General features: G+C 43.8%; 1 protein-coding gene across 1 annotated transcript; it reads right to left on the bottom strand.

The window, feature by feature from the left end:
- Positions 1–15,798: 15,798 nt before the first annotated feature.
- On the bottom strand, positions 15,799–54,324 carry LOC143995988 (kunitz-type serine protease inhibitor bitisilin-3-like). Its single transcript, XM_077490777.1, has 5 exons — positions 54,099–54,324; positions 42,262–42,454; positions 22,217–22,248; positions 19,397–19,598; positions 15,799–15,931 (listed from the first exon to the last, which is right to left on the bottom strand). Exons 1-5 carry the CDS (start codon positions 54,172–54,174, stop codon positions 15,895–15,897), a joined length of 540 nt encoding a protein of 179 aa, XP_077346903.1. The 5' UTR covers positions 54,175–54,324; the 3' UTR covers positions 15,799–15,894.
- Positions 54,325–72,089: the final 17,765 nt, after the last annotated feature.

The raw sequence follows: 72,089 nt of genomic DNA, 5'->3' as shown, positions 1-72,089 counted from the left end.
CTCCATAAATTTCGATGATGGAAGCTACGTCAATTGTCAGTTCCATCCAATGATCTTAAAGGGGAAAAAACTTTTTTTGGAAAAAAAAGTCATTTTATTTATTTTTATTGCATTTAAGTGTAAATGTGAGATCTGAGGTCTTTTTGACCCCAGATCTCACATTAACCACTTAATGACAGCACCATAGCCGAATAACGGCTACAGCATGGTTCAATAACTCTGGGAGGGTGTACATTGACGTCCTCCCAGAATCCCGCTTCCGGCGAATATCTGTGACCTGCCAGGGCCAGAGGCAGTGTGAGCAGAGAGAGGAGAGGTCGGGTACAGCAGCGTTGTGGGCTGGATGTATAGTGCCCACAGTGCTGATCTGTGCCCATTGCAGCCTCATCCAGCCATCCATCCATCCATGCTCAGCCATCCATGATGTCATATTCATCCAGCAATCCATCCATGCTCATCTATCCATCTATACTCAACAATACTCATCCATCCATGCTCAGCCATCAACCCATACTCAGGAATACTCATCCATCCATCCATGCTCATCCATCCATCCTCAGCAATACTCATCCATCCATCCATACTCAGCAATACTCATCCATCCATGCTCAGACCAATCCATACTCAACAATACTCATCCATCCATCCATGCTCAGCCATCCCATCCACCCCCATCCATACTCATACCCAGCCATACCCAGCAATACTCAGCCATACCCAGCAATACTCAGCCATACCCAGCCGTACGCAGCCGTACTCAGCCATACTTAGCTGTATTCAGCCGTACTCAGCCATACTCAGCCATACTCAGCTGTACCCAGCCATACTCAGCCGTAACCAGCCATCCCATCCATACCCATCCATACTCAGCCATACCCAGCCATACTCAGTCGTACCCAGCCATACTCAGTCGTACCCAGCCGTATCTGGCCGTATTTAGTCATACTCATTCCTGCTCAGTCATTCCATCCATACTCAGCCATCCCCATCCACTGCTTATCCATCCCCATTCATGCTCATCCATGCCACACCAGTTCTCATCCATGCCACTACAATGCCTCACAAAAGTGTAATAGGTAGTCAAATTTGATTTGAAACTTATGTCCCTAGAACACCTAATGGTGCTCTTTGCATGTTGGGCCTTTCTATGTGGCCAGGCTGTGTAAAAGTCTCCCACATGTGGTATTGCTCAGGAGGAGTAGGAGAATCTATTTTGGGGTGTAATTTTTGGTATGTACATGCTATGTGTTAGAAATATTGTATAAATTGACAACTTTGTGTAAAAAAAAAAATATGTGTTTTCATTTTCTTTACACATTTTCCAGAAACTTGTAGAAAAAATAACATGTTCAAAAGACTCAATATGCCTCATAGATTATACGTTGGGTTGTGGGAAAAATTGTGGGAAAAAATTACAACTTCAAAAAACTCACCATGCCTCTTACTAAATACCTTGGAATGTCTACTTTCCAAAAAGAGATCATTTGGGGGGTATTTGTACTTTCCTGGCTTGTTAGGGTTGTTGATGTTAAGCCTTGTTAGTGCCGATTCACACAGGGGCAACACGACTTCAGTGCGACTTTGCAAGGCGACTTCAACGCGACTTTAAGCGACTTACAACATGACTTCAAGTTGCCCCAAGGAAGCGAGACTTTGGCTGTGGACAATCAGAGAATAGTTAGCTCTCTGGGAGGGAGGGGTTTGCCTGGGTAAACTAATTTATTTTCCTGTAAAGTCGCTTCAATATAGATGGAGATCCGACTTGGAGGCGACTTCCATTGAATTCTATGGTACAAGACGCCTATAAGTCGCCTTAAAGTAGTACAGGAACCTTTTCTGAAGTCGGAGTGACTTCAGTAGTGTACATTAAGACGGCTCTCATTAACTAGAATGGAATTTCTGATGTCAAGTGACTTGGGGAGACTTGAGGTCTGACAAGTCGATCCCAAGACGCGGTAGTGTGAACTGAGCCTTAGTGTCTCAAGAAATTAGAGTCAGTTCATCAGGTGTGATCAATTTTCAGAGATTGGCACCATAGCTTGTGGACTCTATAACTTTCACATAGACCAAATAATATACACTGATTTGGGTTATTTTTACCAAAGATAGGTAGCAGTGTAAATTTTGGCCAAAATTTATGAAACTAATTTGCTAAATTTTATAACAGAAACAAAGAAACATTTATTTTTTTACAAAAAAAACCCCAGAGGTGATTAAATACCACAAAAAGAAAGCTCTATTTGTGTGAAAAAAGGACAAAAATAGGTACAGTGTTGCATGACTGAGTAATTGTCATTTAAAGTGTGAGAGCACCGAAAGCTGAAAATTGGTCTGGTTAGGAAGGGGGTTTAAGTGCCCAGTGGTCAAGTGGTTAAAGTGGTCCTGTCATGCTTTTTTTGTTTACATCCCTTGTAATAAGAATAAAAGTGACCAACGTTTTTAAAATAAATACAAAAAAAAAATGTAAAGAGCCCCATCCCGCCAAGATCGCATGCAGGCGTGAATGCATATGTAAGTCACGCCTGCATAGGAAAACGGTGTTCAAACTACACATGTGAGGTATCATCATGATCAGTAGAGTGAGAGCAATAATTCGAGTACAAGACTTCCTCTGTAACTCTAAACTGGTAACCTGTGAAAATTTTTAAGTATCGCCTATGGAGATTTTTAATGGTAACAGTTACTCACCATTCTACGAGCAGGCGCAATTTTGAAGCATGACATGTTGGGTATCAATTTACTTGGCATAACATTATCTTTCACAATATAAAAAAATTGGGCTAACTTTACTGTTGTCTTATTTTTTAAGTCGAAAATTGTATTTTATCCAATAAAATTGCGCTTGTAAGACCACTGCGCAAATACAGTGTGGCATAAAGTATTGCAATGACATTTTATTCTCTAGGGTGTCTGAAAAAAATAATGTATAATGTTTGGGGGTTCTAAGTAATTTTCTAGCAAAAACATAATGGATTTTAACTTGTAAACCACAATTGTCAAAAAGAGGCTCTGTTCTTAAGTGATTAATTGAACAAGCTAAAGTTAGAAGCTGATTGGCCACCATGCAGAGCTGCACCAGATTTTGCACTCTCCGGTTTTAATAAATCAACCACAATGTATTTTTTTGGCAGCTCAGATTGTTGAATGGTATGGTGTATAGTACCATCTTCTCCTCTTTATTCTTAGATTTATATTGTGGCAAACATTGCCCCCTTTGGCATCAATTGCTCAATCTTTCCAGCTGATTTTTTTTTTTTTTTTTTATCAATAATTAACAAAGAAGACCCACCGAGAGCAATTGATGACATACATTTGCAACACTGCAAAAAGGTTCTAGCCAAGAATGTTCATTTGCATATGTCCACATTTGTCCTTTGCAGCCGGTATTTTAACTTCATTTAAATACAGGTAATAGAGAGAGCAAACGGTTGTTATTAGAGGTGAATGGGGTAAATCCAGACACTCATATATGACTCATATCAACCACATCCTATAAATATACCCCTATGATATGCACTAAGTTAGTGCCTTCCAGGAGCTGAAACGGCGTAACTATAATTGTCCAGCAGAGGGCAGAGCTGTGATATTTTCATAATTATGAACTACAGTCTCACATTTGCTCATTGCTGTCTTAGATTCTCTAGCTGTACACTGTTTGTGGAGCACATAGAGTAGACATGTGCAGAACTACAAAATTCCTTTTGTTTCATTTCGGATAGATTTGTTATGTTACTAATTTCCTTTTTGTTGATTCGTTTTGGAATTCGTTTAGTTTAATTTCATTATGTTTATTAATTTTCTAACCAGTTCCAAATTTTTGGAATGATTCAAATTTAGACAGGTCGAAAAATGATCAACTGATTTGAATTCTGTGTGAACAATAGCTAGTTGTTCAGCTGCCGTGTCCTTACCAAACTGATGACTCATCAGCTGTCAGCGAGCTTCCCTACTGACAGCTGAAATGTCAACAATAGAATGCCGGCAATGATAAATCTTGAAAAAAAACAGTGTGGGGGCCACCCCCCCCCCCCCCCAAATCCACACCAGGCTTTATGGATCTGGTATGGATTTGAAGGGGAATGCAATGCCAAACTTTGAAAAAAATTGGCATGGGGTCCCCCCAAAGTCCATACCAGACCCTCATCCAAGCATGCAGGCCAGTAAAGGGGGGAAATGAGCAAGTCCCCCCCCCAAACTGCCCCCCCTTCCCTGGCCTGCCGGGCTGCATGCTTGGATAAGGGTTCGGTATAGATTTTAGGGGGATCCCACGCCGTTTTTTGTTTTTTTTTGGTGTGGGGTTCTCCTTAAAATTCATACCAGGCCCTTTGGGTCTGGTATGGATTGGGGGGACCCCACAATGGTTTTTTTCTGCATTTTTCATTGCTGCCATTCTTTTGTTTACATTCAGCTGTCAGTGTGAAAACCCGCTGACAGCTGATGAGTCATTGGTTCCCAGCCCGCTCCTTAACAACCAGCTATTCCTTACACAGAATTCAATGTGGTCGATCATTTTTCGACTGATCCAAATTTGAATTGTTCCGAAAATGTGGAATTAGTTAGAAAACAAATATAAAAAAAGAAATTAAATTAATTTCACATAACCAAAAACCATAAACGAACCACATAACCAAAATTGCATCCAAATTTATAGTCGGAACAAAATCTGTCTAACATAGAGCACAGCAGTCAGGCATCATTTTATGATCACTGACAGGTAAAATTAAAAACATTGATTATCTTGTTACAATGGCATCTGAAAAATGCTGAGATTTATTACGCAGCAAGTAAACATGTGGTCCCTAAAGTTGATGGGTTGAAAGCAGAAAGAATGGGCATGTAGCCCAATTTCCTGCAGCGCTGATTGAGGCAAACTTTTCCAAAAAGCCCAATTGAGAGCAGTTGTTCCTTAACCACTTTCAGACCGGACCATTTTGCTGGTAAATGACCAGAGGTCTTTTTACACTTTGGCACTGCGCTGCTTTAACTGGTAATTGCGCGGTCATGCAATGTTGTACCCAAACAAAATTTGCGTCCTTTTCTTCCCACAAATAGAGCTTTCTTTTGATGGTATTTGATTGCCTCTGCGATTTTTATTTTTTGCGATATAAACGTAAAAAGACCGCAAATTTTGAAAAAAAATGATATTTTCTACTTTTTGTTATTAGAAAAATCCAATAAACTCAATTTTAGTCATACATTTAGGCCAAAATGTATTCAGCCACATGTCTTTGGTAAAAAAAAAGTCAATAATTGTATATTTATTGGTTTGCGCAAAAGTTGTCACATCTACAAACTAAGGTACGTTTTCTGGAATTTACACAGCTTTTAGTTTACGACTGCCTATCTCATTTCTTGAGGTGCTAAATTGGCAGGGCAGTACAAAACCCCCCCAAATGACCCCATTTTGGAAAGTAGACCCCCTAAGGAAATTGATAAGAGGCATGTTGAGCCCATTGAATATTTTATTTTTTTGTCTCAAGCGATTGAATAATGACAAAAAAAAAATTTTTTTTTTTTTTTACACAAAGTTGTCACTAAATGATATATTGCTCACACATGCTATGGGCATATGTGAAATGACACCCCAAAATAAATTCTGCTGCTTCTCCTGAGTACGGGGATACCACATATGTGGGACTTTTTGGGAGCCTAGCCGCGTACGGGGCCCCGAAAACCAAGCACCGCCTTCAGGCTTTCTAAGGGCGTAAATTTTTGAGTTCACTTCTCACTACCTATTACAGTTTTGAAGGCCATAAAATGCCAAGATGGCACAAAACCCCCACAAATGACCCCATTTTAGAAAGTAGACACCCCAAGCTATTTGCTGAGAGGCATGTTGAGTTCATGGAATATTTTATATTTTGCCACAAGTTGCGGGAAAATTACAAACTTTTTTTTTTTTTTTTTTTTTCACAAAGTTGTCACTAAATGAAATATTGCTCATGCATGCCATGGGCATATGTGAAATGACACCCCAAAATAAATTCTGCTGCTTCTCCTGAGTACGGGGATACCACATATGTGGGACTTTTTGGGAGCCTAGCCGCGTACGGGGCCCCGAAAACCAAGCACCGCCTTCAGGCTTTCTAAGGGCGTAAATTTTTGAGTTCACTTCTCACTACCTATTACAGTTTTGAAGGCCATAAAATGCCAAGATGGCACAAAACCCCCACAAATGACCCCATTTTAGAAAGTAGACACCCCAAGCTATTTGCTGAGAGGCATGTTGAGTCCATGGAATATTTTATATTTTGCCACAAGTTGCGGGAAAATTACAAACTTTTTTTTTTTTTTTTTCACAAAGTTGTCACTAAATGATATATTGCTCACGCATGCCATGGGCATATGTGAAATGACACCCCAAAATAAATTCTGCTGCTTCTCCTGAGTACGGGGATACCACATATGTGGGACTTTTTGGGAGCCTAGCCGCGTACGGGGCCCCGAAAACCAAGCACCGCCTTCAGGCTTTCTAAGGGCGTTACAGTTTTGAAGGCCATAAAATGCCAAGATGGCACAAACCCCCCCCAAATGACCCCATTTTGGAAAGTAGACACCCCTAAATTTAGGGGTACACTAGTGAGACTAGGTAATAAATGGCGGGTGCCCTGAAACTATAAAAAAATAACTAACCAACCAGCGTCACCTGTAACAGTTATATGGTGATCACTGGTGAAAGGGTTAACTAGGGGGCAATCAGGGGGCTTTATGCGGTAGTATATGGGGGTCCCTGGCGCTATAAAAAGCTGCGGCGAACCTAAATACCTACCTGCCTAACTAGCGTCACCTGTGACACTAATACAGCGATCAGAAAAACGATCGCTTATTAGGCTGGGTTCACACTGGAGCGATGCGGGAACGCCACGAATGCGCGGCGGGTTCCCGCATCGCATGCCTCCCGGCGGCAGTTCACACTGCCCTATGCGAACTGCTGGGAGTGTCAGTGAAATGTTAATGACACCCCCAGATCAGTTCGCATATCGCAGTGCGATCTGCAAACTTGGATCGCATGGTGTGAACACCCATGCGATCCGATTCTGCTGCGGACCAAAAAAAGGGTCCCGTGCGAGTTTGCGGCGGGTGCGACACGAATTCAGCCATACTATCTGTATAGCTGAACTCGAATCGCACAGAGATCGGATGTGATTTGCACTGCAGTGCGGTGCGAATCACATCCGTTCTCATAAACCGCTGCAATGTGAACCCAGCCTTAGTGACACTGGCGACGGGGGGTGATCACGGGGTTAAACCTTTATTGGGGGGGTTAGGGGGGTACCTTAGAACTAAAGGGGGCTAACCCTAACTGCCCTAACAGTTATTAGTCACAAATGACACCCGCCGGGTGATCAGGGGGTTAAACCTTTATTAGGTAATAAATGGCGGGTGCCCTGAAACTATAAAAAAATAACTAACCAACCAGCGTCACCTGTAACAGTTATATGGTGATCACTGGTGAAAGGGTTAACTAGGGGGCAATCAGGGGGCTTTATGCGGTAGTATATGGGGGTCCCTGGCGCTATAAAAAGCTGCGGCGAACCTAAATACCTACCTGCCTAACTAGCGTCACCTGTGACACTAATACGGCGATCAGAAAAATGATCGCTTATTAGGCTGGGTTCACACTGGAGCGATGCGGAAACGCCGCGAATCCGCGGCGGGTTCCCGCATCGCATGCCTCCCGGCGGCAGTTCACACTGCCCTATGCGGACTGCTGGGAGTGTCAGTGAAATGTTACTGACACCCCCAGATCAGTTCGCATATCGCAGTGCGATCTGCAAACTCGGATCGCATGGTGTGAACACCCATGCGATCCGATTCTGCTGCGGGCCAAAAAAAGGGTCCCGTGCGAATTTGCGGCGGGTGCGGCAGGTGCGGCGGGTGTGGCGGGTGCGGCGAATGGCTGAACTCGAATCGCACAGAGATCGGATGTGATTTGCACTGCAGTGCGGTGCGAATCACATTCGTTCTCATAAACCGCTGCAATGTGAACCCAGCCTTAGTGACACTGGCGACGGGGGGTGATCACGGGGTTAAACCTTTATTGGGGGGGTTAGGGGGGTACATTAGAACTAAAGGGGGCTAACCCTAACTGCCCTAACAGTTATTACAGTCACAAATGACACCAATGCAAAAAAAAAAAAAAAAATGACATTGGTGTCACTGTGACTGGGGGGCAGGGGTAATTGGGGGGGTGATCGGGGGGTAAAGGGGGGGTGTGAGTGTGCCTGGCATGTTCTACTGTGTGTGTAGAGTGTTGGTGCAACTCACCGATCCGCTCTCCTCCGTGTCGGAACGAAAAATACCGACACGGAGGAGAGAATACATCACTTCCTCTCCTGTGTTTACATTACAGGAGAGGAAGTGATGTCACGGGGGATTCCTATTCGTCGGGAGCGATCGCGTGGGGGTGGCCATGAATGAATGGCTGCCCCCTCGTCCCGGATCGCTCCCGGATGAAAACCGACCGCCGCAGGCACCGGGCGGGGGCCCGATCGGGCCCCCGACCCGCGGGAGGCAAGGGACGTACATGTACGCCAATATGCCTGCCCGTGCCATGCTGTCGACGTACATCGTCGTGCGGCGGTCGGCAACTGGTTAAATTGACTGCTCTCGAACGGCCATTGATGGATTAAAATTTGTCTGGTCCCTGCTTTAGCCTTTGGAAGCTTGTGCGTCTTTCAGACATTATCCAAAAAGTGTTAGGACCAAATCTCACCAGACCACTCTTTGAAAAACTTTTCAGGTCTCAGCCCCCTCTAATCCTATCTACAGCTTACAGAACATTCTAATGATCAGTTGATCATCCTTAGCTCCCAACTGTCCATGACTTTGACAGACTGTCCCTGATTTGGAGCAATGTCCTTCTGTCCCTTATTCCTCCTCATTGGTCCCTCATTTTGGTCTGATCTATATAGATGTAAAATGCACTAATTATCTATCAAAAAGTGTTTTCCAGCACTAAACCTTTCATCTGACTTCTAAATTGCAACATTTGTAAATGCCAAAAGCCAATATAAAGGAATAATAGTGGTAAAAAAAGCACTTGTGGGTTTAACCAATCTTGTTTTTTTGTACAATTCTCCTTTAATGGGGCGTGGCAAGGGGTGTGCCCTATGCCTGCATACTTTTGCTGATAGGTGTCCCTCATTCCCATCTCAAAAAGTTGGGTGGTATGGTCTCCCATCCGGGTGAATGTTGGCAGACATGTTGATATTGATACAAATGGTATTTCGAGTAGTTTGTCTATCCAGCAAAGACCCCCTCCTTTACTTTCCCCTTGTTTTTCCCCGCCTCTGTGGTTGATAGTTGCAGTGGTAGAGGGACTGTGATTACAGCTTGGGATGCCTTTTTACCTAGAAGGAATAAATACTGTATACACTGGTAAGATACTTACCTCTATCTACTTCAAGAGGTCCCCTCACCAGCCAAGATGACAGAAATCAATCTTTTTGTTGTATTTGTATCAAGAAATAAGAAACAAACCTCTGGATGGCACCAAACCAATGTATGGGAAGAGCAGGCAGAATCTCACCCCAATGAAACAATGTTTTTCTAAAATGGGCCCAGTGATAATAAAATACAATGATCCATATGACCACAAATACAAAATGTAAATATGGGCCGGTGCCGCTAGAACACCAAGGAGTCCTGGAAAGGCGTGACTGGTGTTGTTTGGTGATCCTTCCTGGTTACAAGGATATATACAATCCACCATTGACATTTCTCCTGCTGGCTCCCATCCATCCTTCCATCCACAGGCAACATAGATGAAACCTCTCTTCACCAGCACCATGTTACATGTGGGACTGTGGATTTGATACACCTTCAGGATATCAATGGCATTCTACAGTATATGCTTTTATTTTACCTTTAATAAAGAGGACACCTTTATTGACAGCTGTTTCCTGTACATTATATAGACTTTTTGGGCTCTTCACAAATGGTTTGGGACCTTAAAGAGGAAGTAAAGGCAAACATTTTTATTTTTATTTTTAAAACACACCCTGTAAGGCAAAGGCATAATGAGCTAGTATCAGTGGCGGAATTACCAGGGTCGCACCAGTCGCACTTGCGACTGGGCCCTGTCATCACACCACTATGGAGGGGGCCCACCGCCAGAAGGTTCTTCTGCTAGTTACCCAGAGGCAATGATGGATGAGTGTACTATCACTACAAAGCTGATCGCTCACCCAGCCTCTCCGCCCACGGAGTTTGCAGCTGCACCGTTTACAGTATTATCACAGCCACAGTAACTGCACAGTGGATCGCTCACCCGGAGCCATCAGGAGGCAGAAGCTGTATACTTTTGTCAGCCGACCAGTCAGGTAGAGTGAAGGGGGAGGAGCCAGGGGACGTCTCAGACAAATGAGGAAACCCCATCTTCGGACAGTGTCCTAGAGACATGAAAAGGGATCCAGAGCATGGAGTATAGAGTCCTAAGCTGACACTGAAAGAGCAAGTGAAAGTGAGTAACAGATCCCAACCCACACCAATGCTGCTACTGATCCAATCACCCTCCAGCACTACCACTTCCCCCATACAGCACTGGCACTACTCCCATCCTACCCTACCACCACTGTCACATTGATCCCACCCACCCTCCCGAGAATCTGCCAGTGACCCCAACACCCCCCTCCCCAGCATCTGCCAGTGATCCCAACACCCCCCCTCCCCAGCGTCTGCCAGTGACCCCAATACCCCCCCTCCCCAGCATCTGCAAGTGATCCCACCCCCCCCAGCATCTGCCAGTGATCCCACCCCCCCAGCATCTGCCAGTGATCCCAACACCCCCCAACATCTGCCAGTGACCCCACCACCCCCCCGCCCAGCATCTGCCAGTCACTCCAACACACCCCCCTCCCCAGCATCTGCCAGTGACCCCACCACCCTCCCTCCCCAGCATCTGCCAGTGACCCCAACACCCTGCCCCCCCAGCATCTGCCAGTGATCCCAACACCCCCCAACATCTGCCAGTGACCCCACCACCCCCTCCCCAGCATCTGCCAGTGACCCCAACACCCCCCCCCTCCCCAGCATCTGCCAGTGACCCCACCACCCTCCCTCCCCAGCATCTGCCAGTGATCCAAACACCCCCCCAGCATCTGCCAGTGACCCCACCACCCTCCCTCCCCAGCATCTGCCAGTGACCCCAACACCTTCCATCCCCAGCATCTGCCAGTGATCCCAACAACCCCAGCGTCTGCCAGTGACCCCACCACCCCCCTCCCCAGTGTCTACCAGTGATCCCAACACCCCCCTTCCCCAGCGTCTGCCAGTGACCCCACCACCCCCCTCCCCAGCGTCTGCCAGTGACCCCAACACCCCCCTTCCCCAGCATCTGCCAGTGATCCCAACACCCCGAACATCTGCCAGTGATCCCACCCCCCCCAGCATCAGCCAGTGATCCCAACACCCCCCCCCCCCAGCATCTGCCTGTCATCCCAACACCCCCTAGCATCTGACAGTGTTCCCAACCACCCCCCCCCCCTTCAGCATCTGACAGTGATCCCAACCTCCCCCCACCCTCTGCCAGTGATTCAATCCCTCCCCCCCCCCCCCAGCATCTGCCAGTGATTAGTCCACCCCCTCCCTCCTAGCACTGCCCCTGATCAATTCCCCTTCCCTCCAGCATTACCACTGATCACATTATCACCAGCATTGCCACTGATCCCATCCACCCTAGCAGCACTGTGTCCAATCCCCCACACAGCACTGCCACCAGGGGCGTAACTACAGGGGTCACAGTGATATGGCCTCATGCTCTACGGGGGCCCATGCTCCAATGTACACCTCGATAGGAGGAGTGGCATATATAGAGGAACTGATATAGAGATTGATTCCTCTATATGCCTCCCCCCTCCATTCCTCCTATCCAGCTTCTTTTTGCTGCTCCTGTGCCCCTGTCCTCTGTCCTGGCCGCCCTGCAGTATTTCCGGGGGGATTTGTCAGGATGGAGAGCAGGGAAAGGTTTGGTAAATATGTCATTTACCGGCCCCTTCCTTGTCTGAATGGACAGAGGCAGGGATCTGTACCAATCACTGACTCTGTTCATTCATAACTATCTTAACTATGCTTTAGTTTGTAAATAAAAGGGAAGATTCTGTGCAGCTGAGGTTGCAGAGAAGGAGATTGGGAGCTCACCAGTGGAACATCAGAGGTCTGTTTAGACCCTTGATATCTTACCAAAGCCCCTCAATGCGGCTCCTAAACAAAATGTAAAAAAAAATAAGAAAAAATTGTAAAAAAATAAAATAAACAGTAAAAAAATAATAATAATAAAAATAATAATAAAAAAACTACTGACTACCAGAGTCACAAAGGTTACACTTGCGACCGAGCCCCGGCGTTCCGCCACTGGGCTTCGGGAGAAGGGTCCCAGGCTCATGAGATGGGACCCCCTTCCAGGAGTTGGGGGGCCCTTAATTGTTTCTTGCACCGGGGCCCTGAAGGTTCTAGTTACGCCTCTGGCTAGTATGCATAGCATACTAGCTCATTATGAATAACTAACCTGAGAACGAAGCCTCTGAAGCAGTCCTCCGTCTTCCTCTTCGCCGCTGCCATGGATCCTGGAGCGACTTCCGGGTCTCACGGCTCCGGGACTGTGATTCACCGGAGCCGCGATGATGTCACTCCCATGCATGCGCACAGGAGTTGCCGCGATCTGCGGCCTGCCCAGTGTGCCTGCGCGCCGATGTCTACGGCGCATGCACCGTAGACAGCGGTGGCTGTCTTCGGGTAAATATCTCCTAAACCGTATAGGTTTAGGAGATATTTCTTGGACCTACAGGTAAGCCTTAATCAAGGCTTACCTGTAGGTCAAAGTTGGTTGTAAGGGTTTACAACCACTTTAAACATAATTGATGGGTCTTCCCACAAACTACATTTCATCTGGTCATCCATGCATTTTTACTGACTAGTAACATATACCCAAAACCACACTGTGTGTCCCTGTTGTTATATTCTTCACACAGCTGAGGATCTCTCTCATGTATAATGGGAAAAGCTGCTATAATGGAAATTGCTTGGTAACACAAAATGCTAATCGGCAAATCCCATGGCAGCAACTCAACGCATTTAAGCATCTAGGCATGGTGAAGATGACCGAGCATCAGAATGGGGAAGAAAGGGGATTTAAGTGACTTTAAACGTGGCATGGTTGTTGGTTCCAGACGGGCTGGTCTGAGTATTTCAAAAACTGCTGATCTACTGGGATTTTCACACACAACCATCTCTCGGGATTACAGAGAACAGTTCGAAAAAAAGAAAATATCCAGTGAGCAGCATTTGTATGGAGGGAAATACTTTGTTGATGTCAGTAGTCAGCGGAAAATGGGCAGACAGGTTCCAGATATTCGAAAGGCAACAGTAACTCAAATAACCACTCATTACAACCAAGGTATGCAGAATACCATCTCTCAACACACAACACATCGAAACCCAGAAGCAGATGGGCTACAGCAGCAGAAGACCACACCGACTGCCACTCCTATCAGCTAGGAACAGGAAACTGAGGCTACAATTCGTACAGGATCACCAAAATTGAACAATAGAAGTTTGGAAAAAGTTGCCTGGTCTGACGAGTCTCTCGCTTTCAGCTGCAACATTCAGATGGAGGGGTCAGAATTTGGCATAAACATGAAAGCATGGATCCATCCTGCCTTGTATCAACGGTTCAAGCAGGTGGTGGTGGTGTAATGGTGTGGGAGATATTTTCTTGGCGCACGTTGGCCCCTTAGTACCAATTGAGCATCATTTAACCACCACGGCCTACCTGAGTATTGCTGCTGACCATGTCCATCCCTTTATAACTACAGTGTCCCCATCTTCTGATGCCTCCTTCCAGCAGGATAATGCACCATGTCACAAAGCTCCAATCATCTCACCACTGGTTTCTTGAACATGACAATGAGGTCGCTGTACTCCAATGGCTTTCACAGTCACCAGTGGGGATGGATACCTGTCAAAAACAGGTTTCTGCTCCCCCAAGAGGTGTCAAATGTGGCACTGGAGGAGGGGTAGATAAGCAGAGCTTCCACTTTTGGGTGGAACTCCGCTTTAAGAAACCCATAGCAGCCTCTGGAGGAACCCTGGTTGAGAAAAGCTTCCCTTGAATATAAAAAAAATATATTTTTGTTCCAGTTTTTTCATAGGGTGGAGAATAGTTAGAACATTCATCCTCATTTTTCATCATGGAGACTAATGTCCTCATGACAGAAAGTAAAGCTCCATTCACACTTTTGCACTCCAAAGTTGCTTGACTTTTATATGCAACCTTGGATGGGTGCAACTTGGATGTGACTTGTCCCTCTGCAAAGTCAGACACACTGTTTCATCACTGTTGCATGTAAAACATTCAGATACAACTTTCATGCAAATTTTGAGGGTAAATATTGAAGTCTATGGCCCTCAAGTTGCATGAAAGTCGGAACTGAAGTAGTGCATGAATTACTTTGAAGTTGCTATGACTTTAAGTCACACATATATAAATGGTTATCATTTGAAAACATGGTGTAGGACTTGTTATGTAACATTACATAGTTAGGTTGAAAAAAGACACACGTTCATTTATTTCAACCAATAAAAGGGAAAAAAATAAATGTTGTCCAAAGTCGTATGACTAGTTGCACAAATGTGAGTGAGGTGTAAAGGGGAATCCCAGACTGTACTGTTTTGTTTTTTACTGTTTAGATCGGGAGTAGAGGAGATATTTTCCATTAGGGATTTCCTATCACTTCTCTGGGACAGTGGGGAAGCAGACAGAAATTGAAAGCTTCCATAAAATGCTTGTTCTGAGCTGCAAAGGATGGCACTGAGCAAGAATCAATTCCTTCAATAGGAAGTCACCAGCAGTCATATAGCCAACATTTTGGAGTACCTTTCCTTAGGGTGATACAGTCACTGTGGACCTGAAATTTTGACTTATATGGCTTGATCTACATCTGTCCTTTTATGGCTATGTGTCCTTTTACACATGCCTGTTATAGTGGTAGATTTAGAATTTTTTTTTTTAAAGCATTTTCTAATCTCTTAGCCCTTGTACACACAGTCGGAGAATCCGTCGGAATGTGTCCTATCGGACCATGTGTGTGGTATGCATCGGACTGATTCCGTCGGAATATCCGTCGGACCCAATTTTCCAACATGTTGGAAATATTTCCCAACCAACTGGGCCGATCGGACATACTCTGATCATGTGTAGAGAATTTTGATCGGACCAAGTGCCACGCATGCTCAGATCAAATTCCTACATCAAAGCTATTGGCTACTAGCCTGAATGTAGTCCCATCGTAACGAAATTACGTCATCACGTTCTGAAAGATCGGATTTTTCGCCAACTTTGTCCGACCGTGTGTATGCAACAGTTTCGGACAAGATCCGACGAACAAAATCCGACGGGCAAAATCCGACGGGCAAAATCCGACGGGCAAAATCCGACGGGCAAAATCCGACGGGCAAAATCCGACGGATTTGGTTGTGGAAATCTCCGACCGTGTGTACAAGGGCTAATTTGTTTTCTTTGCTGTATAACCTCTTCCCTGTCCCAAGCCTATAGCTGGACATTAGAGCTGCATTACTTGTGCCTTTTACTGTATATCTGCCTGCCAGTTACTAATATACTACTATTATATTGTTGCACCATATGCTTTATAGCGTCTCAGCCTCACGACTTTTCCCAGTTTCCTATCCCTGCTTCTGATTTACTTGAGAAATTCTAATATAGCCATTCGAACAAATGAAAAAAAAAATAACAACAGCTCTAGCATTTTATCAGGGTTTTTTCACTTGTAAAAAAAAAAAGAAAGTCAATATTTTTTTTATTTCCAATATTTTGTAAAGCGGTGACACATACATAATTTACAGAGTACATGTTTCTGCTCCCATGTGTATTCTCGGTCATTCTGCCAGTGCAAAAGACAGTCCAGAATCCACACTGAAAAGAAAGAAAAGGAAAATGCATTAATGTTCAGATTCTAATTAACACACAAAAAAGTGAGCACTAGGTGCCAATATGGCCACCAAATATGGCATGTGAAATAAGATGAGTAAACCTGCAATGGATAACCTATCTATAATAACACCCCTAATAAAGTGCATCCAAAATAATGCAATCAAATAAAGCAGACCAGTCTATAATGAAACCACTAATTAAAGAGCAAATGCAAAAAGTCCGTCAATAATGCCAACTTTCATCTGCTTGAATTCCCTTAGAAAGTTCTCCACACACTCCATGCAAATAAGACTTGCTGCATTCAACCAATTTTATGAGATAGACAGAATATGAGGGCATCGGAGGGGTCCGGAGGGGTTCAAACTTAACACAGCAAATCTCTAGGAATTAAACAAGGTGGATTTTTGAATTAGGGACCCTAACGTCCCAGGGCCGTAATACTGAATTGGGTGTAAATTGCTTGATAAAATGTTATGACATTGTATTTGGTAGGTTTAAATAATTTTATTAATAATTAGCTATACAACAATTTACTCCCAATTCAATATTGAGGCCATGGGAGGTTAGAGTCCCCAATTCAAAAATCCACCTTATTTAATTTTCTTAGAGATTTCCTGTGTTCAGTTTAAATCTCACCAATGCAGTTTTATTCTGTCTATCTCAGCATTTCTCAACTATAGTCCTCAAGGCACCCCAACTGGTCATTTTTTCAGGCTTTCAGTTATTTTGCACAAGTGATTTGATCAGTTTCACTGCCTAGTAATTACCACAGCTGTTTAATCTGAGGGAAATCCTGAAAGCAGGACCTGTTGGGGCACCTTGAGGACTGGAGTTGAGAAACGCTGAGATAGACAGAATAAAACTGCATTGGTGAGATTTAAACCTAACACAGGAAATCTCTAAGAAAATGAAACAAGGTGGATTTTTGAATTGGGGACTCTAACCTCCCATGGCCTCAATATTGAATTGGACGTAAGTTGTTTTATAGCTAATTATTAATAAATTATTTAAACCTACCAAATACAACTATACAGCCATTAATCCCAAAGAGAATAGCTCCATTGGGGGTGTAGATATGATTTGGAACCACAAGATGGCGTTATATTTCCATCTATTAAATTTTATGCCCTTGTTTTAACTTTGGATAGTGAAAATTGAGTACTGTCCGCCGTGATCTCTGTCACAATTGCACTAATACGGCTACAATCACATTAAGTATAACTTTGGATAGTAAAACTTTTTTTTCTGCCAGTAAATACCTTATAGAGCCCACTTCCTGTTTCTTGCTTGGTAAAAAGCCTAGGCTTATGATATCATGCACAGCTCTCTCTCACACTCTCTGGAAAGTTTACAAGGAAGGGAGGGGTGATGAGTCATAAGAGGGCCAATGAGAGTTACAGGGCTGCAGAGCTGGAGGTGTGCCTCTGTCTAAATCCAGAAAGTGAACAGGCAGCAGCCTCAGCTGTCAACAGTTAAAATGGAATGCAGCCAGACTCAGTGGAGGGAGATTTCTGCAGCATATTTGGCGAGTACAGAATCACAGTATATATAAAATAATATGCAGAGTGGTTGGAGGGAAGCATCAGCATGGCAAAGATGTTTTTATTACAAATTATGTGAGCAGACTGCAGTTACTCTAAGATTGATATTATTGGCATGCATTTAGGCTGATCCACCACTAGATGGGGCTGATGCATATATTATTATTCTTTAAGGTACTTATATAGTGCTGTCAATTTACGCAGAACTTTACATGTACATTGTACATTCACATCTGTCCCTACCCTCAAGGAGCTTACAATCTAAGTTTCGCTAACTCACATTCATATACTAGGGCCAATTTAGACAGAAGCCAATTAACCTACCAACATGTCTTTGGAGTGTGGGGAGAACATGCAAACTCCAGGAAGGCAGTGTGGTGGTTGGGATTCGAACCAGCAACCCTGAGAGTGCTACCCACTACACCACTGTGCTGCATACATAGTTTATTAGGAATTTTTTATTTTCATTTTTATATTTTTAGATGTTTTTTATATTCTTTTTTATAGGAAATCAAAAAAGCATTATAGGGGGTCATGGTGTGAATACATGGAAGAGCAATGGTTGGAGTCAGCAAGTCTTATTTGCATGGAGTGTGTGGAGCACTTTCTAATGGCGTGTACACACGGTTGGACTTTCTGGCAGAAAAGGTCAGACGGAATAATTTCATCTGATATTTTGATCGTGTGTGGGCTTCATCTGACTTTTTTTTTTTTTTAATTCTGATGGATCTAGAAATAGAACATGTTTTAAATCTTTCCAACTGAATCAATTTCTATCGGGAAAACTGTTCGTCTGTATGCTGTTCCGATGGACCAAACGATGCAAGGGCAGCTATTGGCTACTGGCTATTGAACTTCCTTTTTCTAGTCCCATGGTAGGTGTTGTACTTCACCGAGGTTCTGAACGAACAGATTTTGGTGTGATCATGTGTAGGCAAGTCCGTTTTAGCGGAACTCCATCGGAAAGACCATCAGAGTTTATTCTGATGGAAAAGCCGGTCGTGTGTACACGGCATAAGGGGATTAAAGCACATGAAAGTTGGCACTATTGATGGACTTGTATTTAACCAGTGGTATCAATATATGAGTCATTATAAATTGGTTTATTTTTTTATTTTTATCATATTGTTTTTCGATTCACTTTATTAGGGGTGTACTCATCCTATTTCACTTGTGATGTTTAGAAGTCATATTTATTCTTACTGGAAGCCCAATACATTTTGGTAATGTGTGCTGTTCAAAATGCATGTTAGCAAAGTATCATGTGTGTTTTGGTGTGGCGGGATTTTAAAAATAGTGTAATGAGGCACTATTCCTTCCCCTGATACCAACAATGGGGCACGATTGCTTCCCCTGATACCAACAATGGGGCACTATTCTCTACCCTCATAGTAACAATGGGGCACCATCCTTCCTCACACTAATACCAATGATGGGGTACTCCCAATAATGCCAGGGTGTTTTCTACTCACACTGACCAGCCGCCACCCGCCCCCCCCCCCCCCCCCAAGGTCTGAAGAAAACAGTAAACTGGCCCATTGTTTAGAAAGTTTGAAGACTTCTGTTTTAAAGGAATAAGTTCCAAGTGGCCATCCTTTCCTTGGTTTCATTAAGTATTATACTATGCTTTGAATAATGACGCAGGTCAGGAGTCTGGACCCCCCATTGTCCTTCCTTAGACTTGTACCAAGTCAAAGATTCACTAGCCAGAACTGAGGTGAAATTTTAGACTAGAACTTGCAAGGAAGCAATGTTTTCTACGTTGATGGGTTCCCTTTAATGTTCTAACCTGCACTGTACACTGTTTTCAAAAATCTGATTGGTTGCTACAGCTCCGGTTTCCTATCCTCTCGGGGTTGCAGTTTCTACATTCTTTCAATTCTCTATGATTGTTGTCCATACTCACCCAAAATCAAAAAGGTCATTTTTCTCTGGTAGCAGGCAGGTTTTCTCACATTCCAGTTTAGTCATGAAATTATTGGCATTTCCAAAGCAGCCGTGATAGTTAAAGATATCACATCTATTTTCAGCGCTGTTATAGAAGTAGCGCAAGATATTATTATCGCATAAACCGACAGCCATAGGTAACTGGCAGGTTGCAGCTGCACCTATATTGGAATGACAGAGTGTTATTAATTGTGATATTTGTAGCATTTGGATTGGACAGAAAATGTAACATATTATTGTGGGCTAAAATAACATTAGAAGAGTCCAGAAATGACTGTATGGTCAACAGGGCATGATATTGTCTAAATTAGTGATTAGAGAGTCGATTTGCTGAACAAAGATGGTGCCTGTTTCCAACCAGGAAAATGCAGTGATTTCACCTTTTGGACCGCTTTGGGCCCCTTTGGATACCTTTTGCTTCCTTTGGATCCCTCTGGACCCCTTGGCCAGTCACTTGAGGAGCCCACTCCTGGCCTTCCATGTTGTACAGTAACTTGCTAGGAGATACCGTTTTGAGAAGAGTGGAGTCCTCTAGTAAAATTGTAAGGGGTCCAAAAAAAAAGTTTTACCCGTCCATTATCTGCTGGCTAGATTGTAAATGTTTGTTTACTGTTTGAAACGGATTGCTGATATAGAAACCAGTATTAAGACTAGAGGATGCCGTAACATCAAATTAGTCTAATCATTCTTTTTAGATATTTGCGTGAATGCCAGTGGCGACCGGTGGTGAGAGCAGTGGTCGGAGATGCTGTGGTCATCTCCCAGCGTGGTGGGCTCTGGTGTCCTCTCCTGAATTCCTCTCCTCTCTGCTCCTCCCATCGCTAGGTGTCCAAAAGGATCCCCTGACATTTTGGCCAATTGGGAAACGGGTTTCATACCTGCTTCCCAATTGGCCGAGGGGAGGATCAGTGTTGCAACAGCGAATATCCTTGCAACACACCTGGGTGTGCTCCGGATGCATCCTCAGCATCCCAAGCTCATGCTATTTTGAAGCCTAGTAGAGCCTATGGCTCTAATCAGGTGCTTAAAAATAACTGGCCGCTGTAATGCATGTGTCCGGTTACCTGAAAGGGGCCAGACACATGAATAGGGAGCGGCAGCGGTGGCCGTGGATAGATTCATGCTATTCTCTGCATAAATCTATCCACTGCATATAGGAGGTTTAGAGGAGAGAGGAGGCGATTCCCAAGCGCCCCTAATGAACGGGCCACAATACCTGTAATGTAAATTGTCTTATTGGTGTGCTTTAACCACTTGATCCCCACCCTTATTTACCAGGGCATTTTGTTTTCAGTTCTGAACGGTAACCAATAGCAGAGAGAAATCCAGCCAGAATCTGTCTGTTGTGTTTACAAACACACAGATCTCTGTACTGATTGGCCACTGCCAATCAGCAGGTATACCGCAAAAAATCATTGGCTGTAACATGCTGACAAGCTCATACTATGTCCAATCACAACACAGATTAGCAGGGGGCGCTCTCTAAACCAGAAAGTTCACTGTGATGCACCCACAGCTTGGGTAGCTGCCCACCAGCAGTACAGTTACCACAAGTGGTTAGAGCTGAACTCCGGGCTAATATAAAACACACCAATGAATAGAACTTTGTAATCATTAATATTTCATTACATTTATTTTATTAAACACAAGCAATGTAAGAACCTTAATTTTAGCTGGTATCATTATCAGCCTCCTGCAAACCCCTTTACAATAGAGCTCAGACCGACAGAGGGAGAAGTAACAAGATCAGCTGTGTTTCAGTGTTCATGCTCTAACAAAAAAAAAAAAAAACACGCTGATAGGAGTAGAGAGCAGAGTGACAGAGAGATGACCATCTGTTGTTTCATGTCCACAGACTTCAACCATCTCTTGTATCCTGTCCACAGTCTCTGACCATCTTTTGTATCAATGCCCACAGTCTTTGGCCATCTCTTGTATCTTGTCCACAGTCTCTGACCATCTCTTGTATCTTGTCCACAGTCTCTGACCATCTATTGTATCTTGTCCACAGTCTCTGACCATCTCTTGTATCTTGTCCACAGTCTCTGACCATCTCTTGTATTGTGTCTGCAGTCTCTGACCATCTGTTATATCATGTCCACAGACTTCAACCATCTCTTGTATCCTGTCCACAGTCTCTGACCATCTTTTGTATCAATGCCTACAGTCTTTGACCATATTTTGTATCTTGTCCACAGTCTCTGACCATCTCTTGTATCTTGTCCACAGTCTCTGACCATCTCTTGTGCCATGCCCATAGTCTTTGACTATATCTTGATGTGTGTCTGATGTTCAATGAATTTTATGTGTGCCCCTATGGTGAGGTTGAGGGCTTGTACTCGAGCCCCCCCCCCCCCCCCTCACCACACATCCAAAAAGTTGACCATCACCGGTTTAGAGGCTGAAAAAAAAACATCACTTGCGCATTCATCAGAGCAACGTTTGAGCAGAAAAAAAACTCTTGATGCACTTAAACGCCTGTAAACACATCTAAAAGCACGTTTATCACTAAATTAATATTCTGCCCAATGGAATAAATGAACGCTTTAATGCTTGAGGTGCTTAAAGGCGCCTATGCGGATTTAGGTGCTTTTCAAACTGCTTTTCCCTTGCCAGAGGAAAAGGAGTTTAGTGGAGCTGGGAAAACTCCCAATGTGCATGAGGTTGAATGCTGTAAATTCCACTCATACATGCAATAAAACCTTTAGAAGGAAGAATCCATTTGGGGACTCAACCTGCCAGCATTTCCCCCGGATTCATTATTTGTAGGTATACTTACCAGTAACTGGGGTTTTGGATCTAGTCTTCACCCTACACAGTAAAAGAATGAATTAGGAAATGGAGAATTGGAGCAATGGAAATACATAAGAGGACAACAGGTGAAAACATTACACACGGTGCTATTTCTTATTATTTGATGAAAAATTGCATAAATCTGCTAAAGTAAATAAATGTTTGGTCTAAAAAATATACAAGCCAAACGCTTACATAAAACTACTAAAACTGTATTGATTTATTGCACAAATCAATTAAATGTTTATCCTTTAAAAACATAAAGGTCACTAAGTGGTCCCACAAATGTCATTAAATTATAATGGTTACAAGTTTATTCTTTGCGTTTTGCTAAGCAAAATAGTGGAATTGATTACAAAGTTGGCAGTGCCTCTTCCCAGTACCTGAGAAATTAATTAGTAATCTAATCAAAGTAATGGGAGCAGGAGAACTACTACAACCAGCATATAACATTAATTATAAGTATATAGATGCACAGTATAGACATGATACAAGCATTATATAAGGAGAGATTTATAGCTGTCCAACCAGCTTGGAATGGAGCTTCTCACCATCAGGAACAATGATTTGGCACTGGAAGTCAGAGTTAGCCTATCCACTCTGTGCTTTAGTCCCTCCCTAGTAGTTTCTAATCTGGCATGGAACCAGACCTCTAACTACCAGAAGTGACCATTGGATACCTAACTTGGCTCTAGTCTGTGCTCGTTATTGAGTGCTAAACTCAGACCAGACAGGACAGGGTTATCTAGAATAGCGGGAGCTGCAGATAAACTCTATTGCAATAAACAGGTTCACCAACTAATACACTGGAAGGTGACCATTACATACATACAGTAGCACAGGCCTAGCTTCTTGACACTGTGCATGTGAGATAATAACAATAGGACAGGGGCTTGTCTGTCACTAGCAGTGTTGCCAACCTCCCACAACTTTTTTTACTGAGAAAACATGAACAATTTACTTTCATAGCACATTTTTACTGACCACCTGAAATTTGGTAGAAATTTCTATTAATAACTAAGAGAATCAACATTTAAATGGTATAAACAATATGTAAACATTGATAACACCCATATCATCTAATCTGCTGACTTTACAATTAAAAAGTCCAAACAGAGTGAGAATATGTGAGCATGACTAGAATAATGAAAGACCTGAAGCACCCTGGGATACAGCAGGAAAACATGTTCAGTGCCACGCTTTACCTGCCATGGTGTACACTGGGCGCAGACAGATTTTGCCTAAAGCCCGGTACACGTGGGCCAAAAAAGTGGCCCATGAAACCAGCCGATTTTCAGTTCCTGTGTACCGCTGTTTGTTCAACAGAAACCAGTCTGACGACCAGCTTCTGTCGAACGGGCATTGCGGAAAAACCAGCATTCGATTAGTGCTTTCAGACAATGGCTGCAAGCACTGATCAGTGTATTTTGGCACGGGGAACCCTCCCTGTCAGAATACAGTAGGGTTGATTTACTAAAGTCAAATAGACTGTGCACTTTGGAAGTGCAGTTGCTTCAGAGCTTAGTAAATGAGCAGAAGCTCTGCTGACTTCCATCATCCAATCATCTGCAAGCAAAAATGTTGTTGTTTTTTTCCCTTGTATGTGATTTGGTATTCTTTGAAAAAGGGAAGCTTTACCTCATTTATTAGCTAAAAATATTGCGCTTAGTGAAAAATAAAGGTGCAGCAATCTACAGGCATACCCCTCTTTTAAGTACACAATGTGGTTTATTTACTAAAGCTGCAAAGAGCAAAATCGGGCTCAGTTCTGCATAGAAACAAATGATAGATAGGTAGGTAGATAGATGCACAACTCTGGAACAACTGCACTTTTCAAAGTGCACAGTCTATTAAATCAACCCCAGGTACCACAGTCCTTATACCACAAAATATTCCTAATTACTGTGCCACAAGTGACAATTTCACTAAGATGAATAAACATCACAATAAATGGTCATTTTAAAAAAATGTAATGTTTCTATCACATATGCTTTTCTTCTCAAAAATTGATCACTTTTTTCTGACTAAACCTACCTTAAAGGATAAGTTCACTTAAAAAATAAAAATAAAAATAAAGAGGGTCTGATGGGTTTACTTCCTCTTTGATTCCCTGCAAAGGTAAAGCATAATGGACTACTATGCATCGCATAGTAGTCCATTATGTGTCACTTACCTGACACAGGAGCCAGCAAAGTCACCGCTGTCCCCTGTAGTCCGGCGCATCCATCTTCTTGGTGGGTCTAGCCGCTCCGTCGCTGTCATTCGGCGAAGCCGCGTTGACGTCACTCCCGCGTATGCGCGCGGGAGCCACCACTCGCGGCATATCGGTATTGACTGCGATGCGCTTAGTGTGCCTGCGCGCCGCTGTCTACGGCACATGCGCCGTAGACAGCGGTGCTTGTCTTTCGGCAAATATCTCCTAAACCGTGTAGGTTTAGGAGATATTTCTTAGACCTACAGGTAAGCCTTAATCTAGGCTTACCTGTAGGTCAAAGTGTGTTGTAAGGGTTTACAACCACTTTAAAGCCTTGCACCCACAAACAACAGATTCCATGGTCTCATTGTAGATTGGTTCTGTGGGAGAGGGGATCTCCCCTCAAAGCACGCCAGGCTTTTCTGAGAGTCTTTTTGTGGTTGGAACTTGTTCATTGGACCTTGCTGTCCAGGAGAGTTGGACATTAATGAGCTGTAATAGATTACATTTCTGGTTTCTGGGTTTAATACTGCTTTAATTGCTCTTTATTTCCTGTATACAGTAACTGGCAGCAAAGAGAAAAAACCCAGCTGAAAGTTTCATTACCTGAAGTTAAATCCACGTATGTTTCCCTTGTGTAGCGATATGGACTACCAGCATAAAGCACCATACCTTTTGGTGTTTCTAGACATCGCTTGTCCCTTGGGGAATCAGTGACCTCATATCTGTGTGCCCAACAGAGTGGATTTATGGGGCGAATAGTCCCTCTTCAGATAGTTGCCTTGCAAAAATTTACCCTTATGCCCTGTACACACAGTCAGACTTTCCGTTGGAAAATGTGCGATCGGACTGTGTTGTCAGAAATTACGATCGTGGTTGGGCTCCATCGGAATTTCCGATACACAAAGTTTGAGATCTTGTTTTAAAATTTTCCGACAACAAAATCCGAATGTTTAAATTCCAATCGTGTGTAGACAATTCCAACGCATAAAGTGCCACGCATGCTCAGAATAAATTACAAGATGAAAGCTATTGGCTACTGGCCTCTTTATAGTCCCATCGTATGTGTTGTACGTCACCACGTTCTGAACGATCGGATTTTCAGACAACTTTGTGCGACCGTGTGTATGCAACACAAGTTTGAGCCAAAATCCATCGGAAAAAATCCGACGGATTTTGCCATTGGAATGTCCGACCATGCGTACAGGGCATAAGACTACATATCCCAGGGATCCTTGCTGTAACATGAAGATTACTGTGAGTGGCTATAAAAGGATCCAAAAGCCCACGCGGATGTCTCTTACTCCTGGGCCTGATGCAAGATGGACCTCTACGTGCCATAGGGAGAGAGGTCGCAGCCTACCACGCAGGGTTTTACTTCCAACCCGAGGTCTAAAGGGCCTAGCTCTGTTATCCACTGTCCAACACCCTGTCATCGACACTACTTGGACCACCTGCTTGTCTGTGTGGGTGTGCATGTGACAAGCTTCATCTCGGAAGACCAAGACAGCGGACCTGCTGCACAAGTGTCGCTACGCGAGTCCCAGTCCTGAAGACAGTGATCAGCTCGTTGGTTAATTAGCTCAACTTTTGTCTATCCATTGCCATTATTTCAGAGACACTGGGGTTTATTTACTAAAGGCAAATCCACTTTGCACTACAAGTGCACTGCAAGTGCACTATGAAGTGCACTTGGAAGTGTAGATCTGAGGGGGACATGCAAGGAAAATAAAAAAACAGCATTTTTGCTTGTACATGATTGGATGATCAAAATCAGCAGAGCTTCCCCTCATTTCGATCTCCCCCTCAGATCTACAGCGACTGCACTTCCAACTGCACTTATGAGTGAACTTGCAGTACAAAGTGGATTTGCCTTTAGTAAATCAACCCCACTGTGCACAGACATCTTTACCCAAGAACACTTAATTGCATACTGTGAACACTGTGCTCAGACACCTTTAGATCTTCCTCACTAGGAACTTACTGCTTCATCAAACTTCTAATGGATTACAGTTAACAAGCTCCAACTAGCTAGCGAAGAACATCAGATCTGCAACGTTGAATTTTATTTGCCATTACTTAGAGGACCCCCCTATACTACTATTTGATAGACCTGCTTTTGTCCTTTGGTATAGCATAGATTGGCCAGATTGCATCTCTCTCTTATGGCAGCATAAGCAGTTAACTGAAACATCCTTTAGGGGGAATGAAGATAGGTCTGAAGGCTGGCCGGAGGCCGGCCTGGATTTGTAGGAGGAGTTTGAGGGGTATATATCCCTCCTCCTTCCTACAGGTCCCTCGTCGGCTCGGCTCTGGTTCCTGTGTTATTGTTCAGAACAGCTGACGCTCGTCACTTCCGGGTTGCGCTGACGTCATTTTCGCGCGCCATTCGAACGGTGTGATCGTCGGAGTCTCCTTCGCTAGGTCTCCTCGTGGTTTACAGGTGTCAAGGTATCCCAGGGGTGAGGCGGGGGGGCGCATGGTACGGCACAGGCTACTGCGGGGGGCCCCGTGGTGGCCTCGGTTCTGGGGTGGCAGATGTTTGTGTCATGGTAATAAGGTGCTGTATGGGGGGGGGGGGGGTGGAGGTCTGGCATGGCTGTCTTAGGCACGTTGGGTTTAGCAGGTTTTAGCTGTGTACACTCGCAGTAGTGGGAGGGAGGAGTGCTAGTTATGGCTTGTCACCTCTTTTGTTGGAAGGTTTTCTCCCATTTCGTGGGTGTATGTATTTCAATTTCCTTGAGGGTATTGTTGTGATGTGGGCTCATGAGGGTGTATGTACATACCTGGGGGGGTATGTGGGGTGCCTGTCAGGGGACAGCGGCGGCAGCATTTATCACAGGGGGGCTGGCAGCCTTCTCGCATTTCACCTAAAACCAAAAGACTAATAGCTGGGGGGTTTTTGCATGTATTTTCAGAGGTTACAAAAAAAAAGAGGGAAATGTAATTTATTTTTTAATGGGGTTTTAAAAAAAAAAAAAAAAAGCGGCGGGTGGTTGTAAGGATGTTGCACAGCATGCGGTCCGAGTCGCTCATGGCTGCAGGTGCTAGTTCCCGAGGGTGGTCAGATGTAGAGTTTCGGTTTGGGTAAGGGTGGATGTGGGGTCCCCCAGGGTTTGTTCAGGGACCAATCCCATTCAGATTACTGCTGGTGTTATTCGCAGGCTAGGTGGGCAGGTGGTATGATCACGCAGACGTTCATGTGTTTCTGTTTTTATGACAGTTTTGTGTGCATGCGTGGTCAGGTTGTCTGTTGGTTTTTGGCCGGGGGAGGTTTTCTTGGGTGGGGGGGAAGGGTCTGTTACAAGCTGGACCAGAGCCTCGCTGGCTGTCATGGGTAGTATGGCCGTGCTCGTTTGAGTTTTTGGGCGTCTCATCTTTGGGGTTACGACTGTTCTTTCATGTTTCGCTTGTGTCTGTTATATTTTGTTACGTCCGGTGGGTTCATTTCAGGTGTTATCATTATTTCAGGTCTGGATTTTCTACTTATTACAACAGGAAGGTGCGTGTTGTTTTGTTTTCCTCAGGTGCTAGGCAGTTATAGGTATATTGTCTGAGTCTGTCACGTCTACAGACCGTACAGGCTGAGGTTTCGTTTTTAAGTGATTGTTGGACCACAATCGTCTCGCCTGTACAACATACGTCATACGTCGCACTTTCACCTCATTTCATATCTACCCACCACGGTCTGTGGGTTGCAAAGCCCTGAATGTTCGTTTATTAATTGCCTGTATTGCGCTGCAGGTTTGCTCGGGCTTATTCTTTTCATTTATCTCAACGATGGGTCACTCATTCAGTTTCACGCGCTGATGGTCTGTCACCTGTTCACACACATTGGGTTTAGTTAGGCACTGAGGTGCCGGGGGGGGGGGGGTGTTTGGGGGTATTGTTTCATTCTTATTTCTCTCAGTTAATTTCTTCATAGATATCAGCATGTCTCACAGGTCAGAGAGTGTCGAATTCGAGTTCATCCCACCTACCCCTCGTAGGGGTTCAGAACATGGCAGTTCTCCATCATTGAGGAGTTGGACAGTACCCAGGTTGATGGCTGAGCTTCGTCGGAAGGGTATTCCTTTCCCGGCCACAGCTAGGAAGGCGGAACTCTTCAGGTTGCTGTTTCCATCTCCGTCTCAGGCGCTGGCATCCACCAGCGCAGAACATGCGTCAGTACATAACTCTTTGGCGCAGATACATGCGGTGTTAAATACTCTTTCTGCCTCCATGCTGCAGTTACAGGACAGGATGGAGGTGATGAAAGCCCGGTCAGTCAGTGCGGCTGTGACGGCCAGTGCTAGGGTGTCCGCTGCACCCCCAGCGCCGGTCCTGCCTAGCCCAGTCACAGGTAATGCACTGTCTTTACCTTCGGTGATCCCTTCTCCATTGGCAGTGTTGCCTTCGGTGTCTCCTGCCCACTTCATCCCTGCCAATATCAAGAAAGATATTTTGGAAGGTAAAGATGTTAATCTAGCCTCACTGCTAATAGCAGCTCAGGATGTTTCGGAGAACAAGTCCTTTGCTTGCGGGGAGGTGTCGGTTGTGCTCAAGTCGAAGGATCCCAGGCTTAGTCGCAAACTTAGTGTGGCGGAATTTGTTCTGGCTTTTGCCATCTTTAGAGACATTATCTGCTCGGTCAGTCCAGGGAGGAGGGAGGAGTTGGACTTGTATCTTCATAAAGTGGTGGATTTGGCTCAAAAGTATGGCGGTTTCACATTTTATGATTACCATCGTTCCTTTGCAGCAAAGGTGGTGGCTACTTGGGCCCAGTTTCAGGTGGTGACGTGTTGGGGCAACGTCGACATGGAGCTGTTTTGTAGGCATTTTGCTAATCAGAAGTCCCCTATATGTGCCAACTGCCAGTCTTCTGCCCATACCACAGCTTGGTGTCCAAACTGTGATGCCTCCAGTCTTCCAGGGTCCTTCAAACAGGTGGCGGGTGGTTCTTCCGGTAGTTCCGGTCAGGTGGACAAGATGGGTAGACCTATCCGTTTTCTAGGCAAAGCTCAGTTGTGCAATAACTACAATTACACTGGGTGCAACTATAATCAATGCAGGTTGTTGCACGTCTGTGCTAATTGTTTCAGAGCCCACCCCAAGTCCGCCTGCCATGTGAAACCTTTCAGCACGTCATGACTAGGCCAGGTCAACTTCTCCTTGCTGGGGGTTTACTTAGAGGGCCACCCATCCCTGGGTTTTGGGCACTTTTTGCTGGAGGGTTTTGCTTCAGGTTTCCACACTGGACTCATTACTCTCCCTACCGAGTCTTTTGAGTGCAAAAATTTAAGGTCAGCTGAGAATCACCCTGCCATTGTAGACCAGTTGTTGCAGGTTGAAGTCTCCAAGGGATTCCTGATTGGACCTTTCCCATCCTCACCGTTTGGCATGTGGAGGGTCAGTCCCATTGGGGTGGTCTGTGGAAAATTCTCTAATAAATTTCGCCTAATTTATGACTTGTCTGCGCCTCATTCATCTCATGTCCCTAGTCTTAATTCACTCATCCCATCTGAAGAGTTTTCATTGAAGTATTCTTCTGTGGATTTGGCCATTCAGCATATGGTGCAGTTAGGTAGGGGTGTTTGGTTGTCCAAGGCAGATATTACTGATGCGTTCAAGTTACTTCCCATCAGTCCTGCTCTCTGGCAATGGCATGGTGTCAAGTGGCGCGGTCAGTATTATTTTGCTACCAGGTTGACATTTGGGTCCAAGAGCAGCCCTCAGCTGTTTGATACCTTTGCCCAGGCCCTTCACTGGATATTGGAGAATTGCAAGGGTTGTCAGAAGGTAATCCATTATCTGGATGATTTTTTACTTTTGGAGAAACCAGAGGATCTGCATGCGCTTACAGGGCTGTTTTCAGATTTGAATGTCCCTTTAGCTGCTCACAAGGTGGAGGGTCCGTCTAAAGTCATTACCTTTTTGGGGATTACGCTTGATGCCAATCTCATGGTGGCTAGCCTGCCGTTGGAGAAGCTGGTTAGAGTTAGGCAGACCATTCACCTGTTGGTCCGGTCTCCTGTATGCTCTAAGAAGGAATTGCAGTCTTTATTGGGGGTGTTACATTTTGCCATGAGAATCATCCCGCAGGGTAGGGCGTTTGTGTCTAGATTGCTGGCTCTTCTTCCACTTTATCAAGATTCTGACGCGGTGGTTAAGTTTCCAGCTGATGCCTTAGCGGATCTCGTCATGTGGGATCAGTTCCTGTGTGACTGGAATGGCATCTCCATGTTCATTCCCCGGCCTTCATGTAATTCCCCCAGGGTTTTTTCAGACGCTGCCGCGTCAGTTGGTTTTTCGGCCATTTTTTGTCATCAGTGGTTGGCCAGTCGCTGGCCCCCTGAGGTTTTCCTCCTACCAAAGTTTACTCTGACCTCAGCCTTGTTTGAAATTTATCCGATTCTGGCTGCAGCAGTCACTTAGGGTCCGGTTTGGTCGGGGCAGTCAGTCATCTTCTTTACGGATAATTTGGCTGCAGCCAGAATTATCAATAAAGGCAGATCGGGGTCCCTTCTGATCATGTCATTCATGCGTAGGTTGACTTGGCTGGGTTTGATGTACAGATTTCATTTTCAGGGTGAATTCATCTGCGGGAGTCTCAGTGGTGCTGCTGATGCGTTATCCCGTCTTGATATACCTCGTTTTTTCTTGCAGCATCCAGAAGCAGATCGGACGGGCCATCCTGTCCCTCCATACTCGCTGTTGGTCATGGACTGAACACATTCCGGGTTCAGGCGATTGACCTGGCTAATAAGTCTTTGTCCAGGAACACACTGAGGGCATACACGACAGGTTGGAAGACTTTCCTCAGGTTTGCGGAGTTATACCCTTCCGATGGCCCTGAGGACATCTTCCATGTCATGTCTTTCGCCGCATATTGCCATAGTGAGCTGGAGTTGGCTGCCAGTACTATTAGGATTTATTTGTCAGGAATTCAACATTTCAGATCCCTGCAGGCGTCTGACAGTGTGTCTATTTTTGCTGCTCACCCTCTGAAAGCCATGCTCAGGGGTATTCTGAAGACCCAGGGAAGGGTTCAGTTGTCCCGACAACCTGTCACTGGTCATATTTTCCGGGGTTTGTCAGACCTACTGTCATCTTCTCCGTTCGGGGTTGGTCCTAGTTTAGTACTCAAGGCGGCCATTTATCTTAGTTTTTTCGGGTTCCTCCGTCCCGGGGAGGTGTCGCAGGCCAGCTGTCATACTCCGGTACTGCTCAGAAGTAGTCTCACCAGATTCCCGGAGCACTATGAGTTACAGTTGCCCAACAATAAGAATAGGCAAACTGGCCAGGGGTTTGTGGTTAAATATTACCGCACATATAGTGCTTGGTGCCCGGTGGAAGTTCTCAACGCACTTTGCAATCTTTTCATAGCTACTCCGGTTCATGGGCCTCGTCTTCCATTTCCCACGCATCCCATTACTTCCAAACAGTTCATTGCCTATGTTAGGATTTTACTTGCCAGGTTGGATGTAAACCCAAGGCATTTTTCTGGGCATTCTTTTAGGATCGGGGCAGCGTCAGCAGCTTCTAAACAAGGGGTCCTGTCTTACATCATTAAACATATGGGTCGTTGGAGGTCATCCTGCTATAGCAGGTACATTCCTGAACCTCACACTGAGGTTAGTAGGGCGTTTGTTACGTTGTTGGATTGATTATCATTTGTATCATTAAAGCTTCATACTTTACCTATCTTGTGTCTTTTGCCCTCTTTTAGGCGTACCGTTCAGCGAGACCAATGCACACCACAGGTCTTGGTAGTTAGGGTTACGGTGTTATCACAACCGAAGACTCTGACTACAAGTCTGAAGGCTGGCCGGAGGCCGGCCTGGATTTGTAGGAGGAGTTTGAGGGGTATATATCCCTCCTCCTTCCTACAGGTCCCTCGTCGGCTCGGCTCTGGTTTCCCACCCTCCCATTCCCTCTTTTTTCCTTTTGTCATTTCATTTCACAACACTTATTGTTACTCTTATTCGGGGTATGCCCTCTTTTAGGCGTACCGTTCAGCGAGACCAAGGCACACCACAGGTCTTGGTAGTTAGGGTTACGGTGTTATCACAACCGAAGACTCTGACTACAAATAGATAGATAGATAGATTATATATATATATATATATATATATATATATATATATATATATATATATATATATATATATATATATATAGTGTTGTTGTTGCTGGACATTGTTTTGTGCCTTCGGAAGGGGCTGGTTTGCTGAGTTGGTGTGTGTAAATAATGATGTTGCTCTGTGTAAAATGCAAAAGATGCAATATTTATCAAAAAGGAGGTGTACTAATAATAATAAGACATATAGCATGAACTATAAATAATCAAATAAACAAAGCAAAGTGACATGTGAAAAAAAAAATCAAACAAAAGTGAAAAAAAATCAAGTTCATGACAGTTTAAAAATATATATTGTATACAAAGTGAATCCCTCCACCAGTATTGGCAAGAGGCCAGTGCTGAAAAAATCTTCAGTGATGACACTGCAAGCCTCTCACATTTCTGCCATAAGGTATACAGCATGAGTTAATCACAGGTGGTGGTATTCAGTAATTCCCTCTTTGTTAGATAACTTAGTCCCTCTTGAATGGTCTCAATATTCAGAGTTTAAGAATAAAAAAGAAAAAAGCTCATAGCGTGATTCCATAAAAAGAAAGGGAGGTGGATGTGGCAGACAAAAGTAATTCCACTCACTTTTTAAATGAAAACATAGACAACAATCCACAAGCGACAAGCTTGTATGCTTCCATGCAATCCTGGTAGCATCTTACGTGTCCCGGTATATAGAGTTTAAACATAGGAAAGGAGATGCCCATAGCATGATCCCGTTTTAAAAACAGTTTATTATATAGTAACAAAGTAGACAAACTCAAGTTTTTGTAAATACTAGACTGCAACAAACCCTGATGAAGTCACGGGAAGTCACGTGATGTGACGACACGCATCGGGATAGGAGCAATAGGTACTATCAACATCTGATGGAAGGATACGAGCGTGGCGCTCATTGTTTGTTGCAGTCTTGTATTTACAAAAACGTGAGTTTGTCTACTTAATAAACTGTTGTAATCACGCTATGAGATTTTTTCTTTTTTATGCTTAAACCCCACACATTGAGACTATTCAGGAAGGACTAAAGCTGGCCATACACCTATAGATTATCTGCAGATTTTCTATGGTTAGATGGAAAAAGTGGGAGATTCCTCCATCCACATAGTTTAGGGAACATGGAGAAATCTGTTGCACTTTTTCCATCTAACCATAGAAAATCTGCAGATAATCTTTAGGTGTATGACCAGCTTTAGTTATCTAACAAAGAGGGAATTACTGAATACTACCACCTGTGATTAACTCATGCTGTATACCTTACGGCGGTAAGGTGAGGCGCTTGCAGATACACAGGGGTCATCACTGAAGATTTTTTCAGCACTGGCAACTTGCCAATACTGGTGGAGGGATTCACTTTGTATGCAATATATATTTTCAAACTGTCACAGACTTATTTGCTGGATCACATCGCTTGATTTTTCACATTTGTTTGATTTTTTCACATGGACTTTGTTTTGTTTATTTGATTATTTATAGTTTATGATATATGTCTTATTATTATTAGTACACCTCCTTTTTGGTAAATATTGCACCTTGGTGCATCTTTTGCATTTTACACAGTGCAACATCATTATTTACACATTCTCCTTTTTTTCTGTTAAAGATCAGTTAACCAGATGTTTGCTGCAGTAGGTGGAAGACATCTATTTATTTGCTGAGCTGGTGCTGTTGTCTTGGCTCAGCACATTATCACTGCCCTCTCTAAAATAACTTCTCTTATCAGTTCAAGTAAAATATTTCAGAATCTATTCGTATTGAGTTGTTTGATTATTACCAGACAGTGCTACAAGGATGTCTGAACCCAGAATGTCAGGTGGATTGGAAGGTTCACTTGGTCATGGCCCTGTAGATGAGCAGGTAATTCTCAGTAGTCTACTGGGGGGCCGTGTTACACTTGATTTCACCCCCCCCCCCTCTTATTTGCATGCTATATGTTATTTTAAAGTAAAACTTTCCAATTTAATTAAATACTTTATTTACTCTTGCACTGCTTAACCACTTGCCGACCGCCGCACGCCGATGTACGTCGGCAGAATGGCACGGGCAGGCATAAGCACATACATGTACGTGATTTGCCTCCCGCGGGTCGGGGGCCCGATCGGGCCCCCGCCCGGTGCCTGCGGCGGTCGGTTTTCGTTCGGGAGCGATCCCGGACGAGGGGACGGCCATTCATTCATGGCCACCCCCTCGCGATCGCTCCCGACGAATGGAAATCCCCGGTGACATCACTTCCTCTCCTGTAATGTAAACACAGGAGAGGAAGTGATGTATTCTCTCCTCCGTGTCGGTATTTTTCGTTCCGACACGGAGGAGAGCGGATCAGTGAGTTGCACCAACACATCCCACACACAGTAGAACATGCCAGGCACACTCACACCCCCCCTTTACCCCCCGATCACCCCCCCAATTACCCCTGCCCCCCAGTCACAGTGACACCAATGTCATTTTTTTTTTTTTTGCATTGGTGTCATTTGTGACTGTAATAACTGTTAGGGCAGTTAGGGTTAGCCCCCTTTAGTTCTAATGTACCCCCCTAACCCCCCCAATAAAGGTTTAACCCCGTGATCACCCCCCGTCGCCAGTGTCACTAAGGCTGGGTTCACATTGCAGCGGTTTATGAGAACGAATGTGATTCGCACCGCACTGCAGTGCAAATCACATCCGATCTCTGTGCGATTCGAGTTCAGCCATTCGCCGCACCCGCCGCACCCGCCACACCCGCCGCACCCGCCGCAAATTCGCACGGGACCCTTTTTTTGGCCCGCAGCAGAATCGGATCGCATGGGTGTTCACACCATGCGATCCGAGTTTGCAGATCGCACTGCGATATGCGAACTGATCTGGGGGTGTCAGTAACATTTCACTGACACTCCCAGCAGTTCGCATAGGGCAGTGTGAACTGCCGCCGGGAGGCATGCGATGCGGGAACCCGCCGCGGATTCGCGGCGTTTCCGCATCGCTCCAGTGTGAACCCAGCCTAATAAGCGATCATTTTTCTGATCGCCGTATTAGTGTCACAGGTGACGCTAGTTAGGCAGGTAGGTATTTAGGTTCGCCGCAGCTTTTTATAGCGCTAGGGACCCCCATATACTACCGCATAAAGCCCCCTGATTGCCCCCTAGTTAACCCTTTCACCAGTGATCACCATATAACTGTTACAGGTGACGCTGGTTGGTTAGTTATTTTTTTATAGTTTCAGGGCACCCGCCATTTATTACCTAGTCTCACTAGTGTACCCCTAAATTTAGGGGTGTCTACTTTCTAAAATGGGGTCATTTGGGGGGGGGGGTTTGTGCCATCTTGGCATTTTATGGCCTTCAAAACTGTAACGCCCTTAGAAAGCCTGAAGGCGGTGCTTGGTTTTTGGGGCCCCGTACGCGGCTAGGCTCCCAAAAAGTCCCACATATGTGGTATCCCCGTACTCAGGAGAAGCAGCAGAATTTATTTTGGGGTGTCATTTCACATATGCCCATGGCATGTGTGAGCAATATATCATTTAGTGACAACTTTGTGAAAAAAAAAAAAAGTTTGTAATTTTCCCGCAACTTGTGGCAAAATATAAAATATTCCATGGACTCAACATGCCTCTCAGCAAATAGCTTGGGGTGTCTACTTTCTAAAATGGGGTCATTTGTGGGGGTTTTGTGCCATCTTGGCATTTTATGGCCTTCAAAACTGTAATAGGTAGTGAGAAGTGAACTCAAAAAATTACGCCCTTAGAAAGCCTGAAGGCGGTGCTTGGTTTTCGGGGCCCCGTACGCGGCTAGGCTCCCAAAAAGTCCCACATATGTGGTATCCCCGTACTCAGGAGAAGCAGCAGAATTTATTTTGGGGTGTCATTTCACATATGCCCATGGCATGCATGAGCAATATATCATTTAGTGACAACTTTGTGAAAAAAAAAAAAAAAAAAAAAAAGTTTGTAATTTTCCCGCAACTTGTGGCAAAATATAAAATATTCCATGGACTCAACATGCCTCTCAGCAAATAGCTTGGGGTGTCTACTTTCTAAAATGGGGTCATTTGTGGGGGTTTTGTGCCATCTTGGCATTTTATGGCCTTCAAAACTGTAATAGGTAGTGAGGCGTGAAATCAAAAATTTACGCCCTTAGAAAGCCTGAAGGCGGTGCTTGGTTTTCGGGGCCCTGTACGCGGCTAGGCTCCCAAAAAGTCCCACATATGTGGTATCCCCGTACTCAGGAGAAGCAGCAGAATTTATTTTGGGGTGTCATTTCACATACGCCCATAGCATGTGTGAGCAATATATCATTTAGTGACAACTTTGTGTAAAAAAAAAAAAAAATTTTTTTTTTTGTCATTATTCAATCGCTTGAGGCAAAAAAATAAAATATTCAATGGGCTCAACATGCCTCTTATCAATTTCCTTAGGGGGTCTACTTTCCAAAATGGGGTCATTTGGGGGGGTTTTGTACTGCCCTGTCATTTTAGCACCTCAAGAAATGAGATAGGCAGTCGTAAACTAAAAGCTGCGTAAATTCCAGAAAACGTACCTTAGTTTGTAGATGTGACAACTTTTGCGCAAACCAATAAATATACAATTATTGACTTTTTTTTTACCAAAGACATGTGGCTGAATACATTTTGGCCTAAATGTATGACTAAAATTGAGTTTATTGGATTTTTCTAATAACAAAAAGTAGAAAATATCATTTTTTTTCAAAATTTGCGGTCTTTTTACGTTTATATCGCAAAAAATAAAAATCGCAGAGGCAATCAAATACCATCAAAAGAAAGCTCTATTTGTGGGAAGAAAAGGACGCAAATTTTGTTTGGGTACAACATTGCATGACCGCGCAATTACCAGTTAAAGCAGCGCAGTGCCAAAGTGTAAAAAGACCTCTGGTCATTTACCAGCAAAATGGTCCGGTCTGAAAGTGGTTAAACCATTTTTGCATTTTTTTTTACAAACATTTTAAATTGCACATGTCCGCAGTCTCTAATCATCTCCTGTATCATGTCTGCAGTCTCTGACCATCTCCTGTATCATGTCTGCAGTCTCTGACCATCTATTGCATCATGTCTGCAGTCTCTGACCATCTCCTGTATCATGTCTGCAGTCTCTGACCATCTATTGCATCATGTCTGCAGTCTCTGACCATCTCCTCTATCATGTCTGCAGTCTCTGACCATCTCCTGTATCATGTCTGCAGTCTCTGACCATCTCCTGTATCATGTCTGCAGTCTCTGACCATCTATTGCATCATGTCTGCAGTCTCTGACCATCTCCTGTATCATGTCTGCAGTCTCTGACCATCTCCTGTATCATGTCTGCAGTCTCTGACCATCTATTGCATCATGTCTGCAGTCTCTGACCATCTCCTGTATCATGTCTGCAGTCTCTGACCATCTCCTGTATCATGTCTGCAGTCTCTGACCATCTATTGCATCATGTCTGCAGTCTCTGACCATCTCCTGTATCATGTCTGCAGTCTCTGACCATCTCCTGTATCATGTCTGCAGTCTCTGACCATCTCCTGTATCATGTCTGCAGTCTCTGACCATCTATTGCATCATGTCTGCAGTCTCTGACCATCTCCTGTATCATGTCTTCAGTCTTGGGCATTTTATTTGGATCTACCATATTTATTGGCGTATAACATGAACCTTCACCTTAAGAGGGAAGTTTCAGGAAAAAAAACTTACATTTTGAATAAAGAACTGTGAAGCAAAATAAGGGTCAGTGCCCATCTGCATCCCCGCCGTTGCCATGAATGCAGCCCCACGCGCTTGGGGATTCGTTGGGGGCCACAAAAGATATACATGTCCAAATTACCAGGCAGGCCATTCAAACTTGGAACGCGGGCTGCAATTGGTCCACGGCCGGACTTTGGACATGCCTGCTCTAATGTTTTTGCTAAGGTTTCAAGAATACGACATCAATGGACCCTACTGGCCACTTCTCAGGGCCAACATGTAAATATCAACAACGTGTAGGCAATGGCATGTGGCTACACATTGGTTACATAGTTGGTTACGTTGAAAAAAGACACCAGTCCATCCAGTTCAACCTACATTGGTGTTTGTACATGTGTGTTCGTGTCGATAATCATTACTCATATCCCTGAATATTGTGTTCACTAAGATGCCTGTCCAAGAGTTTTTTTTAAACTATCGCTATTTCCTGCTGACACCACCGATTGTGGAAGAGCGCTCCACATCCTTGCCGCCCTGACACTGAAAAATCCCCTGTGCAGCTTATGGTTAAACCGCTTCTCCTCTAGTTTAAATGAATATCTTTCTACACTCCCTGAGACTGAATAGTTTTCTTCCTACGCTGGTATCACCATTGAGGTATTTGTATATCATATCGCCTCTCAAGCATCTCCTCTCCAGGAAGAATAAGTTTAATGTTTGTAATTGTTCCTCGTAAGTGAGGTCCTCCTGTCCCCTTATTATTTTCTTTGCCCTTACCCTTGGTGATATTTATACGCTATATTACCAAAAATATTGGGACACCTGCCTTTACACGCACATGAACTTTAATGGCATCCCATTCTTAGTCCGTAGGGTTCAATATTGAGTTGGCCCACCCTTTGCATCTATAACAGTTTCCACTCTTCTGGGAAGGCTGTCCACAAGGTTTAGGAGTGTGTCTATGGGAATGTTTGACCAATATTCCAGAAGCATTTGTGAGGTCAGGCACTGATGTGGACGAGAAGGCCTGGCTCACAGTCTCCGCTCTAATTCATCCCAAAGGTGTTCTATCAGGTTGAGCTGAGGACTCAGGCCTGTAAAGTTCTTTCACCTCAAACTCGCTCATCCATGTCTTTATGGACCTTACTTTGTGAATTAGTCCAAATCATTTGTTAGAGAGGAGATTATGGTGTGGGGTTGTTTTTCAGGGGTTGGGTTTGGCCCCTTAGTTCCAGTAAAATAAAAAAAACTTAAGGTGTCAGCATACCAAGACATTTTGGACAATTTCATGCTCCTAACTTTGTGAGAACAATTTGGGGATGGCCCCTTCCTGTTCCAACATGAGTGCATAAAGCAAGGTCCATAAAAACCATGTATGAGAGAGTTTGGGTTGGAGAAATTTGACTGGCCTGCACAGCGTCCTGACCTCAACCCGATAGAACACCATTCGGATGAACTAGACTGGAGATTGCGAGCCAGGCCTTCTCATCCACATCAGTGTCTGACCTCACAAATGCGCTTCTGGAAGAATGGTCAAACATTCCAATAGACACACTCCTAATCCTTGTGGACAGCCTTCCCAGAAGAGTTGAAACTGTTATAGCTGCAAAGGGTGGGCCAACTCAATATTGAACCCTACGGACTAAGAATGGGATGCCATTAAAGTTCATGAAGAGTTGAAACTGTTATAGCTGCAAAAGGTGGGCCAATTCAATATTGCAATATTGCAAAAAGAAGGGGGAGTGGTGTGCTTATTCAATATAGTGTGCCATTAACATAAAAAAACAAAAATAAACTATATAGTTAGTAAGGTTGAATAAAGACACCAGTCCATCCAGTTCAACCTGAGTGAGTGTCTACAATTGTCCCTATCCCTGTACATTGCACACTCACATCGGCCCCTACCCTCAAGGAGCCACAATCCAAGGTCCCAACTCATATACTAGGGCCAATTTTGGACAGAAACCAATTTACCTACCTGCATGTCTTTGGAGTGCGGGAGGAAACCGGAGTACCCGGAGGAAACCCACACAGGCACAGGGAGAACATGCAAACTCCAGGCAGGTGGTGTCGTGGTTGGGTTTCAAACCAGCGACCCTTTTTACTGCTAGGTGAGAGTGCCACCCACTACACCACCGTGCTGTGCTATACTAAAATAATAATAATAATATTATTATTATTATTATTAATAATAATAATAATAATAATAATATTAATAATAATAATGTAAGTAAAGCCCAATGGTAGGAATCAGTTTATATAGAGATAGATGGATATCTCATAAATGGTAGCTTAATAGAAGGAAACCAAAGCATCAATCCAACATCGATTGTAAACTTTATAGATTGGCCGCTCACCTCCAACAATGACCAAAAGGTCAAACAAGGCTCATCAGAGAGTGAATGGGAGATCCTGCTGGTGGATCTGTGGAGACATTCAGGTCCCAAGCGAAGATGAAATGCTGCATGGAATCTTAGCACCAACACATCCTGCGCTCACCACTGGGAAGTTCCATATAAAGAGTGTGTAGATGGCAATAAAAAACCAACCAGGGATAATGGCGGCAGGACCTCAAAGGCAGAACATCATGTATGAAATAGCAAGCTTGCACTTACATGAAGCACCACCATTCTGTAACAGAGTGGACCTCAGGCGTTGTATAGTAATAAACCTCCATAGCTGGTTCGCACGCAAACACGTATCATCAGGAGTATGGAGAGTATTGCATAACCCCCAACTCAATATTAAACTCTACGGACTAATGCCGCGTACACTCAAGCGGAATGTCCGACAGAAAAAGTCAGACGGGAGCTTTTCATCGTATATTCCGATCGTGTGTATGCCCCATTGGACTTTTTATGTCACAAATTCTGACGGACCTAAAAAGAGAACATGTTCTAAACATTTTTTACGACCGAACAAATTCCTATCGGGAAAACCGCTCGTCTGTATGCTGTTCCGATGTACCAAAAACGACGCATGCTCTGAAGCAAGTACGAGACGGAAGCTATTGGCTACTGGCTACTGAACTTCCTTTTTCTAGTCCTGTCGTACGTGTTGTACATCTCCGCATTCTTGATGATCGGACTTTGGTGTGACCGCGTGTATGCAAGACAGCTTGAGCGGAATTCCGTCTGAGAAACCTTCAGAGTTTATTCCGACGGAAAAACTGCTCGCGTGTACACAACATAAGACTGGGATGCCATTAAAGAGGAAGTAAACCCTGATGAGTTTACTTCCTCTTTCATTCCCTGCAAAGGCAAAGCATAATGGACTACTATGCATCGCATAGTAGTCCATTATGTGTCACTTACCTGACACAGGAGCCAGCGAAGTCGCCGCTGTCCCCTGTAGTCCGCCGCATCCATCTTGTTGGTGGGGTCTCGCAGCTCCGCCGCTGTCATTCGGCGAAGCCGCGATGACGTCACTCCCGCGCATGCACACGGGAGTCGACACGCGCGGCAGCTCCATTCTTGGAAATGCCACGCTCAGTGCGCCTGCTCGCCGCTGTCTACGGCGCATGCGCCGTAGACAGCGGTGCCCGTTTTCAGGCAAATATCTCCTAAACCATATAGGTTTAGGAGATATTGCTTGGACCTACAGGTAAGCCTTAATCTAGGCTTACCTGTAGGTCAAAGTGGTTTGTAAGGGTTTACAACAACTTTAAAGTTCATGCACGTGTAAAGGCAGGTGTCCCAATACTTTTGGTAATATAGTGTATGTCATCCCTGAGCAGTGGCCAATATGGTTAATGTATGCTGTATACTGGATGCATACCCATGCATATTTGTACAGCCAATAACTTGACCATGAACACCAATTTTAATATTTTTGTTATTACATAGCTAAACACTACCAGGGTGAATAAGCCTATAGCATACAATACGGCTGCGTTCAGATCCATATGAATGTGGAATATATGTGCGTGAGCCCTAAGGGGGCCTTACAACCTCTAATGAGTCACTGGCCCAGAAAAGGACAATGGCTGATACCTGTTCTGTGACACACAAAGTGGCCCCTTATGGGAACCGGTTGGGCAAGCCAGTGTTTCACATTAACAACATAATAGCCTTACTGGGGTTGGATGCTCTTTGTCTTCAGGCAGGCGCTCTCACAGGAAAGTTTACTATTGAAGTTATTGGCATTTCCACTGCAGCCCCCGTAGAGGAAGAGCGCACATCTGCCCTCTGCGCTGTTGTAGTAGTATCGTAAAACATCAGTTTCACATTCACCAACATCCTTGGGTAGTTGACAAGCGTCAATAGCATCTGAAATGGGAAATTATTCATTATTATCATTCATGCACCAATACATTCAGACAGGAGTATATCCCTTAAGGAGAATTATAATCACACACATAGGCTGGACTTGATGGACTTGTGTCTTTTTTCAACCTCACCTACTAGGTAACTATAACTAAACTGTATCTGAGCACCACAAACTAAAAATGCTATTTAATAAATTTTTAAAAATCAAAGCCAACTTCTCCATCCATCAATGTCTCCGTGCTTTATTTTTGCTGAGAAATCACTTATAGACATGTGCAGTTTCGTTTCGTTCCAAATTGAAATTTCAGACAAATTTTTTGTTATTCGGAAAATTTTGATGTATCGGAATTTCTGAATTACAATAGAAACGAATTTAACTGAATCCGAAATAACGAAACAACATTTCGGACTAAATTAAATTTCAAAATTAAATTTCAAATAGTTTTCGAAACAAATTTCGAATCGTTTTTGAATCAAATTTCAAATAGTTTTGTAATTCCACATCCTATCTAGGCTTGGCTTTTACGCCATCCCTTTAGGACAGTGTTTCTCAATTCCAGTCCTCATGGCCCACTAACAGGTCATGTTTTCAGGATTTCCCTCAGATGAAACAGCTGGGGTAATTACTAAGGCAGTGAAACTGATCAAATCACCTGTGCAAAATAATGGAAAGCCTGAAAACATGACCTGTTAGTGGGCCATGAACACTGGAATTGAGAAACACTGCTTTAGGACTATCCGCCTTGCACATGCTGATTACACCTGGCACCCGGATTGGCACTGTAACGTGAGTGTATTTGCCATTTGTTGTCATTTGCTTTTATCAATCAAAAATACTACACTATGAGACCTCCCTCTATGTCTTTTGTGGAGTCATTTTTCCCATCCTAGTTTCATCTCGAGAGGCCAGTGGAGTGGAGCTGTGCTGTCAGTGGAATCAATTGATTCTTTGGTGCGTGGCCATCCATCTCTTAAAGCGGAGGTCCACCCTAAAGTGGAGCTTCCGCTCATTGGAACCCTCCCCCCCTCCGGCGCCACAATTGACACCTTTCAGGGGGGAGGGGGGTGCAGGTACCTGTACAGTACAGGTATCTGCACCCACTTCCGGCGTAGATTCTGCAGAAGCTACGCCCCTTTCCGCAGAATCTACGCCCCTTTCCGAAGGTCCCCCGCTGCCTGCTGGGAAACACACGGATCCCAGAGACAGTGGGGACCATCCTTATTGCGCAGCGCGACTTGCGCATGCGCAGTAGGGAACCGGGAAATGAAGCTGCAAGGCTCCACTTCCTGATTCCCATACCCAAGATGGCGGCGGCAGCACCCGAGAGAGGATCGAGAGATCGGCTTCGGGTGACGACATCGCGGGCGCGCTGGGCGGGTAAGTGTCATTATTTTAAAAGTCAGCAGCTGCAGTATTTGTAGCTGCTGGCTTTTAAAGAAAAAAAAAAATGGCGGACTCCCGCTTTAAGCACTTGTGGTGAAGAACTAGAAATCCAATTTTCAGCATTAGAATTTGGTGTTGGGATTTATCACATATGAACTTTTAGCTTGCCATTTGGATTTGCATTTTAGATTCACTGAACATTACTAGTGCCTCATCGTTTAATATAATTTTCCTGCATCATTTGGTGACCTGTTCACTTTTAAAGTAGCTGCTTCCATTATGTTTGTTCACTGATTTCACAGGGTGCCATTCATTGTTTTTCATTTTTATATGTTCCACCAAGCCTATGTGTCGAAGGACAACAAACATGAAGCGCCAGTTCACGTGATCAAACGCTTTCTCAACATCTGTGCCTATTATAATACACAGAGTTTGTGTTCTTTGCGTTGTGTGGATAAGATTCAACACTTTAAGCGTATTGTCACAGGCTTGTCTGGTTGGGATGAACCCCTCCTTTATCTAAGTGAATCAGTGGTTGTAGATGTTGCACTATGCGTGAGGCAATGATCTTCGTTTATAATTTAAGGTCACAGTTTGAAAGGGAGATAGGTCTGTAACTGCCACAGCAAGTCGGGTCTTTACTCTCTTTAGGGATCACTGTGACATGGGCTAGGGAAGAGTGTATCGGAGCCTAGTTTATGGAACAGTTCCTCCATATGAGGACCTATGATTGGGAGGAACAGTTTTTAGTACTGTAGCAAGAAAACTTCTTGGCCCTGGGTTTGCCTGACTTTGAGACATTGAGTACATTTTGAAGCTCTAAGATTATTGGGGTGTCCAGATCCTCTCGTACCTCAGGGGTCAGCTGGGGAAGCTGAGACGCCATGATATAGCCTTCTATCTGAGTCTGAGGTGGAAACTGGTCTCATAGGTTAAATAGGGAGATGTAAAATTCTCAAAAACCCTGGACAATTTGTTTAGGAAGTGCTGCTTTTGGCCCTGAGGTGTAATGAATTTATGGACATATGAAGCAAATTGTTGTTCTCTGATTGTGTGGGCTAACATTCTCCCGCACTTATCGCCTGACTCATAGCTTATTCTTCAGCACCATTGTATTGCTGCTTTGGCTAGATACCTTAGCAGGTCCAATATTTGCTTGCAAAGGGACAGGAGGTCTCATTCAAGCGCTGGGCTCAGGACATGTTTATCTGAGACGCTACTCTGTGGATGTCCTGAAGGAGAGACGAGAGTTTCTCTTCCCGCTGTCGCTTGAGTCGTGACCCGTGTTTGATGAGGACTCCCCTGATAACTACCTTGTGAGCTTTACATAAGATCCCCGTATTACAGTCTGGCTGGGTGTTAATCTGAAAATGCAGAGTCAGTTTTTTTTTGAACATCCTCTACAGGGTTCTGTAATAGGCTTTTGTTTAATTTCCAGAATCTAGTTTTGGAGGAGGAAATTTCAGAGAGTTTGTATGTCAGCTCAGTTGGTGCATGGTCTGACCATGTTATTGTGCCAATAGCTGAAGTCTGTACAGCATGTAACTGTGTATGTTGGATTAAAAAATTGTCTGTGTAGACTTTGTGAGGGAAGGAGAAAAAAGGAATAATCTTTCTAGCATTGAGAAGACACATATAGGAGAAATAATGTGCTGCACACGCCAGAACAAACGATATGGAAAGTATTAATCTTTCTCAGCTGAATGCAAGAACCGCCAAATATCTATCAGTTGGGCTTTGTGGACGGACTGCGCCACTCGTTTGTGAACACCAGGAGGAATGGAGGATGAGCCAGAGAAAGTATCTACATTAGGAAGCAATGGAACACTGAAATCCCCTCCTAGTATTAACTGACCTTCGGAGAATTCTAGGAGTAGGTCTATCGTACGGTTAAGGAAAATACCTAGACGGTCATTAGTGGCATAGATAGTGGCAAATTTAATTTTAACCTCCCCAGTAAGGCCTTAATGAACATGCAGTGCCCAGCAGAATCCGGTGTCTTGGCAAGTCCAAGGGAGTCAGTTGGACAGTAGTATGGATACGCCCTTGGACTTAGCAAGTTTGTTAGTAGCATGGTACTTAATTGGATAAAACCAATTTTTCAGTATGGGAAGTTTATCATCTCTGAAGTGAGTTTCAGGTCCTTTTAAAGTATACATCTCTTTTTGGGGACGTTGATCCCTTTAGCATTGAGCGAAGTTATCTTAACAGTGTGCATTCCAGGGTAGGGAAAGGGGATTGGGAAGGGGAAGGTGGGGGGGGGGGGGGTGGGAGGAGAGGGTTACAGTGACAGAGAGAGTAGAGATAAAGTATAAGTGGAGAAAAAAGGAAGACAAAAAGAAAAGATATGAGAGACAAATTAGCAAATAGGTACAGATGTGTATAAGTACAAGGCCCCTGAAACTACCTCGGCAAAATATTGCTAACGACGCACTTCAACCGAAATCGCCATTGGAGAAGTGCACCAACCTAAGTGGGGGAGGGGGTAGACAGAAGCCAAACAGGAGTGGCTCCCACCCATCCCATCCACCTCGCCTGTGAATAGTAATGGCAATCTAAGCAGTCAAGGAACATTCCTCCCCACTAGAACTATAAATAGAAGTTTTATCCATGGCAGCGTTAAGCAAATCCCCACCCCACTATCAAGGTAGGGAGGGCCCAAGCTGTCCAGTGAGCACGGTCGCATGCAGATGAGAACAGCTATGAATATAGGGGATAACCATACAGGTGAATTTGAAATCAGTCATGGGAGTTAGAAAAACCATGGGCATCCGGTATGAAACCAGGAGGAAGACCTCATCTGTGAAGCAGGGCAGCAGCCCATTATAGCGTCTAATATGGGTGTCCTCACCCCTATAGCAAGAGTGGAAAAGATGTGTGGGGGCTTCCCCTATGGTCCAACATTTTTCCCCCACCTCTGCCCCCCTGAGCATGAATGCAGTACAATACACAATATGAATAAGATTAACCATAAGGCCTCTAGCAGCTGAAAGGTGACATAGTGCAAATAGATATGCAGCAAACATTGCCTACCTCTCAGTATATTATACACCGCTATCCAGGTTATGTAGTAACAGCAGTTAACTGTGCTTAGTTCCCATCCATCAAGTAAGTATCTGGTTAGTTCCACAGATTCGTGTAGTAACTTATGTTTCTGTACATCCGAAGCATGGAGCTTAAATATTGAGGCACTAAGACTTCCAAAAGTATGCATAATCCTGGCTAGCATCGTAAAGGGATGGATGGCTGCTGAGTCAGTGGTAGAGGTATGAAAACATCAATGGTCGCACACAGCGTATGTGCAGCTGGGGGTCTCCCTGTTGTCATTTGAAGGTATGGGAGGTATAGCCCAACAGACAGAGATCCAAAAAGGGGCTCAAACGGACATATATAATTAGAACAATACTATGAAGGAGCATGCTAAACAATGTAACAGAAAATGTTAGCCCTCTGGGAGGATAGCTGAAGGTAGAGAGATGACAGCCATGCAGCATGTCACAATGGATATGGGTGTCAAGATGTAGAGACAGTTACCTGACAAAACGGAATCATGCAGGAGCAGTGAGACAACGGCGGCCATAGCTGGTGTAGGGCTTCATCCACGGAACTGTGGGAGTGCAACATAAAACATGGCAGGATGGACCGCTGTAGAACAAAGTGGTGGTCAGGCAAAAGGCAGATGGTCTAAAGGAGATCAGCTCTGGGTGGCGGCTGTTGCATATCAGGACTCACGTGGACCTTCTAAAGAGGGCACTCAAGAACGTCTCCCTGCTCTGTCTTTGCGGAAGGTGGCCGAGAGGGGGAACCCCCATCTGAACGTGAAGATCCACTGACGGGCAAAAAGTCTAATCAGCCCTCCCAGTTATTATCTTATGCTACAAAGACTTTCCCCACTTTTTTTTGTAGGTTTGTATGGTATGTAATAGTCTTGTAATTTGTTAAGATTTTCTCAATAAAAAGAATTTGATTCACAAAAATAAAAATAAACACTTCCCCCACATTGTAGAGATAAGTAGAGGGAGAGGGATTCTGAAGTTTAGCAAAAGATAATTGGACAGGTCTGACAACATTCCTGTGACATCATTCCAGAAAAACTGTCAACTCTCAACTGAAATTAGGAGCCGTATTCCTGGCAGATCGGGAGGTATATTTCTTTACTTGGGCATAGGCATATTTGGGAAATGCACATATTCGGGTACCATTATTTTTTGGCATGGAGTCCCCATGTTCTGATAAGAGTGCATTGCTTGTGGTTGGTGAACGCTCACGTGGTAATTGTCAAGGTAGTTTGAGCACTCCCTTTCTGCAAAGTGTCACTGCAGTGTTTTTATGAAGACCTAATCTGTACTTTTTCTTCCACTTATTTATGCATGTGTTTGTTTTATATTTTATATGTTATATTAAATTTTTATGGCGTCACCTTGTACATTATCATATTTTAGTGCGGAAATTTACACAATTATCATCGTTACATAGTTTGTCTGACTGTTATTTTGCCAACAGTTCTTTTTTCTGTTTGTTTACCTGCCAGCACATTTTCTATTATTGTTTTATAACCCCCGTCAGTTTTTTTTTTTACCATCTTTGTCTCATTGGGGAGATTTCCCATCACTTCCTGTCCCATAGCCAAATCAGGAACTGAGAAGAAATCCTTCCAAAGGGAGGGAATCCTGGAGTGTCACCAGAACTTGTGTCCCCACTGGAAGACTTACTACTGTTCTGAAGTCAACCCAAAATTTGAGAATTTTCTTTTACATTAATTTTCGGTGATAACAGCAAACAGGGCAAAAAGAGAGTCAATCTCCATAAGGAAGGCACAGACAGTAATAAAAACTCACATGGGGTTCTAACCCCCTCCCACTCTATCCAAAATGTAAAAAAAAAAGAAGCCTTTTGACAACGTCGCATCTTTATGATGAAACGCGTCAAGATGACTGTCTCTAACATCACTTCTGGCAAGGAGAGTGGAACACACGCTATGTGCTGAATAGATACCATGTCTCCACAAACTGTACGGGCTGAGGATTTCACTAGTGACGCTGGTCCTGTCAATATAACAGTTTTTTTATATAGATATATATTGTGTAAGCTGTTTTAACTATGAGGAGCTCTCTCTTTCCTTTATCACTAATGTGATAAATGTCAAGGAGGAGCAGGTGCTGTTTATTCTTTCATTAAAAAAAAAAAGTTTTGCCTTTAGCTATACTTAAGTAATTTTCGGGCAAAAAATGCATTTCTTTTAACATTTTAAAGAATTGCCCCAAGCATATCTAGAGGAACCTTGATTGAGAAAGTCGGACCCATATTCTTCACTTTACATTCATTTAATTTACTTGACATTCTTGTTTATTATTGAGACACCTCCACAGACATTTCTTGAATAACAGACATATTTTGTAGAGATAGTAAATGAAAAACATACTTGTTTCTCTGTAAATTGGCGCAAAGGAATGTACAGCTATACAATAATGATTCACAAGAATTATGACTTTTTCTGTGTCTTTTTCTTTCGGTAATCAATAAAATTATCGCAAATCAGAAAGGAGAGGGATCAACCTGTAGAAAGGTCTTGTGTATCATTTTTGGAAGCTGATCGCTGTCCCCCATGGCTGCTTGGATGGAGTAAGGGTATTTAACATGAGCAGTCAGAGTAAGGCTCCATTCACACTTGTGCGACTCGTCATGCAACGTTGGACATCAAAGTCGTATGACATGTTAAATCCCCATGTTTTCCAATGATAACAATTCTTATATGTGCGATGCAAAGCAGAGTTCCATCCAAAAGTGGCCTCCTCCCCAACTCCTGTTTGTGAAACTGAGATTTTAAGAATTTTAAGGAGAAGGGGAGAGCGGGTACCTGATTTTGACAGGTACCCACTTCTCCCCTCCTCCCCTTAGGAGATTGGAAATAGAAGTTCTCCTCCCCCCTCTCTCCCGAAGCCTTCTGGAACACATGACAGGTCCTAGAAGAGCTCAGGACCAGTCACAGATCACAGCGCCGGCCGTGCATGCACAGTGGGAACCTGGCTGTGAAGCTGCAAGCTGTCACAGCTGGGTGCCCATAGTAGAGATGCCAGCACCGCCGAGGGAAGAGAGAGGGTGAAAACTGCTGGGGTGAGCACCCCGCTGGATCACGGGACAGGTAAATGGCTGTTTATTATAGGGATGGGCAAACAGTTCAGCCCGAGCATAAGTTCGGGCCGAACATTGGTTGTTTGGATGTTCTGTGAACACCGAACAATATGCGGTGTTCGGGGAAAATTCGGATCACGGTTAAAGTCTATGGGACACTAACGTGAAAAATCAAAAGTGCTAATTTTAAAGGCTTATAGGCAAGTTATTGTCATAAAAAGTGTTTGGGGAGCCAGGTCCTGCCCCAGGGGACATGTATCAATGCAAAATGTTTTTTTTTTAAATGGCCGTTTTTTCGGGAGCAGTGATTTTTTTAATGCTTAAAGCGGAGGTCCACCCTAAAGTGGACCTTCCGCTCATTGGCACCTTTCAGGGGGGAGGGGGGTGCAGGTACCTGTACAGTACAGGTATCTGCACCCACTTCCGGCGTAGATTCTGCAGAAGGTACACCCCTTTCCGCAGAATCTATGCCCCTTTCCGAAAGTCCCCCGCTGCCTGCTGGGAAACACACGGATCCCAGAGACAGCGGGGACCATCCTTATTGCGCAGCGCGACTCGCGCATGCGCAGTAGGGAACCAGGAAATGAAGCTGAAAGGCTCCACTTCCTGATTCCCATACCCAAGATGGCGGCGGCAGCACCCGAGAGATCGGCTTCGGGTGCCGACATCGTGGGCGTGCTGGGCGGGTAAGTGTCACTATTTTAAAAGTCAGCAGCTGCAGTATTTGTAGCTGCTGGCTTTTAAAAAAAAAAACGGCGAACTCCCGGCAGACTCCCGCTTTAAAGTAAAACAATAAAAATGAAATTTTCCTTTAAATATCGTGACTGGAGATGACTATAGTATGCCTGTAAAGGGTTGCATTTTTGGACTTGGGGGGGATCCCATGCTCTTTTTTTCAATAAGTTTTAGCTATATTGCAGAGACCCGACAATTCATTACAGCCGCCAACAGTTTTAAATGACAATTTTTCCTTTAGAAATATAATTTTGCTGTGGTACTGTTCTAAACACGGGAAAACTGCGCCACTTTACAGGCATACTATAGACACCCCCCCGGCACTAAATTTAAAGGAATATTTCACTTTTATTGTTTCACTTTACGCATTCTTAAAATCACTGCTCCCGTAGAAAACATCAGTTTTTAAAACTTTTTTTTTTTTGCATTGATACATGTCCCCTGGGGCAGGACCCAGGTCCCCAAACACTTTTTATGACAATAGCTTGCATATAAGCCTTTACAATTAGCACTTTTGATTATTCATGTTCGTGTCCCGTAGACTTTAAAGAGAATCTTCATCCTCAATGCTGTAGAAAAGTTTATTTGTTAAAACACAGAATTGAGCCGCTGTGACGCGATAATGCCTCTGCGTCACCACGTCACACTTCCGCCCATGCTACACCCTGGGACTTGAGCCGAACCGTGGCTAGCGGCACATTTGTGGGCTGATTTCCCAATCACCTGCTATACACACCGGGTACCAGGATTTAGGCACCATTGCACATGAGTGTAACTTTTAACTGGTTTTAACAAATAAACTTTTCTACAACATTGCGCAATGAGGATTCTTTTTTATCATTCCCATTCATATATATGAGGCAACTTACCACAAGAAGCGCTAACACGGATCTCTCCAGGGGTTTCCTCATATGCCTGAATGACCATACTAGAGATAGTTGGGCAACTCCTAGGGGTGAGTGTACATCTATGTGGGGCACCCAGTCTGAGCACTTTGGAACACAAATTTATTAATGAGCACGAGCACTTTCTACATCACTATATTTGGACTGTACAAGATTTCATATTGCTTACATCTAGCACGGTGGATTGTTTCCTATAATACGGCTTACCTATAGGTACAATAAATATATCCTAAACGTGCATCGTTTAGGCAATATTTACTTTAAAGGCAGGTGGTGACGTCACCGGTGCACACGCTCTGAAAGGTCTGTGCCGTAAACAGTGACTCCCGTGAGCAGAAGTTACATCACCGCGGCTCGGCCATTGGTACTGCTGAATTCAGTAGGTGAAGCTAAACTTGTAACTATGCTGGCTATATTCAATGGATTGTGGTGGTGAGAAGGCTACATGTAAACCCAACATTTCATATCCTGATATGTGCCTGCTGTACCATGTACTTGTATGAGAAAGTATCCTCTTCTCTTTGTATTGCTTCCTTTATGTGAAATACCTGGTTTTCTTGTCAGTCCCTCTTCTTCCCTATGAAAAACTGACCACACTAGCCATGAGAACTCAGTGTGGTCCATTCTCTAGCTGTGTTGGGAACTCAGTGTACTCTCCTCCAATAATCAGGCTTGTCCTGGCCACTTCTCTTCATGCCACCATCATGCTGTACAGTATTCTAGTATCTGAGAGGACCCTACCACTGGACAACCAATTGGAAGTGTCCATGTCAGCAATGTGGACACCTGAAAATGGACCCTCTTAATGTTCAGTGAAGAAGATAAAAAACCCAGGATCCAACACATCTTGTGCTCCTGGATTTAGGTAAGTAAAAGGGTCTTCAGTCTTAGGATGTTTTAAAGAGCCATTAGTTGGGAGGGGGTATGCCCAGAGTTTAGTTTAACAATTGGATAAAGTTAACCTTTAGGCAGAACAAGGATAATTCACCAATTGTAGTAACCAGGGCTTTTTTTCTAAATAAAAAAAAAAGGTGAGGAACTCCCCCTTTTCCCCCTAGTTCCAACCCCTACCCACATCCCAGTATCCCCCTTTTTAAAGAATACAGAACCAATTAATGTTGCTAAGTAATTTGTATGGAATTTGTCAATGATAACAAGAAAAGCAGTAAAATAGATTCACTGCAGCCAGCAACAATAGACCCTTCCCTCATCAACAACAGATTCCCCCAAGCAACAATGAACTCCTTTTAACAATATACCCTGTAGCAACAACAAATTACCCCGCAGTCAGCACCGATAGGTCCATCCCTCAACAGTAGATCCCGCCTGGCAACAACTGACCACCCCCCCCCCCCAGAAAACTTAAGACCCAACCCCAGAAACAATAGATCCCCCTGCAAAAATAGCTTCCTCCATCGACAATAGAGCTCCCAGCAGCCAGTATCAATAGACCCTGCAGCAACACCCCAGAACCCCTTGCCATTACATACATTCAGTGCTGGAGGTGCTGCAACTGCATTCCCCCACATTTCCACTAAAAAAAAGCCCTGGTAGTAACCCCAATATTTTGTGTTATCTGTCAACAATGAATGGAAATCTGATCACTGCATGTTATATCAATTTGCACAAAAGCATTAAGTTGAACACAAAATAATGGATTCTGATCTACAAAATGCTAAACCCATTTCCTGAATTTTTATTCGGCACCATAATTCAAATAATACTTTGTGACAAACAACCCCTGTCGATTATTGATGGGGTATATCTGCCACATAGAATCTTGAGATTCTTAAGGTAAATGGGTGGCAGTGAGAGGTCTGTAGGCAGCAAGGGTTTAAGCACTGGCCACACCTTGCCACACCTCCCAACATTTTGAGATTGGGAATGAGTTACAATGAGGAGGACATCTAAACTATATGGATCAGACCAAAATGAGGGACAAGTGAGGAGGAATGAGGGACAGAGGGACTCCAAATCAGGGACAGTCCCTCAAATTTAGGGACAGTTGGGAGGTATGCCTTGCTCCCCACCTGTTGTAAAATTTTGACTTACCTGAGTAGAATCAGTGGTGGTGCTATGATGGAGATGGTAGCAGGCTGTGAGGGAACATGCCTGCAGGACTGAAGCAGAGGTCTATTTATTAGCCAGGAGGCTTGCATTTTGTTTGATGGACTTTTGCTTTGAGATTATGTTTTCTACCCCTCTTAACCTTGCACATGGCTGGATTACCTCTCTGAGAACTCTCTACCTGAAGCTAATCGCCCACAAATTAATAAAAACAGTTTTTCCCATTTGTGGAAGGGAGATTCCTGTAGGACCTGTGCCCATCCCACCACATGCACCTTCTGAAGACATACCAGTAGATTAATGCAGTTGCCCCATCTACTGCCCCATGTGTGTCTGTATTCCTGTGGTAGGAACATTAGACTGTAAGCTAGGAAATCATGGGAAATATTGTGCCGGCATCCCACCAATAAATCTGACTTACCTTTATTCGGTGAGGCATGCACTGGCATCAGCTGAATGGCTGTGACAACAGCCAGGAAAATGGCACACCACATCATGCCTGAGAATCACCAAGGCGTCTACTGCTGGAGAGCAAAGAGAAAATATTCCACCTGCTGAAACCTGAGGACTTTAAATACCTAAAAGGGAGAGGACAGCAATCACCAGAACACCTCGCTGACCTTTGAGGAGCGTCAGAACTAGAATTTCCTGAGAGCCAAGACTCACCCTCCCTATATAGTGTATGCAGGAATAACCGGACTGTGAGAACAAAGCGTAGCTTGCAACTGTGTCATATGAGGGCAGATTTTATGGACAAATTTATAAAACCGTGAAAGTGACATTTACCAAATATTTCAAGATATGTATAAAACGTGGGTTGTGCTAACTATTTAAATTCTACACTTTTTTATACATATATTGAAATTAAATTTGTTCACAGAGTGATATTTTTATACTAGGTTGCAGCAAACTAACATATAGATTGCGCCGGTAGTTCATTGTTTTTTCTATTTACCAAATATTGACAAAAAAACAGAAGAAATTCAAAAAAAAAAGTTACTCTGCAAAGAATACATGTGAAATTTATATATATATATATATATATATATATATATATATATATATATATATATAAATAAGTATATATCTATATATGTGTATGTGTATATATATATATATATATATATATATATATACACACACATACAGTATATATATATATATATATATATATATATATATACACACACACACACACACATAAAAAATAAATAAATATATGTTAAACACCCATGCTATGATGCAATCTAAATAATCAATGATGTGGGTGAGCCACTGCTATCTATGCTGTCCCTTAGGTGAGCCAATGTGGATGAATAAAAATTATTATACAGAAAAGAGACTTTGTGTTGTATAAAAAAACACTTTTTGCACTATAATAATCTCTTTAAAATATGTATTGATTATTTTCATATCATAGAATTTTTTGTACACATCATCTGTTGCCACTGTCACCATGTATTCATTTCTAATATAGATTGGTACAGCAATAACTCTATAGTAGGGGAGCACCGAATAGAAATTTTTGTGCCGAAACCGATGCTGACCGAAACCGATACTGAAAATTACAGTTTTAAAAAAAAAAATTGATTTTTATATATAATTGTATTATATTCAACTTTTTAATAATATCATCAATTTAAATTAATATGAATTTATTGTTTTCCATTATTGCCACCTTTAAGGCAAGAAAGGTCAAGAAAAATAGAGTCTGTGCCCAGCAACCTCACCAGTGCGCATCATATACAGCCTACCAGTGCCCAGTAGCCTCACTAGTGCCCGTTATATGCAGCCTGACTGTGCCCAGCAACCTCACCAGAGCCCATCATATACAGCCTACCAGTGCCTGTCATATGCAGCCTGCCTGTGTCCAGCAGCCTCACCAGTGCCCATCATATACAGCCTACCAGTGCCCATCATATGCAGCCTGCCTGTGCCCAGCAGCCTCACCAGTGCTTATCATATGCAGCCTGCCTGTGCCCAGCAACCTCACCAGTGCCTGTCATATGCAGCCTCACCAGTGCCCATCATATGCAGCCTGCCTGTGCCCAGCAGCCTCACCAGTGCTCATCATATGCATCCTGCCTGTGCCCAGCAGCCTCACCATTACCCATCATATGCAGTCTGCCTGTGCCCAGCAGCCTCACCAGTGTCCATCATTAGCAGCATGAATGTACCCAGATTAGAGAGGCGGTCTCCATGTGTCACGGAGCAAGGTTTGAATTGCCCGGGCCGCAGTAACAATATTCAGCCTCCTGTGATCACGTCACAATGATTCAATGTCCCGCCATTGGATCAGTGTGCCGTCTATCACAGAAGGCGGGACATTGTTACTACGGCCCGGACAATCCAGCTCTGTGACACATGGAGATCGAGGTGAGGAGAGGAGGAGGGAGCGGAGGACTGGGGTGTGCCAGGGTGACACTCCCACAATGGGCGGCACCCAGGGCGGACCCTGCCTCCTTTGGATGTCGGTTGTTTTTTGCTATCGGCCGAATGAAAAAACACAGTTTTCTCCCGATAATTTTCATACATACATACATTATATATATATATATATATATATATATATATATATATATATATATATATATATATATATATACACAGTGCATCCAGAAAGTATTCACAGCGCTTCACTTTTTCCACATGTTACAGCCTTATTCCAAAATGCATTAAATGGATTTGTTTCCTCAAAATTCTACAAACAATACCCCATAATGACATAATGACATCATGAAAGAAGTTTGTTTGAAATCTTTGCAAATTTATTAAAAATAAAAAAATCTAATAATCCCATGTACATAAGTATTCACAGAGTTTGAATGGCACTCAAGATTGAGCTCAGAGGCATCTTGTTTCTACTGATCATACTTGAGAGGTTTCAACAACATGATTGGAGTGCACCTGTGGTAAATTCAGTTGATTGGACATGATTTGGAAAGGCGCACACATGTCTATATAAGGTCCCACAGCTAACAGTGCATGTCAGAGCACAAACCAAGCCATGAAGTCCAAGAAGTTGTTTGTAGACCTCTGAGACAGGATTGTATGGAGGCACAGATCTGGGGAAGGGTACAGAAAAATTTCTACAGCATTGAAGGTCCCAATGAGCACAGTGTTCTCCATCATCTGTAAATGGAAGAAGTTTGGAACCACCAAGACTCTTCCAAGGGTGGGTCGCCCGGCAAAACTGAGCAATCAGGGGAGAAGGGCCTTATTCGGGGAGGGGACCAAGAACTAGATGGTCACTCTGACAGAGCTCCAGCGTTCCTCTGTGGAAAGAGGAGAATCTTCCAGAATAACAACCATCTGCAGCACTAGTCCAATCAGGACTGTATGGTAGAGTGTCCATATGGCCACTCAGGGCATATCACAGCCCATCTGGAGTTTGCCTGAAGGACTCTTAGACCATGAGAAACAAAATTCTCTAGTCTGATGAAACAAAGATTGAACTATTTGGCCTTAATAGCAAGCATGATGTCTGGAGGAAACCAGGCACCCCTCATCACCTGGCTAATACCGTCCCTACAGTGAAGCATGGTGGTGGCAAAATCATTCTGTGAGGATGTTTTTCAGCAGCAGGAACTGGGAGACTAGTCAGGATTGGGGGAAGATAAAAACCTGCTCCAGAGCGCTCTAGACTGGGGTGAAGGTTCATCTTCCAATAAGAAAACGACCCTAAGAACAGATCTGAGATAACAAAGGAGTGGCTATGGCACAACTCTGTGAATGTCCTTGAGTGGCCCAGCCAGAGCCCAGACTTGAACCCGATTGAGCATCTCTGGAGAGATCTGAAAATGTCTGTGCACCGACACTCCCCATCCAACCTAATGGAGTTTGAGAAGTCCTGCAAAGAAGAATGAGAGAAACCGCCCAAAAATAGGTGTGCCAAGCTTGTAACATCATACAGGCATACCCCACTTTTAAGTACACAACGAGGTGTATTTACTAAAGCTGGAAAGTACAAAATCAGGCTCACTTCTGTATAGAAACAAATGAGTTTCCAGGTTTTATTACCAAAGCTTAATTGAACAAGAGGGGGTTAGAAGCTCATTGGTTTCTATGCAGAAGTGAGCCTGATTTTGTACGTTACAGCATTAGTAAATAAACCCCATTGTGTACTTAAAAGTGGGGTATGGTTGTACTCAAAAAGACCTGAGGCTGTAAGTGGTGCCAAAGGTGCTTCAACAAAGTATTGAGAAAATGCTGTAAATACTTATTTGCATGGGGTTATTTTTGTTTTTTATTTTTAATAAATTTGCAAAGATTTCAAACAAGCTTCTTTTACATTGTCATTATGGGGTAGTGTTTGTGGATGTTTGAGGAAAAGAATGAATTGAATCCATTTTGGAATAAGGCTGTAACAACAAAATGTGGAAAAAGTGAAGTGCTGTGAATACTTTCCGGATGCACTGTATGTAGATATATATTAGATGCCTCTCTTCGACTCCTAAAATTGATTGAAAGTTCAGCGAATAATAAATGTGTTTTTATGCAACCCATAGACAAACATTGTAACAAAAACTGGAAAAAATAATATTTTTTACTACTCTGTTTAGTCTTACTTAAAAAATCTAATAAATAAATCTATTGTATATAAATAAATATAATGTGTCTTATATAAAATGACACTTATGCCGTGTACACACGATCGGAATTATGGTCGGAAAAAGCTCTGATGGTTTTCCCAATGGAATTTCCGCTCAAGCTGTCTTGCCTACACACGGTCACACCAATTTTCCAACCGCCAACGCGGTGACGTACAACACTACGACGAGCCGAGAAAAAATCAAGTTCAGTGCTTCCGATCATGCGTCGAATTGTTTCCGAGCATGCGTAGGAATTTTGCGTGTCAGAATTGCTACAGATGATTGGAATTTTCTGTCTGAAAAATCACAGCTAATCACAGATGTAAACAGGACTTGCCGTCCACATTCCTCCCATCACGCTGACAGGACATGAGCAGAGGAGAGTCAAAAACAGGCAAATCTACACTGATAATCAGGACCCAACTGTGATTCCAAACTGTGCCTACTAGTGCTATCAATCAGTGCCCATCAGTGATGCCTGCCAGTGCCCATCAGTGCCGCATTATCAGCACCCATCATTGCCACCTATCAGTGCCCATCAGTGCCGCATTATTAGCACCCATCATTGCCACCTATCAGTGCCGCATTATCAGCGCCCATCAGTGCCGTCTATCAGTGGCCATCATTGGCACCTCATCAGTGCCCATCAGTGCCGCATTATCAGTGGTGCATTATCAGTGCAGCCTATCAGTGTTCATCATTCCTGCCTCATCAGTGCCCATCAGTGCCGCATTATCAGTGCCCATCTGTGCCACCCATCAGTGCCACCTATCAGTGTCCATCAGTGCTGCATTAGCAGCACCCATCAGAGTCACCTATCAGTGCCCATCATTGACGCCTCATCAGTGCCCATCAGTGCTCCCTATCAGTGTCCATCATTCCTGCCTTATCAGTGCCTATCAGTGCCACCTATCAGTGTCCATCAGTGCAGCATTTTAAGCGCCCATCAGAGCCGCCTATCAGTACCCATCATTTCCACCTCATCAGTGCTGCCTATCAGTGCCCATCATTGCCCCCTCATCAGTGCCCATCAGTTCTGCCTATCAATGCCCATTAGTGCCGCATTATCAATGCCCATAATTTCCACCTTATCAGTGCCCATCAGTGTGACCTATCAGTGCCGCATTATCAGCGCCCATCATTGCCGCCTATCAGTGCCCATCAGTGCATCATATCAGTGTGTCTTTCTTCTATTTTCATTTGGTGATCCAGCCAGCTCAAAAGCACAAACTCACCAGCAGAATGTATCAGTTTACACTGATGAGACAAACCATTGACAGGGGTGCTTACAATGATTGGCTTTTATTTATTTAAATAAAACCTTTATCACAAAAGGAAAAAAAACTGTTTGCTATAACTGAGTTTGGCTCTAATGTGTTGGTGTATTTAAATCGGCTAATACATCTAAACACTTCCCTCCCCCAGACTGGCAATGCTGCTGTCTGCTGTGCCCACTGTGTTCCTTCATCCAGAGTGGTGGCACGCTAATACAGGAAGGGATTGATTTATAAATACTGGTCAAGCTGGTCAAGCAGTGCATGGGAGCCAGTGGCGGAATTATAGGGGTCGCCAAGATCGCCACGGCGACCGGGCCCCTTGCTGCAGGGGGCCTTTGAGGGCCCCCTGTACTCTTCGATAGGAGGGGAGGCCCCCCGATCATCAGCTGAACTGTAATCGGCACTGTGCGGGGAGCTCCATCCTCACATTAGCCTAAGGCCGGGTTCACACCGCTGCGATGCGGGAACGCCGCGAATCCGCGGCGTTTTCCCGCATCGCACACCTCCCGCCGGCAGTTCACACTGCCCTATGCGGACGGCTGGGAGTGTCAATGTTATGTTAATGACACCCCCAGATCCGTCCGCATATCGCAGTGCGATCTGCCGACTCGCACAGGAATCGGATCGCATGGTGTGAACCCCCATGCGATCCGATTCTGTTGCGGACCCAAAAAAGGGTCCCGTGCGAGTTTGCTGCGGGAGCGCTGCGAATTCAGCCATACTATCTGTATGGCTGTACTCGCATTGCTACGGAGATCGGATGTGATTTGCTGTGCGAATCACATCCGGATCTCCCCCCGCAGCAGTGTGAACCCAGCCTAAGTAAAAGCACAGTGTGTGCTCTTTGTCTCCCCCTAGAGTGCAGTAAATGTCTGCCTCTTTTTTTTTTTTTTTTTTATAATTCTATCTACTGTATTTGTCTTGACCTCTATATTGTCTGACACCTCACCTCAATATCACTCTTACCCAAAAGATACTTCCACCTCTCTCCAAACCCAACCACCCAAAAACCAGACCAGACTATATTTGGAGTAAATGGCCGACAGGCCTTGATTTATTAAACCAAAATATATATATGTAACAAAATATAAACTTTCAATAAATAACCATAATTAACATGTAAACAACTTTCCTTTAAAACTGTATCCTGGGTCATAGCATAAATAGACCCAACTGGTCACTGCACATTACCTTTAACCTCTTGACCTCCAGACGGAAACCCCTGTCTCAGGGGCTATACCCAACCAATGCAGTGACCTACCCCTTTTACTCTTCCTGGTTAACCCCATGTAACCGTGAAGTACAAATCCAACCACCCCCATCACCATGGATGGGTACCACCTATTTTCCACCTGCACCACTTGACCTTCTCAACTGACCCCAAAACACTGCCAACCCACCGAAGCCTACCCCGCTGAACCATCCCGAAAAAACAAAAACAAAAAAGGGAGGGTGGGTGGGAATCACTTCCTCCTCCGCTCTCCGACTGGCCCTGGCTTCCTCTGCCTCGTGACTGCAAGACGGCAGGCTCCGCCCACCGCCCCGCCTACTCCCCTCTCTTAAAGCGGCCACTCTCTTTCCCCTTAAAACGGCGACAGTGCATTCAAAGCAGCTGTCATGCCGTCCCTACGCCCACAGCCTGCTGCTGCGGCTCTGTGGACGTTCTTTATATGTGTGTGTGAGCATGCTTGTATGTGTGTGTGTGAGCATGCTTGTATGTGTGCGTGTGAGCATGCATGTATGTGTGCGTGCGTGTGAGCATGCATGTATGTGTGCGTGTGAGCATACATGCATGTGTGCGTGTGAGCATGCATGTATGTGTGTGTGTGTGAGCATGCTTCTATGTGTGTGTGTGAGCATGCTTATATGTGTGTGTGAGCATGCATCTATGTGTGCGTGTGAGCATGCATGTATGTGTACGTGTGAGCATGCATGTATGTGTGTGTGTGTGTGTGAGCATGCTTGTATGTGTGTGTGTGAGCATGCTTGTATGTGTGTGTGAGCATGCTTGTATGTGTGTGTGTGAGCATGCATGTATGTGTGCGTGTGTGAGCATGCTTGTATGTGTGTGTTTGTGCATGCTTGTATGTGTGTGTGTGTGCATGCTTGTATGTGTGCGTGAGCATGCATGTGTGTGTGAGCATCATGCTTGATGCTCACAGTCTACCCAGGTGTGTTAGAAAAGTGAATTAATATTCACTTTTCTAACACTGAACCGCCTCTCCACCAATCAGGTGTGCGGGTCTGTTACCCGTCACCTGATAGGCGTCCAATAGCTGCGCCTATCATTTCAGCCAATCAGGAGGAGAGGACGGGAGATGAGGATGGCATGAGATGCATGTATGTGTGTGTGTGTGAGCATGCTTGTATGTGTGTGTGTGAGCATGCTTGTATGTGTGTGTGTGAGCATGCTTGTATGTGTGTGTGTGTGAGCATGCTTGTATGTGTGTGTGTGAGCATGCATGTATGTGTGCGTGTGTGAGCATGCTTGTATGTGTGTGTTTGTGCATGCTTGTATGTGTGTGTGAGAGCATGCTTGTATGTGTGTGTGAGCATGCTTGTATGTGTGTGTGTGTGCATGCTTGTATGTGTGTGTGTGAGCATGCTTGTATGTGTGCGTGTGAGCATGCTTGTATGTGTGCATGTGAGCATGCATGTATGTGTGCGTGTGAGCATGCATGTATGTATGTATGTGTGTGTGTGTGTGAGCTTGTATGTGTGTGTGTGAGCATGCTTGTATGTGTGTGTGTGAGCATACATGTATGTGTGCATGTGAGCATGCATGTATGTGTGTGTGTGTGTGTGTGTGTGAGCATGCTTGTATGTGTGTGTGTGAGCATGCTTGTATGTGTGTGTGTGAGCATGCATGTATGTGTGTGAGCAGTGAGCATGCATGTATGTGTGCGTGTGTGTGCATGCTCGTATGTGTGTGTGTGAGCATGCTTGTATGTGTGTGTGTGAGCATGCTTGTATGTGTGTGTGTGTGTGTGTGTGTGTGTGCATGCTTGTATGTGTGTGTGTGTGTGTGTGTGTGAGCATGCTTGTATGTGTGTGTGTGAGCATGCTTGTATGTGTGTGTGTGAGCATGCATGTATGTGTGTGAGCAGTGAGCATGCATGTATGTGTGCGTGTGTGTGCATGCTCGTATGTGTGTGTGTGAGCATGCTTGTATGTGTGTGTGTGAGCATGCTTGTATGTGTGTGTGTGTGTGTGTGTGTGCATGCTTGTATGTGTGTGTGTGTGTGCATGCTTGTATGTGTGTGTGTGTGAGCATGCTTGTATGTGTGTGTGAGCATGCATGTATGTGTGTGTGTGTGAGAGCATGCTTGTATGTGTGTGTGAGCATGCGTGTATGTGTGTGTGTGAGCATGCTTGTGTGTGTGTGTGTGTGTGTGTGTGTGTGTGTGAGCATGCTTGTGTGTGTGTGTGTGAGCATGCTTGTATGTGTGTGTGCATGCATGTATGTGTGCGTGAGCATGCATGTATGTGTGTGTGTGTGAGAGCATGCTTGTATGTGTGTGTGCATGCATGTATGTGTGCGTGAGCATGCATGTATGTGTGTGTGTGTGAGAGCATGCTTGTATGTGTGTGTGTGAGCATGCTTGTGTGTGTGTGTGTGTGTGAGCATGCTTGTGTGTGTGTGAGCATGCTTGTATGTGTGTGTGTTCATATATGTATGTGTGCGTGTATATGAGTGTGCATGTATGTATGTATGTATGTGAATGTGCATGTGTTTATCAGTGGCGGAGCATCCAAAAGGGTGCACAGGTGCCGTCCCCTCTTTCCAGCCACCCCCTCTATGACCAATGGATAGATACATGCATAGCATAGCATGAATCTATCCATGGCCACCGCTGCCGCCCCCATATTTAGGTGTCTGGTCCCTTTTGGGGTGCCGGGTGCCTGAATTACAGCGGTGGGGGGTGTTTTTGCAGCACCTGATTAGAGCCATGGGATTTAATAGGCTTCAAAATAGGTGAACTGCGAGCGTCATGCTTGATGCTCACAGTCTACCCAGGTGTGTTAGAAAAGTGAATTAATATTCACTTTTCTAACACTGAACCGCCTCTCCACCAATCAGGTGTGCGGATCTGTTACCCGTCACCTGATAGGCGTCCAATAGCTGCGCCTATCATTTCAGCCAATCAGGAGGAGAGGACGGGAGATGAGGATGGCATGAGATGCATGGAGGACCCCACTGATGGCCGTTACCCGCTGCCCCACCAAGACAGGGTAAGTGGCAGGCAGACAGCGAGCGGGCGGTGGGGATTCACAGTGGCAGCATTTGATGGACACACCAACAGCATTTGATGTACACAGTGGCGCCATTTGATGGCCACAGTGGCAGAGCTTGATGGGCACAGTGGCAGCATTTGATGGGCACAGTGATGACATTTGATGGCACAGTGGTGGCGTTTGATGGTACAGTGGCTGTAATTTATGTTTTTTTCTGAATTTTTTAGTTTGCTTGCACCCCCCTAAAAATTTTTTAGCACCAGCTGCCACTGGTTTATATGTGTGTGCATATGTGAATTTTCCTCCTGCAGCCGCTGAATGCCTGTGGGTGGGAGAGGAGGAGAAGCGGGGGAAATGAAGAAATCGGTTCCTTTATAGGGCAGCCACCCACTTGGGACCGGGCCCTGGTGTTCCACCATTGGGCTCGGAGAAAAGAGCCCTGTACGGAGGTGGGGGGGCCCTCCGTGGTTTCTTGCATCGGGGCCCTGGAGGTTCTAGTTACGCCACTGATGGGAGCCAATCAGTTTTTAACTTCCAATGTGAAAAAATGTATAATCTAAATATATAAACTCGTGATGATGGTGATAAAAATTGGATGGAATAGGTGAATGTAGCTGCTATACACAAAGTGCTAAACACTTGACCCTAGTAACAATATATAAATACAGCGCTCACAAACATAAACCCATCATAAGTACAAAAAAGAGCAAAAAGTCCATAAAAAAAACAAAAAAAAACTAAAAAAAAAAAAAAAAATGCTTCACATCTCGTGTGGAAAAAAATGCAGAAAATGCTTCACATCTGGTGTGCAAAAAGGTACAGAGGAAATGTTGCAGAAGAATTTTCAGATGTACCAATACCCCCACATGTGTCCCCACTCACCAGATCACAATAACACCCAGCTTTACAGTCTGTGGGTCGGTAAATGATGCGACGCAACTTCCAGCATGACTGACATCACTTTCGGTCTCGTGGAAAGAACGCCAAGAACGGCGTCTGCTGTATTTTCCTATCAATTCCATGCCTGTTTTTAACTTACGACTGTAAGTATGCATTTTTATGCACAATAAATACCTGTTCTTAGCGTACTTCACTATCAGTCCCTCTTTTTCCTTTTTGGGTGCCTGTTTTTTATGGCAGAGAATCCATTTTGAAGGATTATTTATTATCAAGTCCCATCAGTGTATCTGCCATTCTGTGGACAGCCTTTGGATATCGTTACAAGCTTTTACCGACCCCCAGACTGTAAAGCTGGGTGTCATTGTGATCTGGTGAGTGGGGACACATGTGGGGGTATTGGTACATCTGAAAATTCTTCTGCAACATTTTCTCTGCACCTTTTTGCACACCAGATGTGAAGCATTTTCTGCATTTTCTGCACACCAGATGTGAAGCATTTTTTTGTTTTTTGTTTTTTATGGACTTTATGCTCTTTTTTTCACTTATGATGGTTTTATGTGTGTGAGCGCAGTTTTTTAACTTAAGCTTGTTCAATTAAGCTTGAACAAAAAAAAAAAAGAAAGCTGATTGGTTCTTATGCAGTGCTGCCCCAGATTTTGCACTTTTAAGTTTTAGTAAGTCAACCCAGAAGTTTGTTACTGGCAGGATCACCAGGTGAAAACAGAGGGGAAAGGCCTTAAAAAAAAAAAAGAAAACAAATGCAACCATCACATCTAATGATTGGTAAGCTGCCATATATTACATTTTAGGTTTAATGCCGCTTTAAAGAGGAAGTAAAGCCTGATGACTTCCTCTTTCATTCCCTGCAAAGGTAAAGCATAATGGACTACTATGCATCGCACCACAGTCACTACTACTATGCATCACAGTCACCGCTGTCCCCTGTAGTCCGACGCATCCACCTTTTCGGTGGGGTCTCGCAGCTCCGCCGCTGTCATTCGGCGAAGCCGCGATGACGTCACTCCCGCGCATGCGCACGGGAGCCGACACGTGCGGCATCTCCGCCGTTGACGGTGCCGCGCTCAGTGCGCCTGCGTGCCGATGTCTACGGCGCATGCGCCGTAGACAGCGGTGCCTGTCTTTGGGCAAATATCTCCTAAACCTTATAGGTTTAGGAGATATTTCTTGGACCTACAGGTAAGCCTTAATCTAGGCTTACCTGTAGGTCAAAGTGTGTTGTAAGGGTTTACAACCACTTTTTTACTTTAAATTCTCTATATTTGTTTTTTGTTGTATCATACAAAAATTTCATAATATAAAAACAGAATATAAGCATAAAACAGTAAACTTTGTTAATCAGTTATCATCAGCACATTCTGCTCTGATTTATCCCGTGCTCTCTTGTATGCTTACATCTTACCCCCCCTTTTCTCCTCGTTTCTTCGTTGCCCAGGGCCAAGTCTATTCTGGAGAGTGTTGAATGCGAACTTGAAAAACAAGAATATTGCTTGACATTCACATTCCTCACTCTCTACATATCCAACAATCCCACTTCGTTCAAGAAATGACTTAATCTTGTTGACCCTGTCTCCCCAGTTTGGGGTTTAATGGGAAATCTATCAACCCAGCTATCAAGCACTTCATTAAAATCCCCCACTATTATAACTGGCACGTCCTCCTTATCCGCCATGAAGTCCATGAGTCTATACACCACCTCCATCTTAAACGGGGGCGGTATATAGACGCATGCCAAAACACAGAGTCTATCCTCCAGGACACAGTACAGAAAGACATAACGACCCAATTCATAAATACTGGCCTGCCTGCAAGAGAACCTCACCCCTGTTCCTATCATCACACTTACTCCTCTCGAATAGGATGTATGAGTAGAATGGTACTGATTTTGGTACCTCCTATTTTTGAGTTGGGGTATAGTCAATTTTGTTAAATGTGTCTCCTGCAGACAAGCCAGTCCAATCCCATGTCTCTCCAGCATAGAAAAAACGACCGCTCGTTTAATCGGGCTTCCCAAGCCTCTTATATTCCAAGAGGCGATATTAAGTACTTTATCCTGCATTATTCAACCGTAAGGTAGTAATGAAACAAAAAAGGGGGTAAAAGATACAAGTTTTGTGGAAGGAGATATATAATATCTATAATATCTCACTCTAACCGTGCTCCATCCATTTCCTCCTAAATTACAAAATCTTCACAAGTGTATCACCTTTATAGTAATAATAACTTCCATTTGAACTACTCTTTGTGTAGTAACTGTGCAATATTCAAACTTAAACCTCTTATAATCCTCTGTATTCAAAATTTCTTGACCCCTCTCACCCACCCTCCCTTCCCACCGGCTCCTACCACCCCCCACCCTCCACCTATCTAGGTATTCCCCTAGGGGGGTTACACGTGGCCTTCTCACACTCTTCCCTTCCATCCTTCCCTTCCTTCACCTTCCCACTCTCATTTTGCCATTCCTCCAACAGGGATGGGACACAAATCAAAAGTGCTAAAAAAAAAGTGAGAAAAAAAAAATAACCCTTTTCCCCTGTCTCCCCTTCTAACGTAGTTTCATACCTCATTTAAATCTCCCTCAACTCTCTCTCTGTGTTCCAAAAAATAAAAAAAAACAAGCAAAAAACCCCAAAACAGCCCTCCTTCCTCCCCTCTCACCCCCCCCCCTCCTCCTAACCCTCCTCTCACTCCCCCTCTACTTGTCTCCCTTTCTATCCCCTCAATGCATTTGTAATAACCCCTTATTAGCTTCCAACCATAAAGTTACATCAACCGGAGAATCAAACAACTGCGTTCCACCCAGTGCTGCTATTCTCAATCGTGCTGGGTATAAAAGTGCATATGTGATTTTATATGATCGTAAAGTACGTTTAATCTCCAAAAATTCGGCTCTTCGCCTCTGCAAATCCGATGAATAGTCTGGGTAAAAAAAAAATCTTTGCGCCTTCATAAGTAATATTTCCCAGATCTCTTGCCTTACGCATCAGCATCGCCTTGTCATTGTAATTGAAGAATTTCAAAATCATTGGTCTAGGGTGGCCCCCAGGGGGTGGGGCTTTAAAAGGAACTCGATGGGCCCGTTCTATTGAGAAAAAGGTGAAAAATTCTCTCTACCAAACAGTTCTATAAACCATGGCTCTAAGAATAAGTTGTCCCTTCGAAGTCTATTTTCTATTTCATCCATTCTGGTGTTTTGGTTAGCTAGTTGCTTTCTCATGCTTTTAACCTCTTGGTGTAGTGGATGTAAATCATCTTCCATTTGGCTTATCCTTGTTTCTAATTCTGCCGTTCTTTCCGCTGCTCTCTGCATATCCTGTCTGATCAATAGTAACTCCTCCTTCATACTTTTAAATTGACCACATAATTCTCCCAGCGAGGTTTTACATGCATTGACAGCTTGAAGGACCTCTCTTAATGTTGGATCCTCCTTAACGGGGGGATTGCCTTTAACAGCAGATTCAGTCTCACTTTGGGTCACCCCTTGGCGTTTGCCTACATTCTTTGAACCTGGTACTGCTGCCGCATTTGTGCCTGAGTGACCTTGACTGGTTTACAACCACTTTAATGTGCTCACTGGTTACAATCATTTCAGCAGTTTTTTTCAGTTGAAACGATGTTTATTGGTTGTGATTAGGAAGACAGGTCTTGTCAGTCTGAACTCCTTTGACTTTCTTTGAACCTAAGAGAGGGAGTGCTGGCTATTTACTCATGGAAATGTGCCATGTTTTTAGAAGAGGAGCACATTGGTTGCTGAAGACATCTTATTTTCATCTTGACACGGATTCTGAACACAGTTGTTCCTGCTCTGCAATCCCCTACAGTGTCCTGGAACTATCAATTCAATCGGTTCAAATGCCTATAGGAATTAAAGCAGTATTAAACCCATAAGCAAACATTTTTTTATATTGCGGCTTACCAATTCATAGATTTCATGACTGCATTAGCTTTCTTCGTTAGGCTTTCTTTCTTTTATTTTCATTTGGTGATCTGGTCAGTAAGTCTGTTGTATTTTCAAAAGCACAAGCTCTCCAGCAGAATGTATCAGTTTACATGGATGAGACAAACCACTTAACGTTGAAGGGGTGTTTAAAATGATCAGCTTTATTTATTATTTTATTTATGTAAATCCTTTATCCCAAAACTGATTATAAAGTGTGAGCTAGAGTTTGGCTTCAATTTGTTAGTGTGTTTAATTTGCTAATACATTTAAAGGGGGTTGTAAAGGTTCGTGTTTTTTCGCCTTAATGCATCCTATGAAAAAACACCTGTAAGGGACAGGCCCCCCATTTTACTTACCTGAACCCTCAAACTTGAGAGTGATTTAGACTTTGGGGGGGGACCCAGGGAACTTCAGGTTCTGGGGGCCACTCATACACAGAGTTGATTTACATTCTGACTGAAAGGCCCATATTTTTAAAATTCATTCTGAAGTCATGCGTGCCTACACCACATGTGTAGTTCGCTTAAGATGCCAAAATTCTTTTTTAAAAACAATCCAACATTTTATTATTTGTATTATTATTATTATTATTATTATTATTATTATTATTTGTTTTTTATATTTTATATAATTTTTATATTGTTTTATATTTTTGTATAGAGGGGGTCCCCTTTTTGTCAGGGGACCTAGGGTAGTTTCCCCCTTTTCTCCCTTATAAATCCGACACAGGCAAGACGTCTTCTATGAATATTCATGCAATGAATAGTAATGTGTATAGTTTTTATCTCAAAGTAATAGTGAGGCATTAAGAAAAAGTGTGTAGCGCCAAAAGTAAATAAACAGGGATGAAATGTGAATACTGTAGTGTAAATGAACAGCACATTGAAATAAAGTCCAAAAAACTGTTAAAGTGAAAACAATGCTAAAGTGAAAAAAAAAGTAATTGCCCCCTAAACCTAATAACTGGTTGTGCCACCCTTGCCAGCAACAACTGCAATCAAGTGTTTGCGATAACTGGCAATGAGTTTTTTTTACATTGCTGTGGAGCAATTTTGGCCCACTCTTCTTTGCAGAATTGTTTTAATTCAGCCACATTGGAGGGTTTTCCAGCATGAAGGACCTGTGTAAGGTCATTATACAGCATCACAATTGGATTTAAGTCCGAGCTTTGACTAGGCCACTCCAAAACCTAAATTTTGCTTTGTTTGAACCATTTAGAGGTGGACTTCCTGTTGTGTTTTGGATCATTGTCCTGCTGCCTAACCCAAGTGCATTTGAGCTTGAGGTCACAAACTGATGGCCGGACAGTAGAGCTCATAATTCATGGTTTCATCAATTATGGTAAGTCGTCCAGGTCCTGAAGCTGCAAAGCAGCCCCAGGCCCCAGACTATCACGCTATCACCACCATGTCTGACTGTATGATGTTCTTGTTATGAAATGTGGTATTCGTTTTATGCCAGATGTAATGGGACGCACACCTTCCAAAAAGTTTAATTTTTGCCTCTTCAGTCCTCAGAATATTTGCCTAAAAGTCTTGGGGATAATCAAGATATTTTTTGGTAAATGTGAGATGAGCCTGTGTGTTCTTTTTGGTCAGCAGTGGCTTTGGCCTTGGAACTCTCCCATGGATGCCATTTTTGTCCAATCTCTTTGTTATTGTTGAATCGTGAACACTGATCTTACCTGACGCAAGTGAGGCCTGCAGTTCTTTAGATGTTGGTCTGGGTTCTTTTATGATGTCCTGGATGAGTCGTTGTCGTGCTCTTGGAGTAATTTTTTAGGCCGGCCACTCCTGGGAAGGTTCACCACTGTTCCAATATATCTCCATTTCTGAATAATGGCTCTCCCCGTGGTTCACTGAAGTTCCAAAGCCTTAGAAATGGCTTTGAAACCCTTTCTAGACCGATACATGTAGATTCATTTGTTTCCAATCTGTTCTTGAATTTTTTTTAGATTGTGGCATGATGTATGGCTATTTGTGATGTGTAAGGCCTCGTACACATGATATAAAACACAGAAGGGAAAATTTGTAAGAAGAGCCAGATTTTCGGATCGTTAGTACGGAGTTTTCGACAGCCGGTTTTACTTTCTTCATCAGACAGAAGTTGGATGTGTAAGCTATAAAATTTTTGTCAAATGTGAACTCAACATCTGATTTTTGGACGGTCAGTACAGAAATTGTCACACAAAAGTCGAAAGTACAAACACGCATGCTCGGAATCAAGGAATTTGGGCTTGTAAACTACCATTCATAATCTAGAATTACCATTCGTGACATGGCACTTAATGAAATGTTGAAATACAGCGCACATTCTCATCTTCTTTAATGGCATAATAATGAAGCTGCTTTGCTGGTGATACTGATGTAGTTATGCCAAACATATTTTAAAAGGGGTTTGTTTTGTACAATCTGAAAATTTGCGAATTAACGCTCACCAAACTTCTACTAACATGAAATTAGCAGAAGGGGCCCAAAGGATGACACTTGAGAAATGAACTTCCTCTTTATACTCCCATAGTACTTCACTACGTTCATACTTGTCAAATGACAATTTGTGGATAGTTAGTATGCTAGACAAAATCCTGCACACGCACTTTTGACAAAAATGAGACGCTCGGTCGTACAACAATCAAACCCCGTGTACGAGGCCTTAGCATGCTTTACTTTGTCAGACAGTTTCTATATATGTGATTTATTGATTCAACAGGTCTGGCAGTAATCAGGCCTTGGTGTGGCAACTCAGCTTTCCAAAAAATTATGGTTAATCACAGTTCATTCATGATTCATCATTACTTTTTTCACAGGTAGGTTTGAACAGCTTTTTCCCTTAGTAAATTAAATAATAATAAATAATAGTTTAAAAACGGCATCTTGGATTTACTCGGGTTATCTTTGTGTAATATTAAAAGCGTTTGATGATCTGAATCATTTAAATGTGAGATATATGCAAAAAAATAAATAATAAAAATCAGGAAGGGGTCAAATATATTTCACGGGAACTGTAATATTGAAAATCAACAATGAAAAATCTAAATATTGAAAAGTATAAATATAAACTTGTTGGTGAAAACACAATAATGCAAAGATGTGCACAAAAAATTGGCAGTGACTTGAAAAGTGAAGCGGTGATCCATCACAGTGCTCCAGAATCATCCACCGCACCTCTGTGAAATGGACACTCACCGGAAAAGATGGCTGCCATTACAGCAGCAAACACGCACTCTGTGTAGATCCGCCATCTGTTCTGGGGAAGTCTGTTCAGCAATTCGCACCATCCAGATGTAGCTGTAGTAAATAAAGCTCACCAAGATGTGAGGTAAAATCCAAAGATATGACTGTTTATTGAAACTCAGACACATACTTTATACCCCACAGGAGGACATCCCCTTCCTGATCATATTAACCTAACAATACAAACTGTAAACAAGAATATAATTAAAATACCTA

Source organism: Lithobates pipiens, unplaced genomic scaffold (genome assembly GCF_037356315.1).
Source record: "Lithobates pipiens isolate NorthernLeopardFrog02 unplaced genomic scaffold, aLitPip1_a1.2 Scaffold_19, whole genome shotgun sequence".
Classification (NCBI taxonomy): Eukaryota; Metazoa; Chordata; class Amphibia; order Anura; family Ranidae; genus Lithobates; species Lithobates pipiens.
Note: the sequence above shows the minus strand (reverse complement) of the source record. Positions and strands in the feature narration are given on the sequence as shown.

Coding starts and splice junctions, on each gene's coding strand:
- LOC143995988 (XM_077490777.1), bottom strand. CDS start 54,174: ATGATGTGGTGTGCCATTTTCCTGGCTGTTGTCACAGCCATTCAGCTG. Junction 22,249..42,261: donor ACAAAGAGCATCCAACCCCA/GTAAGGCTATTA, acceptor TTTACTGTGTAG/GGTGAAGACTAGATCCAAAA. Junction 19,599..22,216: donor ATCCAAAACCCCAGTTACTG/GTAAGTATACCT, acceptor ATTCCAATATAG/GTGCAGCTGCAACCTGCCAG.